The following is a 72,089-nucleotide window of genomic DNA, read 5'->3' as shown; positions in this document are numbered from 1 at the left end:
GCAGAATTCTTTCAGAACAAAATGCATGTGACTTAAAGAAATACCTTTTAAGTTACAATGGTGAAAAGCATACTGGAATTGGGCAGCTTGAATTCCTTTGTGCATAATCTTAAAATCATGAGAGTACAGTTAAACTAATTGAGGGGAAGTTGGCATGTTTTCTGTATTTTCTTATGCTTATTTCATATTTCTGGAAGTAATGTTGATTCTAATGTTTTATCTAGCATTCTAGTAATAATTATAATAACTCCTTATCAGATGAAAAGAAGGTATTTAAATCATATATAAAAAATAGTAATTTTACAAAAGTTGTGGCTCTAGATGATGTTGAAGAGAATAGCATGCAAACTATATTATCCTGTAATACTTTACATCTTTAAAATGTGAAAGGTGGCTCTTCAGAAAGTAAGGACATATAGATGATAATCACATTGCTTCACTATTCAGTTGGATGAAGTAAGTAGAACATGAAGTATAGTTTTCAGAGCTCAAGTAATGAAAAGTGCAATTCTTACTTGACTGATAACTTATTTTCCTGGTAACATTCAGTTTGTTATCCCTTTTTTTTTTTTTTTTTTTTTTTTTTTAAAGAATATGCCAGAATGTGATGTAAGATAATGCTTCATTCTCAAATAAAGATGCCTGTGTTGCTGTTGGCTGAAGTCAGCCATATAGGATCTGAATGGGAATGCGCCCTTGTATTAGTATCATCTCACCGACATTTACATTGGGATATCTATAATTTACATAGATAAAATCAATTTCAGGCCCTGTACAGTTTTTCTCTACAGTACTAATTTTTTGTGTGTCTCAGAATGTTGTATAAACCTAATCAAATGCTTTGCAGAGGGCTTTTATGTCAAGACAGTTCCTTTGATCAAAAAACCTGTATTCAGGAAAAAAAAATGTTGTTTGGCAAGACTGAGTTCTCCTAAAGCTGTTTTGACTCTTGTTATTCTAACATCTCTAATTCTAAACCGATCTTGTTCTTTATCAACTATTTTATGATTCTACCAAAAAACAATGTCAAAGTAACTAGCATATATTTTACATGGCTATTCTTTTACTCCTTAAAAATTCTGTATATTAGTAGGAGGAAAAAGGTCAAAGTAGGTTGTAATTAAGTATAAAGAAATAGGGGCTATTCGGTGATGAGTGAGTTTATGAGAAATATAAGAATCTGAAAGTATATTACAGTATACTTATATATACAGTGAGGGAATACTAATATTGATATTTCTGCACTGATGAGAACCTTCACTTTTAATTTAGCAGCTATTTCTTTTAGGAATGCCATATTCCATGGAAACAAAACTCTTAAGCAATCATAGATTGCACACTTGTCTGTAGGATGCTAGATTTCATCATCAAAATAGTTTGCACACCTTACATTCTAAAAACAAAAACAAACAAACAAACAAACAAAAAAACAACAACACAAGTTTCATGGGAAAAATTTAGAACACTTGATTATGTAGCTGTTAACAGTAAATCTATCCTGAAATGTGTAGTTAAGTAATAACAGATATCAGTATCAAGGAAAAACATGCAAAACTGACAACAAAGTAAAATAAAATAGAACACTGAAAGAAGTTTGCCCTTACAAATGCTTTCTGGAGTTTAAAAGTCACCTTTCATGTGAAGTGTTTCTTTTTTGCAAGTTGTATGGCTCTGTTAAGTGTCTGGATTTTTAATAAATTCCATATTAAAATATACAGGTCACTTTGTTCATCAATTTAGAGCTTATTTCATTCTTTGAAGAATGTTCTGCGGAATTTCTGCTCTCTTATATGATTTATGCTTTGAAAGGAATTGCCCAACCACATCTCCTGAGATGTTTACCTCTACTCTTCTTGTATGTTTCATGATACGTTTTAGTGTCTGTCTGTGATTTGTTCTGCTCTCAAAGGATGCAACTGTTAATTATCCTCTGCTGTTTTGAATTCCAGTGTGACTTTGTATTGAATATTAGTTAATGCATACGTGTTTCTTCACAGAAATTCAAGGAAAACAAGAGTTTATTCTTTTGCACTTGTTTAATTTTTAATTGCCTTTTTCAAGTAACAAACAAGCTTCAAGCTAAGACTTGCAGATGTTGAAAACTAGGTCATCTTGTTTATGCACCAAGTATGCTTGCTGTACTGCAGAGTGGTAGTCTATAAAAACAAATTAGAAGGGTTTTCCTAGGAGTAGGCAAGTGGATAAGAATGTTAGGGTATCCTTACTGCATCCAGCTATGGAATAACGGAATAATCATTATTTTTTCTTAGTTGAGCACCTATTATAATTTTTTTTCACTTGTTTGGATTCAGTTTAACTGTTGGACTCTGGATGAGTAATTTTTAAGGGGATTCTTCACTGAAAATATAACCAATGGAGTCATAGTAATACTGACTTTCCACCCAGATTTCAATCTAGTGCTCTACTGTGCTAATGTACTAATGTGCTCTACTTTGAAGGGCAACTCAGGACTAGTGACTGTGGAGAGAACAGGATCACACTTGGTTACAGAGTCATCCCATCTTTTTAACCGTGAGATTCATTTAAAATGCAGTGACATAAAGCTGTTTCCTCCCTCACCTCTTGTTAGTCATACCATATCCCCAGTCAGCCGTTCAATTCATTGAAGCTGAGCATAAACAAGCTGATAGTTCTTGTCGTCATTGCAGAGTTTGATTGTCTAACTATTACTCAGAAGTATGAATGTAAGTGGTGTAATACTGGCATCACAAAGTTTAGTGTAATGGCGGCAGTTTATACTATAGAAAAACTTCAATATATGTAAGTAGATGATCTAGTACAATTAGTGATTTATTTAGTGATTCCTTCATTTTCTGCTGAAGTGTCTGGTGTTTACAGAAAACATTAACACTTTAAGTTCAGTGGGGTGATAGAACAGAAACTGAAGAAATTGGCTTTGTTATTTAAAACATTGCTTCACTTCACAAGTCCTATTTTATTTTTTATTAAAATTATGAAATTGCAGAGATGACTAGGCCAGGTTGAAAAGTTTTTCACCTGGCGACTGAGTTTTTAACAAAACCTTCTCTTTACGGCAAATGGCTACCTCCTTTGAAACTGAATACCTAAAAACTCATGTGTCCCATTTTCATCTGAAATTTGCAGTGTTTCAATGTAATATACTGCAGCAGGTAAGAAAATTAGCATTTTTGATGTCACTGCTTTCACTTTTCTTTGTAGACAGTGCTCTGTTATTCTACTACATATTCTACTGTGCCCTCTGTATGTTGACCCTTATTCTCTCTTCTTTCCCCCACTTCACTGAGAGGGAGGAAATAACATTTTCTAGCTATTTTATTCATTGCTTTTTTACAGATCAAGACACTTTACAAAGAAAAGCTTAAGGCTTGAGGCAAAGAGCACATTCAATAGGAGTCACATGATCCAACTGTCCAGGGATTAAAACAGAATTTAACCCTTGGTGTAGCGATTCATCAAAATTTTAATCTGTGATGTCTTTTATTCATGTATGCTCAAATCTTAGTTGCATCACTTGAGTAACTACAATCGTATTTACAAAAGCCATAAAGTAACTGGACAGGATTTGTAAGGTAGTGTAATGATCTCTTTATCTTGTCTCATTCTGATTTTTTTTTTTAAACAATACACAGAATTTTTTGGTAATACAGCGTATGTATTACCTACCAGATGCTAGATGGGATTTGTGGGTACAAGTGATATCTTTTTTAGAACAATTGGTACAGTTGGCAGAGTGGCATTCAGTCACAGAATTCCCTTTTTAGATCTGAAACAGAAACATCAAACTTCAAAATTAAGTACTGTGGCTAATAAATTGTCTCAGATTATACGAGAAAGGAGTTAGCTGGTTCCTATGGAGTGAAGGTGGGGAAAGGTATGAGTAGGGAAGAGAGGTGCCAAGGTGATCATCTACTTGGGGAGAGTGACAGGTAAATCATAGCCTGTGGGGAACAAGAATGTTTCAGTCAGAGTCAGTTGAGAAACCAGAAGTACTTAACTTGACCTTAATGTTCTGTCTCTGGAATTTGAATTTGGAAGGGAAGCAAAACAGAACAACACAACTTAGTGAGCAATATACTTAAGCTTATTCAATTTGTAATTGAGTAAATGTGATATCCACGAGAAACACTGAAGAAACAATACCATTTTAGTGTAATTTTAAAGATATTTTCTTCAGAGGAGGTTTGTAGTTCATATATCTGAAGCATCTTTTCCTGCATTGTGAGCTATTTTTTTTTGCAGATAGCCTATTCAACAATCTTGTTTGTTTTATATTTTATTTTATTTTTATTTTATTTTATTTTATATTTTATTTTATTCTCGCAAAGATGTTCTTGATGGCATTTGTTCTCTTATAATACAGCTGACTTAACTTAGTGAATATGTGTCTTGTGTATGTGTGTCACACACAGACCCCCTGAAGTAGCTTGTAGTATTTAATAAATTTTTATTAAAAAAAAAAAAGTATTTAATGATTAATGGTATACTGTGTTATGCACTGTAGTGTATTTCTAATTGCTGATACCATTTGTACAATATCTGCCTTTGGGGAGCTAGAACTAGCTAACTGCGTGAACCATCTTGCCATCTTGGTTTTTGATACTGCATTTCAGCTTTTTCTAATGCTGAAACATTGGGTTGTTTGTAGGTTTTGTTTCTTTTATTTTGTTATCATTTCATACCTGTTTGTCTTAAAAAATAAAAAATAAAAAAAGAGCAATTAAAATAATTATTTTTTTCTAACTAATTTGCTGATTCCATGTGCCAGATGCTGCCATACACATTGTATCTCGAGTATCTCTACAATATCTAAGGAAAGTGTTTGGGAGAGTGATCTCCTATTTTTGTAGCATGTTACTATCTATTGATCAGAATGCATTTATGAGCTATACAGTGTGACTTGAGCACTATCTCAGTAATATCTGAGGAAGTAAAAAAAAAATAAATCACAGAGTAGTGATGGTAGTGCATAGATCTTTTGGGGGTTATTCCGTTTCTTTGGAGTTGTACAAAACTAAACTCCGTCTACCATGAGGTCTCTTGAGAAATCTGTTATCTTGTCTGGATGAGTTACTTCCAGGTGTAACCTGGCTCGTCCTAAGCACTGGGGAAACATCCCCATGCTTTCTAATGGACAGGCATGAGGCATGCTCACATGTAGGTGGCAAGGAGAACAGAATCCCTACATTGAGGCTGTAGATTTAGATTTAATGGTTGTGTTTTGACCATTAGAAGATATCCATGTAAATCCAGTATCTAGACCTCACCTAGTGCGATGTTGTCACCTTTGTCAGTGTCATGCTACTGCATCCATCTATATGAAGTTCTCTGCACTGCATTTTATATATGTATATAAAATATATGTGCATCATAAGGAAAGTTACAGATAACTGTAGAAAATAATTTCACTTGATGTTCAGTATCACTAACAGTGTGAAGAATTTTTAAAATATATTTGTATTCAGATATCACACCAAAATCAGTGCAGGATACCATGACTGGTGCTGAGATAAAATAAAAACTTAAAATCAAAATCAGATCCCATATCTATAATTTGGATTTGCAAATAATACTTTTTAGAACTATTTGAAAGTAAACTGAACCAAAGTTTTGGAGCAATTCCCCTGAAGAGTTAGTAGCTCAAAATCCTTCTTTGTGGCAGATTTCCATTTCTGCTAATATTTAAATAGAATCAAGCAAAGCCCCATGATAGAACTGATACAACTCTCATGAAATGTAGTAGAAATAATCTAGATGCATAGATCTAATCTATACAAAATAATTTATAAAATTAAACTTTTTTTTCCTTTTTTCTGTCATATCTAAATTAGCATATTTCCTATAGTACTTTATTTCTAGAAGTGGAAAAAGACATTCTTTGACTAGAATTTTGACTCAACAGACTATCAGGCTAATCTGCCATGAAAATATTTAATGTCAACATTAAATCAAGCATATTGGTATATTGTCCCATTTTTCTCTGCCACACCCAACCAGCTACACTGGAGGTGACAAGTGACCAAAATGATCTCTGCTGTTCATGTTTTCCCCATGATACAGCTTTTGCATCCAGCTGGAGTCATTCAAATGACTCCAACAAAAAAGCTTTAGGTCTTCTATGGCTTCTTGCCTATTTACTGCCAGGATTGTTAACTTTGAGTAAACAGTCAAAAGCTCTGTAGATTTTTTTTTTCTCTCTGACTGAATATATGTCCCAGATAATCAATTTAGGGAGAGGTGTTTTTTTTTTTTGTTGTTGTTGGTTTTTTTTTGTTTGTTTTTGTGGGTTTTTTTTTTTTGTGTGTGTGTTTTTTTTTTTTTTTTAATAGCATTTGCTTGTTTGGAGCAACATACTGACATCTTTTAATTCTGATGATTCTATATATGCAACCATTTCCTACTGTTCTTCATTAGTATTCCTATAGGTCATTCAGGTTCAGTGTTGCACATTTTTCATTCAGAAATCTTTTATTGTTTATTCTTAATATATGGACAGTTAATATACAAAAATGAGATACTAGTTTATCAGTAATAAATTGTGTAGTAGATATTAAAAAGCAGTGTACTGTTGTATATACCCACAAGATGGCAGATTAACTTTAGCATACGTGACCTTCACCATTTGCTGAATTTTGTTTTTAGACATGAAACCGTAATGTTTTACTGAAGCCAGGAAGCCTCTGTCTGGCTTTTAAATAGGTATTTGTTGGAAAGAGCACCTACAGGCAGAGTACATAAGCACCTCACCCCTGGTCAGTGGTAAGGCCTAGTCAAAACTGAATTAATACTGTATCTGAGAGCACCTGATTACATCAAGACTCTTTGTCTTATGTACTATTTAGAAGATATATCAGTAATATTTTTTACTTTTTAAAAGAGGTATAGCACGGATGGAGGAACATCTTCCGCTCTGATTGGAAAAGCCAGCAAATGTGAAAGGATCTGTGGGATCTCCAGGAGTTATGTAGCTAGCTCCTTCCCACTGAAATGGAGAACCAACCCAATTCTGCAGCACAACCTCTGTAAAATCTGTGTATTGCCTCTGATGATGGTTCTAAACCACGAGACAGGGAGAATTCATCCATCCCGAGTCTCCTAATGCGTATTTCTTGTGACCTGTTGAACACTGAAAATCCCTACCAGCCTGCATCTCTTTCCTGGGGAAACCAGATGGGATGGGGAGAAGAGAGAAGAAATATTCATTGTGTCTTGTCTAGTGTAAGGTCACAATAAGGTAGAGACATGCACCCACATCTGACAGCTACAAAGTGTGCTGCGAAGTCTCACAATGCACACATAAGGAGAGGCATAGACTAAATATACAGGTTAAGAAGGAGGAAGTTCTCTGCTCCCATTCTGTTTAAGCTGTCTCCTGTCTGTACTGAGGTGCATTCAGCCTACTTATTTTCATTATTTATAGTGTTTATTTTTTCCCTTCACTTGAGCAGTACCAAGTAGCCAGTTTCTCTGTGATTTTCGGTCACCTCTTTTGAGTCTCATAAACTGGCAAAATGCTTTAACCTGGACTGCCTTAACTGCAGAGAGATACCATTCAATAATCTGTGCACTTCTACTGGAATAAAAGCAATGTATAGTAACAATTGCAGCCCTTTGTAAAATCTATTTCTATAATGCCTGTATTCTAGATTTCTTGGATATAAAGCAGCCCTTTTATGTTCAAAACGGTTTTTGAAAAATTTGAAACATTCACTCAGCTAAATTTCCAAGCCACTGTTTCACTGTTTCATTTTATAAGTCTTTATTAATAAATCTGGAACTTCCTTCAGATTTTTTACTTTGAACCCTGTTTTCCTCTTCCTTGGTTTCTGTTATGATCAGGTTCTTTGAAAATGTGCTGTATGCGTTCAGCGAGAGGAAAACAAAGCTTTGGATTCTGGCTCGTCGCCTCCATTGCAGGGGCAGACAGGTGGTGATGTCCTGTCACCATGGCTACATGCAGCCCTTAGGGAGGGTTCTTGTAAGATGGTAGCAATTCCTGAATGGGGGGAAGGGCATCGAGATAGACTCCTTCTGGCTGTGGGGTCTTTTGTATGGGTTGTACTCGATTTACATGCCTACCCGGTCACATGAATGCGTGCTCCCTGAAATGCAGAAATCAGGGAGAATACTGCAGACAGCGCAGCAGCGGCTGCTCACATCATTTAAAATCATTGCACGGATTAGAAAAAAGGTCTGAGCTTCTGCATTGTATTGGCCATAGGGATTTCCAGAGTGAGGCAATTCATAAGTACAAACATACCTGTCCTGAGGTGAGAGCAGGTTAACAGGCAGCAGCTAGGACAGTAGCTTGAATGGGAAGGGGATGACACTGTGGCTGTGAGTGTATCTCTTGAGAAAGCACAGGCATGCTGTGCTGGGAACTCTTGGTAAGAATAAATGGGAAAAAGTCCATTAGCTCTTTGACTCCCCTCGGTATGTCCCAGGAATTTAGGCACGTACCTAGCATACACAGACATCCAGCTGTCTCTGTGTGAAAAGGGTCTAATAGCATTTTCAGTGATTAAATGTAGTTTGACCTTGTTGATGTCATATCTGAAAAATGAGATTGCATCATCTTTGGCTTTGGTTTCAAGAAGCTCAAAAAGTGCCACCTAGTGGGTTACTGGTATTTTCTGTCTACACGCTCCTCTTTGGCCTGACCTTGTTTAAACTTCTGAGAAGGACCAAGACCACAGCTGAGGCTGCCATTGCTGCAGGTACTTGTCATTTCAGTGCTGCTCTTCCCAACACTTCCCACTAGCATGGCACCCTTTGCAGCAGTGCAGGTAGTCCTCTGCTGCTGCAGGAAGTGATGCCTGTGAGTAAAAAGGAATTTGGAAGGGGTGTAAAAGAGTTAAATAATAGAAGCTGAAAAATGGCAAAGAACTGTCAGACCTAAAGGGTCAGAGCAAGTAAAATGAAAACTAAAATGAAGGCTGGCCTTGTAGTTCAGAAGGGATGGGTTTTGTTGTCGTTCACGTGACTGAAACTTTACTTTAAGGACCATGCAGATACCACTCTGGGTGTAAAACATGTAAAACTTGGTGAGGCCACGTTGCAGAAAAAGTTACAAATTTGTGATATTACTAATACTATTCAGTGTTGGAGTGCTCAGCCTGGAGTTCGGCCAGGAATGCTGTATGCAGACATCAGGAAGGGCTCCTTAACTCAGATTTCCTAACGAGGGCAGACAGAATACAGTGCAAGAGAAGAGTAAAGATGGGAAGGAACCCTGGCATTTCAATGGAGGATTGATTAGAAAGAGTTGGCTAAATGGAATAAAAGTCTCTTGTTGGTTTTTCTCTGAAGTTTTTCTCTAAGTCCCTGTGGTGAGTGAATGAGAGTTAGCACCTGGACCTCAGCTTCCCAAGGTGGGAGGCCAGGTAGATGTTTTCAGTGCTGGGGAGGAATGTGGCAGCAGTGAGCTGCAGACAGCAGTCGGTCTCCTCTGTACTCCAAATGCAGCAGTTCCTTCAGTATGCAGTTTGCTCCTAATGGTTTGGGAACAGCAAGCAGCAGTGACCTAGAAAATACAGAAATATCATTTTAGTGTAAAATATTTACAATCTCTATCTTCTGCTAGGCGAATTCTGCAGAACACTGAATTGGAAGCAGCCATACTGGCAAACTACATCCTCTTCCAAAATTGTCAGTTGTTATATATGCTAGTATGAACTACAACAAGCAGCATCCTTGTATATTGCATACCATATGTGTAAAAGAAGAATGGCTAGAACAAGAAATACAGGCTTGCAAAATCACTTTGAAAAGTTACTAGCACAGCCACCAAATTGCCCTGCCTGCTCTATTTACAGTTAAATAGTGTAAATCACCCAGCTGAAAAACAATACTTGTTCTAAGCAAGTATTCTACAACTGGTAAAAGAATGGGGAGCTTCATATTTTAGGTACCTGCTGAGTTTTAGGACTTTTTCTTGTATGTCATTCATTAAGAGATACAAAGTGTCAGTGTCAGAGTTCTGCTGAACTCAGCTCATGGTATGCAAATGGACTATAATTATAAACATGCTGAGTCTGGAAACTGAGAATTCTTCTATAGGGCCATCCAGTGGGGGCCTCTTAAGGGTTTTTGCATTCAGTATATATTCCTATATCTGTCTCAAGTGGGATGTTGCTTTATGTCCCCATTTGGAACTCCCAAAGATCTGCAAACCAGGAGCCCAGAGGGCCTGGGCAGGGTATGCAGGTAATTTAAGTACCACTGCTGCTCTTTCTCATTTCCTACTGCACAACTTGGCTGAACCAGATAATTTGTTCTCATTTTGGGGGTGGGAAGTGTGCTAAATGGAGCAGTTACAGGTTCTTATGTCTTAAAACATATAACCGAAAATATACATGTAAACTACACATTTAAAAATGCAGACTTTGGGTTAAAATGCTGCATTATGAAGCAAAGATAATAACAGTAAAATAAAGTCATTGCATGTCCTCATTTCTGCAGAAACTCTACAACACATGAATTAAGGATGTGCCTGGTGCAGATGGGAGATGTTAGTAACATCCTTTCTACACAGCACACATTCATGAAAGTAGCATATGCTATGCCAGTTTTGTCCCCTGTCACTTTCAGAGTTTTAAAAGAATGTGCTGTTCCCTGGTGCCTGGAGTTGCAAATTGCAAAATCCCATCCAAAGAATAAATGTTACCTATGATATGCATCCCACATGTTAGATCTAACTCTGCCAATTAAAGCTACCAACCCTTTTTTCTTCTGTATTTTTTTGTGCTTCCATGTTTCATTTAATATTTCTTAGTTAAAAGAGAATTTATACAGCTTTCTCAGTGCATACTTTCACATGCTTCTCATATCCTTCTCTTATTTGCATGAAGAGGTAGGATGAGGCCTTTAGTGTTCAGCAGAGACAAGAAGCTGTTATTTTTTCTAGGTCAATCAATTTCCTTCCTTAGATCAGAGCTGGGATCTCTGAAGTGTATACCCAAACTGAGCTTCCTGCAGAGTTGTAAAATTAGACCCATCACTGTCATCCCCCTGTAACAGCAACAAGAGAAAAAAATGGAATAAGTGTAATTTTTGTGGCTGTTGAACTCAATCAGTTCTAGTTCTCTGGGAAAGAAACTCATAATGTAATCACTTATGGTCTTTGTAAGGCATAATTAAAAAGTATGTGCATGTTATCTTTGAATATACTTGCTATTATATGGCACGTTGCTAAAATGCTTCTTTTGGTTTGCTGGATTGCATATCACTGCCTTAGACAGAGGGAAAAATTGCATGACCCACTTTGATTTAGGATGGCCGATTTCACTCATTAAGACTCTATTTTGCTTGTGCTTTGCTCTAAGCACATACCTGGGGCCATGCACTCTGATAGCAAATCCAACATTTTTACATTGGTGGGGCAGGGGTGTATGATCCAGGTACGGGCTGTAAGAGTTTTAGAATGAAAAGTAAATAACTCTCTGATACTGAAATTCATCTGAGGCTTATATATATATATATATAAAACTATAAGCCCTATATAAACAAAACAAAACAAAACAACTACAAAGCTATCTAAGGGCTAGTAAATGCAATTTTTTTTTTTTTTTTTTTTTTTTTTTTCCTATAAGAACAAAGAATATCTCTCAAGGTTGATTCCATTTTTCCCCTTTCCACTGACCGTAGGTTTTGAGAAAAACATTACATGGCTTTTGTTATACAGGAAATGTACTTGAAGTGTAGAATGTTTGGGAACGGATGCCTGCTTTACTGCTATAAATTGTTCATGATATGTCTTTTCTTGTATGCATCAAACATAGCACTTGCTGCAGAGATGCATGTGATTTGTCTGCTCTCCCAAGAGATGGTAATTGGCTTCAGTTTACTTAGGCTACTGCAGTACAATTTATTTTTCTAGCTTAGCTGAGGCTCATGTTGCAGCATATTTTCTTCTAAGAGGGTCAAGTTTTTAATTTGTAAAGTGATGGAGAATGTGCACGGCATTACAAAGACAGAGCATGTCCCTGCTCTGTGGTGTTTAGTGGAAACAGATCAAAGCACTTCACTATCCCCCTTTACCTTATCCTTTCTTGTTACTAAATTGTATGTGAACTAATAATGATCTTTTAGAAAACATCCAATAAAACTAGCTTAGTAATCTGAACAAATGACTAATGACCTGTGGTTACTATTTGCTTTGTCTATTTATAATGAATTATTTCTGTGGTTTTCAGCCTTGGTCACATGGTGTAACTTCTCTTTTCTGACCGGACGAGCAAACATTCCTCAGAGGCAATGAATAGAAAATATTGAAAATGTATTTTAAGAATGAATTTCTCTTGTTAATTAGGTGATTTTTCTTCCTGCTCAGATTTCTTTGCAATTTTTCAAATTTATCTGTTTAGATGAAGAACTAAAGAAATGAACATAAACATTGCAACAAATGGCACTTCAAGAGAGCTGGAAATTTCAGTGCAAAAATATTCACACAATTGTAACAATTCACGTAGCAATAACAATTGTATAACAAGTCATATACTGGAGGTAGGCCCTCTGAGCAAGGGCTTTCTTGATTCTATTAATTCCCATCATAATTTTACCTTCTAAATAATTGGTTTATATATATATTTAAATAATTACAAGTACCGTATGCAATTCATATTGAGTTCTAAGAAGTGCAGAGTACTCACAACTTCATTAATGGATGAATGAATTTCACAATAAATGCATTTGGCTTCTGGTTATCACGATTTGCCATAATGGCAGTCCCTCCTTTCTATTTTGGGGTTAATCTACTTCTTCTTGGAGGAAATGCTCTTGTTATTTGTTTGTTTTTGCCGCTGCACCCTGAGCATTCCTTGATAATACTTGAGCGCTGAATTTGCTTCAGTTAATTCTGCAAGCTCATTACTCTTTTATGACAGCAGTACTAACATGTGCACTGCATTAGCTTGTGTGAGGCACAAGGACTTCTGGGAACATTTTCTTGGGAACAGCATTAAGCTGTGCTGTCCTGTGAATTAATTTGAAATGTACTGAATAAAGCTATGTCTCTTTTCTGAGCATTCACGTGGAAATTTTTTAATCTAAAAACTCATTAAAGAAAAGCAGCAAGTAATGAACATACACTGTGAGAGTGACCTGACTCTACCGTCATCATTACTAATACTCTCATTTTGGCAGTAGGTGACAGATAAAAGGTTTAATACATAGTAGAAGGCATTTTGTCTGTGATTGTACACCTTGAAAATTCAGCTGTTTATGGACATGAATCAGTACAGTCATACAACAAAGATTTTAGTTGCCAATAAGGGATCCTCTGCTGACTGGAAACTGTGGAGAGGACCTCAAGCACAATGTGGTGGGCATAAAAAAACATCCTTGACTGGGATAACTGTCTCTACAGTCTGGCCCAGTAGTATAAAACAAGTTACTTGAAGTGATTTTTCTTTTCAAATGTTCTGGAAACATAGGTGTGTGTAGTGTGAGATTTAAATGATACAACCTGTATATTGATTTCTGTGGAAAAAGAAATTACTTTCAGGAAGAAAAAGTTCACAGAAGCAGCACCAGGCAGTTAGGAGGACATATGTGTCCTCAGAACAAAGCCAGATGAGTTCTAGCCCAGGTTAAACCAAGACCCTCAGCCATTCCCACTGGTCCAGGTTGAAAGCATTGACAATGTTTTCCTGCATAAAGTGGTAATAAAGCTGAGTATAGGCTCCTGAAAATGAATGAACTGTCATTCCTCAGACCACTTGCCATTCTGTACATTTTATAGGTTGTTCTGAACAGATAATATGAATAGGTGTGAGTAAAATGCAATAATAAGTAGATTAGTAGTCAGGGACAGGCGGGCCAAAGAAGTAGAAGAGCTCTGAATACTTATTGAGTTTATTACTTAAGAGCTATTGCGTAGTATCCAGGTATTATGATTACTTTTTAACATAGCTGAGTTTCAATACTGTCCCTTTCTTGTGTGGCCATCTAGACATTGTATTTATTGCTTTTCAGAATTACTGAAATAAAAGGAATCACTGCTCAAGTAAAACAATTTTTTATCAATTTGAGGTGAACTCTTGGCTGAATGTTATGCAGGACCCAACAGAGGAACTATGTTAGAAAGTATGTATGCATGTTTACTGCTCAAAAAGCGTAGGCAGCTTTGGTAGCAGCACCATGGCACACTAAAACAATACCTCAGATACAGAGCAGTGCCCTATTGTTTGGAAGAGTTCATGAGGTCTGACAGAAAGGCTCTTGGAGCAGAATGTGTAGATGTCCTGTGTTAAAATACCCAGACACTGTCAGTGACAAAGTATTAGGAATAAATGGTAAAAGGGGTGTTGTTAAAGTTATCTGATTTTTTACATGAAAAAAAAATATGGAAAAAGTTAATGTTTTGAAAATAAGTTATTTAGCTCTAATGACAGGGGAAGAATTTTTTATTAGTAACAAAGCCAGCTTTCATCTTTCAACCAACAGAAGGATAGAGACAAAGAAAAATAAATACAATGAAAATACAATAAAAAATGAAATCTTTATTTTTTTGGCTCATTTGTAATATTGTTTATGTTGTTTATGGTAATATCAATTTCCTGCATGCATTTCACCAACACATTACAAGTCAAAAGCATTAGTAAAAGAAAGATCCTACATTTAATGTTAGCTTGTGTATGAAACACAGTGTCCTGATGTCCTTGATTATACAAATGTGCCATTTTGTTCTTGGGAAATACTGTGGGTCCTATTTGTACAAGTCTAGTGCAGCATGATTCAAAAAGAATAATTGTCTATGTAAACAGACACTGCAAAATAGCAAGGATTTCATGAACAATGAGACTATCTTGGAACTTCTGATGCAAACAGTGCTAGAAATTCACACATTTCCCTAATTCTTTCCTTGCTATGTCCAGTTACCAGATATAACTATTTGGAAACAATAAGCTTGGTTCCAGATTTACACAATTTACTTCACATTGAAATATATGCAAATATATTAAAACAATATAGTCTACAAATACTTCTTTTCTTATAGTGTGATGATTTCAGTTTGAAATTAATGTGGTTAGAAAGTAAGCCAAGTGAATGAGGAAAGAAATATAAGAAACAGCGATCTAAACTTGAAGACACTCTTCTTATATACAAAACTGTTGCCAAATGGTATATCTTTACAATATTTATATATACTAACCACATTTTCAACAGGTTAAACAGTTTGCAATTGGGCCTTTACAGTCTGATTCTCCACCATATAGTAGCCACTTCAAATTGAAAATGCAAAACTAAAGAGGCTCATTAATAGCTGCAAACTATTGCTTAATGATTTGAAAGAATGAGGTCTGGTTGGACAACTTGATTCACTTTACCACTGATACATGGCTTCCTGTAGTGGAGACAGTGGACAGCGGAAGGAGCAAGATACAGCAGCAAAAGCATTGACATGCATCAGTGGTACTCTCCAAACTATCTATAATGACACAGAATATAAAATGTCCTGTTGAGCTCTTGCAAATTACCCACACTGCTGTACATATCTGATGCAATTCAATGTGGCAAAACCATTTAATTCTATGGTCAAATGTGCATGGCAGTATGCCATTAATATTTACATAGCAAAGTGTATTTTATTAATTCATTGGATGTTGGCCTTAATGAGAGAACACAGTAACTAAAGAATAATCCAGGAAAAAGACGTGAACTGTTGAAAGAAAATAAAAGAACTTCCAGGTATATTTTGCTGAAGCTTTTTTTTCTAGTGCAGAAACTAAACAGTATATTTTTTAAGCTGTGAGTATTTTAACACAAGAACTTGTTCATGCTTTATGATTTGCATAAAACTAAGTCATTGCAAATTCCTGTAATTTAGAGGAGACTTTCCAGGCACATTAATGTGGATACACATAATCTGGATGCAGACATATGAGTAGTAAGAATGCCTCAAATTAAAAAAGCAACCCTGAAACATGGAAGTTATTAAAATCTTTAGCTTTGTGCAATGTCATATTTTTATTTGGGCATGATTGATGAGTGCAACATGCCTATGCAAATCACTTCTGTCTGTACATTATAGAGAATCTGAGAATAGAACACCTGGTCCTCATATCTCTTTCCCCAACATAAAACCCATTTACAAAAATAGTCACATATAATAGTAAACAACCTGTGAATTAAAAAAATGATACACTAATACCAGTTCTGTAAAAATATGACAAATGTAGCAGTTGAGTTACAAACAGTGAATAGAAGTACTGTTCTACATGTTTTGCAGTACATGAAACACAAAAATGTATAGCTTTGCACGCATTTCAAGCTCCCCGTTCTCCGTGGAGCAACTTTGTCTCTCATTCTTAGCAGTGTCAGCTGTAGTGAAAACAGTAACCTCTTGTCAAGTTTGTTACCCTGATTTGCAGAGTCACAGTTTGATGATGAAGGTTTACTGTTTTGTTATAGGCACTGACCTTAAGTATATATATATATATTTAATGTAGATATACACACACGCGCGCACACGCACACACACGCATATATGTAAAAACTGTCAGTTTGGCATAAACCTCCAGCAGGAGTCCAGTTGACACTTCATTCTCAGACTGTAAACAAGTTGTCCCACAAGCAGAATTTTTACATTTTTATTTTTTTATTTTCCCTGACGTCTTTACCTTTGTAGTCCTTTTCTGCTTTGTCTTTTTCATATTTTTCTTTCTCTGGCTTTGTTACACTGTCATAGGACGGTGGGGAAGTTGTAGAGGAGCTCTCATCTGTTTTTTCTGGAGTGGAGTTCCCATTTAGTTTATCAATAATTATCTCTTTTATAACTGGTCCATCTCCTTCTTTGTTTTTATTTCTGTTATATATACTAGACACCTTTTTAACATTTTGCCTTAAAAGGTGACGTCTGTAAGCACGCTGAATAATGAGAGCAGATACCTCCTCCTGCTTCCGCTTTAATGTTGTTGTGATTGGTTCATAGGAGACTTTAGAAGGATTGGCTGCCATAAAACGATCTTCCATCTGGATTCTGAGGGCATCCATCTCCCCACTTTCCCCCAGGACACGCTTTGTGAAAGCAAACAAGATGTCAAGGCAGTGAATTCTGTCACCGCTTACCATGGGCAGATCCATTGCAATAAGCTGGACTTTGTTTGGTTTTGCTATGAGAAGAGGAGGATCTAATGAAGCTGCAAAATCTGATAGTTTACTGTATTCTATGAATTGTGTTGCATCTGGATCAAACTTCTCCCAGACTTCATAGAACATCTCAAAGTCATCCTCACTCAGAGGCTCAGCACTTTCCTCAGTAGCAACACTGAAGTTCTCCAGAATCACAGCAATGTACATGTTCACCACTACCAGAAAGGATATGATGATGTAGCTGACAAAGAAGAAAATCCCAACGGAAGGGTTGCCGCAGTCTCCTTTAACAGAGCTCCCCGGATGATCTTTGTGAGGGTCACAGTCCGGCTCCCCACTGTTCAGAATTGGGGCTAACAAACCATCCCAGCCAGCAGATGTGGTGATTTGAAATAGGCAGATCATGCTGTTGCCAAATGTTTCAAAGTTGAACATGTCATCAATCCCAACTTCCCTCTTAACATAGGCAAAGTTGGACATGCCAAATATCGCATAGATAAACATGACCAGGAACAGCAGCAGGCCAATGTTGAACAAAGCAGGAAGAGACATCATCAAAGCAAAGAGCAGAGTGCGGATTCCCTTAGCACCTTTAATGAGACGCAGGATTCGACCTATTCTGGCAAGTCGGATGACTCGGAACAAAGTGGGGGACACAAAATATTTCTCAATCATCTCAGCTAAGAACATACCTAGAGGAAAAAAAAAAAAAAAGCTACTTTAAAGCATGTTTGTCCTATCCAGGAGACAAAGGCAATTAAGTAAAAGGAAGGAATCTACTTGTGGCAAGGGGGTTGTTAGTGTCTGTCTAAGTTTCAGTTTTGCCTAAAAAGCCTGGAAAGTGAATTTTCTGTCTTAGGTATAATCAGTTCTGAAGATGAACCTACTCCTTTCTTTCATGGCTTAATTTATGCTCTTTTTTTTTTTTTTTTAACCTGGGGGTATGCACTGTATTCAGTCAAAGCTCTCTCAGGTACATCATATCATAAAGTCTTTATGACTAGTTTTGTCATGACTAATTTGCACATTGGAGAGTCAGTTTTTAGCTGACAGAAATCTGAATGTTCACTGAGACCTTAGTTAGAAAAAGCAAGTAAAAATCCCTCCACCTTCACAGACTCTTCAGTTCTACTAATGAAAGCAAATCTGTGGTTAGTGTATACCACCAGAAATTTCTGTGTACATTTGCATGTGTTAATTTAATGTGCTAAATAGATCCTTTATGACCCTTGATTTTGAAGATGGCAAGTGAACCTAATGGGAGCAATAAAAATCTTATATGAAAAATTTAATGTATTTCATCCTATAAACTATGAAGATCCGAATCAAGTTGTATGAAAAACAGAAAAATTCACATTCTTGAAAAAGGTGTTCCCTTTTCCTTCCACTAGTTTTTTCTTGAAAGGGGGTTGCTCTTACCTACTATGGAGAGAATTACAACCACAAAATCAAAAATATTCCAGCCTATAGTGAAGTAGTAATGGCGAAGTGAAATCAATTTCAGCACAAATTCTCCAGTGAAAAGGACAATGAACACGAGGTTAATCCGGGATAAAATTGTTTCCATTTCTTTGCTCTGGTCATCTGTTTCCACCATCATTGTGACCATGTTAAGGCAGATAAGTATCATGATGCTGATGTCAAATACTTGTTTGGTTACAAAATCAAAGACCATGCCTTGGAATTTGTTCTGCAAAAACAAAAACAGAATACTTCTTATACTCTGAAAATATTTGCTTTTAAAAGTGCCAAATGGGAGAGCAAGTCCATGCAAGGTTTTAGGGGTGCAGAGCAAGATCTGTTCATTTCCACTTAGCCTGTTCTGCTTTTTGTCTCAACCTGTTAGAGCAAATCAGGAAGTGTACCACTGTTGACTGAAGGAATGGGAAGAGAAACACTGAAACAATAATAGCAATAGCATTATAGCAAAAGTGATATTATTGGTATAAAAAGTTGTGTAACTTGATACCAGGCCAGAATACCAACCAAACAGAAACTCATTTTCTCATTCTTAGGTGGCTTTGGAGTATTGACCCCTCAAGGTGTCTGCTTCTTCCTTAAACTCATTGTTCTAGGTAAGATTGTTGGACAGCTGAAGTTGCATGTCTCAAACACTCCATGACAGCAATATCCCTGTTTTCCTTTACTACTTAGCTAATTGTTCATGGTATATGCCTCTCCTTAGAGAGTTCACTACCTGGTGAGCAAGGTGCAACAAATATTCCTTTCCAAACACTGTAGAATTTCAGGAAATAACAGTGATTTCTCATCTTAGAGACAAACTTATTCTATTTTATCCTGGACTCTCCAGGTCAGTCTTTTATTCTGTGAGATTATCTGTATCTTTCTCTTCACGTTAGATGACCACTGCCCCCTTCTGTCTTCAGCAGATGCCAGTACATCCCCATTTCCTACAAAGCCTCTTGGAGAAGAAAAACAGAAAAGGGTTTATCCATGGGAAACACAACCTGCTTAATTATCCAATTAAGGAAACTTTTCTAGGACTCAGGCATTGTACTGTGAAATTTATCACAATAACCTTTCTATAAACTTCATATTTCAGTGTATGTTTTTTAATGAAATATGAAAGATCTATCCATTCAATTAAAAAAAAAAAAAAAAAAAAAGAGAGAGAGAGAGAAATTCTACTTTATAAGAAAACAATAACAAAAAATAATTATTTCCAGGCATATAACCTCATTGTCAAATCACTCTTACCACTGGCCTTGGTATAGGTTTCTGTGGTTTTTTGGATCCCAGTTTTTTCATTGCATTGTAATATTTCTTCTGTTCTTCTGTCATAAATATATCCTGACCTCCAAAGTAAAGATATAATACCAAAACTAATTACTGTCATGTTCACACATTCAGCATTTAACTACAGTATGTTCCTCTGTAATTTAATATTACATTTCTATTTTATTTGTCTACCAAGTTATTTTTTTTTAGTCATTAATGGTTCACATAATGAGCATTACTACCACATACAAGAAACCTTTCCTGCTACCTTGTTAGACTGATAGCCAAGTTTTTCCAGTCATTCATGTTCATTTTTGCTGACATGGCTAAAACGGTTCTTACTGTACCAATGCTGTTAAATAGGTTGCTGATTAGGATTTTAGTGCACAGGTGTCTTACATGTCCTAAACTTTAGATTGACTTTGAGTTACAGATAGACAGGTCTAAAACTGGGGTAAATTTGAGGCTTATGTTGTGTCAAGGGATAGATTGTATGGGTCAAATATGATGGCTTTAATGATAGCAGAAATCTTTGTTGATGTAAACTTCAGAAAAGTAACTGAAATCATGCTATAAAAATTTTTTAATTAACAAACAAACAAAAAACAATTGCTGGAACCTTGACTAGTTCAAATTAACCTTTGTTTGCAGATGCAAATGCTGATGAACAACTGACTGAATTCCAGTATAATGTAACTTGTGCCTATTAATGAATCTGAACTAAGTCATATAGAAACAGTGTCAAAGTCACTGTCTGCTAAAGTGGTTATCGAAGCCCAAAGCCTACTATTCTTGATAGAAAATATTGCTGTGGCCCCAGATGTGTTCATGGCTCTTTTAAGAAACTGAAGAATATTTTCACACACAAAAAGAATTCTTTACTTCACAACTGAACAGACTTGTGAACAAACTTGTGAACTTGTGAACAGACTCATGATTTGTCCCTCTTTGCATGTCAAAATGCTGTAATGAAAAGGTCAAAATCACGTCCACATATTTAACAAGGATTATGTTAAAAAAAAGATTTTTATTCAAAGACCTGAAATAACTTTTGATTTTTCTTGGCCTTATATGAATAAGATATTAATTAATTACAATTAATATTTTATAGCAGTATGGAAACATTTTAAATACTTATCTTCTTTTTTTGTTGGTTGAAGTTGTCTATAATGACACCAATGAAAAGATTCAAGGTAAAGAATGATCCAAATATGATAAAGATGACAAAATAAAGATACATGTACAAGTTGTCCTCATACTTAGGTTGATCTTCTACCTACAAAATATTATAAGGGGATAATATTAATCAAGGGTTCAAAATATTAATGAAGAGGATACTAGATGTAATAAGAAAAAAAGTAAGAGAGAGAGGCAGAGAGAGAGAGAGAGAGAGAGAGAAAGGAAGGAAGGAAGGAAGGAAGGAAGGAAGGAAGGAAGGAAGGAAGGAAGGAAGGAAGGAAGGAAGGAAGGAAGGAAGGAAGGAAGGAAGGAAGGAAGGAAATGAATTTAATTATAAATAAGTATATGTTATTTCAGCTGGAAATTCTACAAACTGCACTCATTTATTAAAAAGACCCAATATATTCTTTTGTATATATGGAGAACTGGAAGCTGATACAATGATTATTCATATGGAGCTTTAAAGTAAATGTACACAAAGATATGTGTTTATGCATGTATATATATACAAAGTTCCTAGAAGAATATGAGACTGAGAGTAGTCACTAGTACTTAAAATTTCAACATTTAAAAATTAAATATTTTATATTATGTTCAGTATATTTTCATGCAACAGAATCAACCATTTTACTGTCACCCAAATCTCCCTGGAACTCTTTCAGTCTTAGACAAGTGTTCTTACATCCAGCTAAGAACAGATGCTTTCTATAAACTTCTAGTGACTAAATGTTTTGTGAAATCTCTTAAAACTGAGGCACATTTTTAAGGAGTATTTTGTTACTGTCTTAATTATTCTAGCTTCTACATTTCAATCAATGTCTGCATCTCAACTGCACGATGCTTGCATAGAAATGCTGAAGTTAATGAAACAGGATATAATATTCTGACAGATGAATATCACTGTGTGATGACTGATTATCACTAATATAACTATAACCAAAGTTGTATAGAACTAGCTTAGGCGTCTGTGTTGCACTTTCTTGTACTAGGTAAACACAGTTTAGAAGTTTTCTAGCCAAAATAATATTCTAAATTCTAGAAAATTTAACAGATGATCTTCAACATTAAAATCTAATTTGACTTAAATAGCTGGATAATATAAGTGCTCAACCTAAATAAACAATGAAATGCATGGCTACAAATTTTAAAACTAGATTAATATATTTAATACATTATAATTACATTATGTAGTCTTACATTATATAATCATGATTATCAAAGGAAGTTGTTAAAAAGCCATTTTCTCTATTTTTCATTAACATCTTAAAAATAAAAGTCCATTTAAATGATTTTAGTTACATTATTTCACTAGAAAGAAGGAAGTGGGATTATTTTTTTCCACCACTATTTCTAAGATGCATGAAGTTACAAAAAAGTTCATTTCTAGCCTTAAAGTACTACATTCTTATTGTTATAATGTAGTTATTTATATTCTAAATTATATTAAATATATCAGAATATAACCAACAGATGATCTTTGAAAGTCTTACACTTACATCTCTTGAATCAACAGCAGCATACATAATGTCCATCCATCCTTTGAAAGTAGCCTAGAAATAAAGTACAGTTGGTTTATCTACCCTATAAAAAATTCAGAATGTGAAAAATGACTAGAGCACCACATTTGGACCTTTGCCTTTAATAAAATTATATCCAAAAATTTATAAACCACATTTAATAACAGGAATAATAAGATATTTTTCAAAATAAAACTGATTTTTTTTATAATTTATTGTTGGGTATTTCAAAAATATTACATTTGGTCTCTGAATGTCTCAGCAAGAGCACAGCATATTTGGAGCTGCAGGTGCTTACTTTGCAGATGAGCAGTGGTAGACTTGGAGATGTTGGAGGTGTTTAAGTACAATCTACTGCAATCACTTGTGGTGACAACCATTTTATCGAGTTTACACAATGAATGGATGGAATTGACAATACAGCTTCCAGACAGATACATGCATCTGAATGTTTTGGCTGTGGCCAAACTGCCATAGAATTTTTAGAAATGTTTTAATCCTACACAACTAAAAGGAATACACTCTGTTCATAATAAAAATATACATTGGTTCTTGAGATGTAAGATTTACAGAAGACTAAATGTGAACTGTGAAACAGCTGTGGTTAACTTTTGTAAAACCTTGGGCTGAGTTCCTGTAGAGACTTTGTCTAGGTAGAATAATGAGTAAAAAAGATTTGACATCTAATTCTAACATCTCTTCTAACATCTCTTCATAAATTGAAGCTGTATGTCACATCATAGACAAGTGATTCAGCAGAGCTCAATCATTTAAGCATTATTATTTGCTTACTTGCTTGCTTGTGTTTTGGGTCAGATACCAGCTATCGGAAGCTCCATTCCAAGCTAAGGAGCTTCTGGCATAAATGAAAGGTACACTCAGTACCTAGAACAAAAATATTTCTCTACCACAGCGCATAGGAAAAGGACTTGAAGGGGAAATAAAATTTATAGATTTTATATAAGTAACAATAATTAATAGAATGAGTATGATATGCAATATAATAGCATCTGTGATGCATCTTAATGTCTGCAAGCATCAAGAGAAAGTGTTATGAAATAATCAGGTCTAATAGTAAGGAACTGTCCACCAGTGACTACCCACATTCGAACACCGTACACAAGACTTACACTAGAGAAGGAATTGTCTCCTTGCTACATGAAATGTTGGGTGCCCCGGTCTCAGATCTTGCATTATTTATGACTTCTTTCCCTAAACCCACTTCCAGGTCTGGAAAATCAATCCCCTCTTAAACAAACACCTGTACTGGAGACCTGCTGTTTTGTTATATTGTTCCTTTTACCATCCAAATACAAACTGGTTCCTTAGAATAGTACAGACATGAAGAAAAATCCACTCTATCTTGACCTGGCTGTTGATGAAAAATGATTTTTCAGTGCCAAAAATTGCCAAGATTAATGGATTTCTGAATGTGAAGGATGTCGCTGTGGATTAGTAATGATATCCAGGAACAGATTATGTGGGAGGCATTGGCAGGAGTTGCTCACATCAGACCAGACAGTCAGTTAGAATGTCTGCCTTTCCAATTGCTGTTTGCCCTCCTGTCTTGCAAGATAACTGAGCTCATAGAGGAGGGGAGAAATCTTCAGTAATTAGAGGGATCTCCAACTCTTTTCCATCATGACAAGAAATGAAATGCATTTCTGATATTTATATTGTGCAGCACTAAAAAGATTCTTGTACTTTTTTTCACTTATATAGACATTTTTATCATCATAATGAGATCATATTCTCTAACCTGGAAAGCTTACTACTATTCAGGCAAAAATTATGGCTAAAAAATGTACTAGAGGCTTTTCAGGCTTCTTTTGTGTAAACTGTACATCACTGCTATATAGAAATTATTCTACTACTTAACAGACTTAAGTAGCTCAGTTGTCCTAGTTTTTTTTTTTAAGAGAGCAAAAAGAAAAAATATAAGTTTACTTACTACTTGAAGCAGAGCAAGATATCCAGCTCCTACATTATCAAAGTTTACTTTCACATTTTTCCATCGGGCACTTTGATTGTTTTTTATGAGTTCCTCACACTGAGTATAATTGTTGACATCACTGACATCAAACATCTCACCAGTTGTGGTATTGACACAGTGATAGAATTTGCCAGCAAACAGATTTACTCCCATGATGCTGAAGATGAGCCAGAATATAAGACAAACCAGCAATACATTCATGATAGATGGAATTGCTCCTACAAGTGCATTTACAACCACCTAGCATAAAAATTAAACAAAATAGTCAGTTTATGAAAAGAAAAAGAAAAATACTTTAAAATGTTAAAACAGCATTAATATGGAATGGACAGTTAACAATGTAAAATTTAAGGGGAAACATTATTTGAGGTTCAATAAAAATCACTAATGAAATTACCAAAGGCAAGAAATGAGAGTTATATGGAAACCAGACAATGCAAAAGTCTGAAAAAAAAGCGAAAACAAAAGAAAACCTGTTAGTAGCAAGATGGGTTCTTAGAATTTGTGTGCTCTAGAGAAAAAGAAAGAAATAAATGTTAAACTCCAACAATACAAATCAAAATCTATAAATAGGAAATAAAACAGAATAAGATAAAAGAATGATGATATGGAAGACTAAATAAAAATATCTGCATGTGAAACTATCATTACAAATGATTTTATTCTCAGAACCTTTACGTATATATTGGAACCGATGTATTTTAGCATCTGCTTACAATGTAACAAAAATAAGCACATTTGATTTGTGGTTTTTTTTTTTTTTTTTTTTTTTTTTTAATAACAGCATCTGCTTCAAATGTTGTTTTTAAACTGCCTGGCTCCCAGTACTTGCTTTTAAACATATCCATTAGTTTTGTTGTTGTTGTTGTTGTTTGTTTGTTTTTTATTTTATATTATTTTTAATTGCTTCATTTAATACAATTGAACTAGTCTATATGAATAAGTGACTGTAAAAAAACAGATGAAATCCACTGACAAAAATTTTATTTAATTACTTATTGTTATTGAACTAAAAGGATACACAGGCAAAAACAAAACAAAGAAAAAAAACATATTTATTTGTGAGACAGCAGTTGATTTTTGTGTAGTGAATATTTTTGCATGGTTTTGAAAATAGTAGAATTTTTCAAATCTATAACTTGACTGAGAATGTTCTAAAATCAATAGAGCTCATTTATGAGATAGGGACTCACATGCTGTTTGCAATGCAAATTATGCAAAACTTAATGGCGATGGTGATGTGTCACAGGACACAGTACCCTGGAATATCAGCAGCCTCTACTCAGACAGAAACTACACAATTTTTTTGGAGACTTAAGACCTATGACTAAACTGTAACATCTGGATATATTTGTGGATATATTTACAACATCTGGATATTTTGAGGTGAAAGATAAAAAAGGAGATTTCTAAGTGACATAACATAACTTGTTAATTATTTGAGCATCTATTTTTCCAGGAAATAGCATAGTCAGCAGACAGCTGGTAATAGTTTGTTTTGTTTTGTTTTGTTTTGTTTTGTTTTGTTTTGTTTGTTTGTTTTGGTTTTGGTCAGACTGGCAGAATATGAAAATAATAATTTCCTCAACAGGAAACGTTCAGCTGTGTAGGAGGAGAGGTAAAATGGCATCAGATGTATTTGTATGAAGTAAAGGCCACTGGCTGCGAAAATGATTTCTCATCTCTTCTGTTCTACATTTCCAGGCCCATCATTATTTCAGGTATTTGTTCAGAGAACCTTTCTTTAATGATACAACTTGTGTTGTGGGATCTTTTTCCCAGACAGATAGATAGGGAACCACAGGGAGGCTTTAGTTTTATCTTTAGTGTCTTTAGTGTCTTTTTCCCACAGTTGTTATCTTCTTTTTTTTTTTTTCTTTTCTTTTTCTGCCTAATCCTGTTCCATCCCAAACTGCTGATAAACTAACAGAGAATGGAACTTACAGAAATTCTTTAAATAAAGTTCTCATCTAAACGAAAGAAAAAAAAAAAAAACACAACACAACATCTCTGTTCTTTTCCTTTTCTATATAGATCCACGAACAAGTAAAAATATTAACAGCCACAGGGCTGGTATACCAACTATTTATTTGAGCAGGCAAATTTGATAAGCTTAAGGTCTAATACCCAAAAGTAAACTGCATGGATGTTGTATGTTTAAGGACATGTTGAAAGGCATTTTCCCACACATTTTTGCATGAGTTCCCACTCTGGAGTTCTTTTGTAGCTCTTTGTAGTCTCATAATTCTACACTGATTTTTGTATACATAGATTAAATCAGGCTACTTTCTTTTATCTCACCCTCATTCCTTCAAATCGTGACAAGGCTCTTAAAGGTCTTAAAGCTCTTAATGTCCGAAGCGATTTAATGGCACCAAGTTCAGAATAGCCCAAAGCATTGGCTATTAAACTAACCAATGAAACCTGTAAAAATAATAATAATAAAAATCAATAAGAAAAGACACTGCAGTTTATTTAAAAAGCATACAGATTGAATCTACAGAAAGATCAACAGTGATAAATGGAGGAATGTTCTAACATAGTGACATTAGAGGCCTGATCCCATGATTTTCATACTTGCTGGAAAGTCATATGAAGGCACACTTGAAAAAGGAATATATGCCATTAAATATCTATTATGGCTGAATGGGGCTTAATAGTCAGATGGAAGCACGCTCTTGGTGGAGGATAAAGTTTTCACAAATGCCTGGAGACAAAAGAGTCATATTTTCATTAACTTTCATTAAGATTCAACTTTCCAAGCAATTTACAGTTCTGAATATGGTAAGATAGTTTATTCACTACTAACATAATTAATATCTATAATCACTAATAACATGCTAAACAATATAGTGGTTAATTAGCTTTTGTTATAAATAATACTTCTAAATCAAAAGTAGATTACAGAACCAATAGCCAGGGTACCTATGAAATATATATTGACAGAGGTGTTACATCGTCACTTGCCTGCCAACTCTCTCCAAAAATTTTTCCTCTTCTAAGTATAGAAAGATATTATAAAATGTGTGGTAGATATTAACAGGTGCTAGCATTACAACAGTAATGAAGGAGAAATTAATCTGTGTTTCTCAAATAGAACTGATTTTTAACTGGTGTTAATGTGAAAAAAAAAATCATTCACTTACTTTTGGCAGTTTTGGAGACACAAATGGGTAAATATCCTACCTTACTCATATTTTATTTCAGTTTTGCCACCAAATGCACAGAAAACACATACATATACATGAACATAGGCATATTTCAGTCCTTAAAAACATCCTCCTAATATTCATTTCTGTACCTCAGCGTAGATGTTGTTCAAATCAATGGCTGTGCAGAAATTGGTGGTATGGCAGTAAGATTTTGCCCACTATTTGAAAAAGTAGTTTCCTACATTACTTGTCTAATAAAAAATAATTAGATGAATCACAAATACAGGAGTTACAAGATCATGTCTCAGCGGACAGTGGGAGAACAGATGGAAAACAACTATTTTGTTACTATATTACTATGTAAATTTATCTCATGCAAAATAGTATTTTAGTTAATTCATAACTCTGTACCTTTCAACTGGATAACTTGTCATGAAATATTAATACATATGAATTCTATGTTACTGGCTGAGGTCACTAATTTAAGTGATTTAATTCCAGACTCTCTGTGGTGTATGGCCCTCCTCACTTCTAACACTGCTTATCTGCTTATCCTTTCATGTAGTTTATATTATGTTTAATTACACTTAATTAGGAATAAAAATAAACCACCAGATTTGGAAAAAAAAAAAAAAGAAAAAAGTTACTATAGTTTTGATTTTCCAGACAGGTATTTTTGACATTCTCTGAGGCAGGACATTGGACCAAATATAGCTTTTTGTATATTTTTATGTTATGATTCTCTGCTAATATCACTTTTTCTGTATATACTTCGTGAATAATTCTTAGTTTATGGTATGTTACTGAAAAATATTCAAAGTTTATTTTGTTTATGTGTATAGTTGCAAGCTGATTTTGTTCCTTTACTTCCTGAATAAGAGTATTAGGTTTCATGCATTTCATGAAAATCCCTTTGAATTCTGGAATTAGTAATTCCAGAAATCAATTAATTACTGAATTATTCAATATTGTCATAGTTTACCATGTTAGAATACACATAAAGACATACTAGACTATCTAATTAAGACAAAGTGAAATCTCTCTTTGCATCTGTTTTCCCAACACATGAGCCTGTTCCCCTTCTTATTTCTTCTTATTATGAGGTCATCAGGGTAGCAGTTTCCTCTTACTCTGTTTTTACAGTGTTTAGTATATTAGTTTAATGTGACTCTGATTCTTTTTTAAAATGTTGTGGCTTAATTAGTCATTCTTAAAAAATATTAAAAAGGTTGAGAGCACAGTTTAATTCAATGAGTTGAACTGTTTTAACAAATAGGGCAGAAATACTTTTACCCATATTTCTGAGCTGAAGAACTATAGAAAATAGAAAAGTATGATTGAAAATAGAAAAATATGATTGACTTTGAATGTCATATACAACAAGCCCAGTTGGGGTGTGCATGTGTGTTTTTTTTTGTTGTTGTTGTTTTTGTTTTTGTTTTTTTTTTTACTTCTGATTGTTCCAAAATTGAATGCATTGGAATTTCAGCATGCATGAGAAATTTCAGTGTTGAGATACTGGAAGGTCAGAGATTTCATCCACTTCCAGATACATTACTGTCCCACAGTAGTTGTCAAATACATGATTTGTTTTAAATATTACTTATTTCCATTTCATTTAGATATGATTTATGAATGATATATACTTTAAAAATAAAGTGTTATAACAAACTATGGGATTACGTAATAAAGTTTGAAAATATATAGCATAAAACAATATCCACCTAAGATCACAAAAGATTATATATTTTAGCAGAAAATGACCTAAATTTAATAACTAGCAAACTCACCAGGTATTCCCAAATGCCCCATCTCCTGCCCAGGTATACTATCTCCTAGCTTGGTATGTGGTAAAGAGAACATACGGTCATTACACGGTCATGTACATACTGTACATCAAAAACTGGACATAATAAAGAAATGATAGATGGCTTCTGGACAAAGGGGTGAGAATAAAACTCAAGGCAGAGTATGATGACTGCTCTACAGTGTCTGGCTGAACTGGTTTAAGGTATTACCGCCTCTGCCAGCTGATGTCCCCAGATAAAGAGATGTCCCTGCTTCTCATCTGCCTGTATGCAAAGTTGAGTATCTTAGCTTAAACCACTGATGAATGTGTTTGAACTAATTTACCAGATTCTAATTTTGGGTGGATAAGGCACAGTTATTTTCCCTTCTACTCCTTGCTGCAGACATTGTTGCACCCAGCAGAAGAGTGGGGTGGAAAGATGGCATAAGGTCTTAAAATGAGGTAGACAGATGTACCCACAGTTACCTGCCATTGCTGTTAACTGACAGAGCTGAAAATTGCCTTTTCTTCATGTAAATCTTCATGTAAAATCTAATTTGGTCACAATGACTGAAAGTAGCTATGGCTATTTCTCACATTGAGAGAGTCAGGTATGCAAGATATTAAAGGTCAAAACCCCGAAGGACTATCAGTGTTTACTCTTGAATAATTTTAGAAGATGGAATTAAACAATTTGATTAACTTTAGTGACTTGTAATGAAGAAGGGCTTGCTAGTGTTCTTTCTTGGAAAATCTGCTGAATCACACCTGTTTAATCTTTCCAAAAAAACAGTATGGAGAGATTCTCTTCTAAGGCAGATAAAATGAATTCATATATTTCTTTTGAATGTTGTCTGATCATGCTACAAGAATTGCTGAATTAGACTTAGGCACAGTAAGACATTTTTTACCACTTTCTGGAACACTGAGTATAATTATTCAAAAGTAGAAGGTTCTGATCTCATTTGGTCATGCTTTTGTTTATAAAATTAAAAATTATGAGAAAAAAGTTGGCAATATAAGATGCTTTATTCTATGATGATGATGATGTTTATAATTCTGAGAGCCTGTTCAGATAACAGCAGCTAAACTCTTATTAAGAAACCACGGAGTATGGCTTAGAATAATCAGTTTAGGTTTACTTTACAAAAAGAATAATTAGAACACGAGTTGTGGTTTATCTAAAATGAATTCCATTCTTAACATAATCCTGGAAAGGAGCATCTGTATTCTACGTTAAGACCCTCTTTAGAAAACCCTTTATACTGCTTAATACTAGTGTATATTTTTAGGACAGAGCTAGAGATTAACAGTATAACAAAACTAACATGAGCAGGTTTATAAACATAAAAAAGAGTTCTTCCATTTTGAGTTATGGGTCAATATAGCTTGTTAGCTTTTTTTTTTTTTTTTTTTTAATCCTCTGAAAATCACAAATCCGACACATTTCAATTATGTATCCACAAATAATAACTGTGGAATGAGATTTTATACAAACTTCTCAAGAAATATGGTAGCTTGGGCAGAAAGCACATTTGGGCATAGACCACGTACATGTCCAGAAATGGACAGTTGCCCTAAGATTACATCTCTCAGTTCCACACTGAGGATATGTATAGCCGGTGAACTGGGTCAGATAAAGTGTGAAGGCAAGAGACCAAAATATTCTGGGAGTAAAACCAACTTTGATCCATTCTGACAACATAAGCAAGGCTTTTGCACAGAAGTACATCAGAACTGGGAAGGCAGCCAAAAAACCTTGTATTGTCTTCTGTCATAAGCCCTGCCAAATCACAGTTGATTTAACTATTGCAGATTGTTAGCCAATTAAAAGTAATTTAATTTGACCAAATAGGAACTGTCTTTTATTTTACTAAAAATGATAACCAGATAGTTTGAGTGGATATAGTTCTGAGAACTCAGGTAAAATCTGGTCTAAATGCATCACTGCAGTTGCAATGCTTGTAGAAGGAACTTACACAAAGTAGTGTTTCATTTGCTAAGGAGTATGACAAGACTGACATTAAAAATAGCATGGAAGTTCCAAAAATAGTTTTTGGTTCTTTGTTTTTCCATAAAATCTCAAGTTTGATACACCAAGAGTATGAAATTATTAACCATGAAGAATTAACAAGCTGATGGCCAGCCACCCTTTTCCTTCTGGTTCATAAATGTACTTTAAACAACACATGCAGACAACTGCAGGCTATTACTCATGCACTGTAACTATACAATGGGAATTACTTTTGCATGTTTGTAAGAAGATTACTTAGTAGTAATGAGGTTTACAACATAAACTTTACAATACAGAGTTTTAAAGTATTAAGGACTATGTACTTACATCAACAATCAGGAAGTCCAGCCAGCACCAGGCATTAGTAAAATATATTTGAAAACCATATGCTACCCATTTTAAAAGCATTTCCAAAATGAAAATATATGTGAAAACTTTGTCAGCATATTCCAGCATGGTCTTGATAGTTTTACGCTGTTCAATATATATATCTTCAAAAGCCTGTGAAAAAAAAATATATATTACTAATACTTCACAGAATATAAATGAAAAAATAAGTATGTCAGAGCTAATCTTTCCCCTTGTTCTTCTGCATCCTCATATTTTACCTATTTCTCATCTTTAGCCATGTTACAAAGTGAAGCAACTTTGTGTATTCAGCCTCCAGTAAGGCATATTGATTAAATATATTCTATTTTACTACTAAGTAGGAAATAAACTCAAAGCAGGTGGTGGGTTTTTTTGTTGTTTGTTTCTTTGCTTCTGTTTTTGTTTTGTTTTGTTTGTTTTTCACTGTGGCATTACAAAACTTTCACATACAAAAAAACACCTCTGTTATACAAAATCTGATCCAGAGATGTATATTCCATTTTGAAAACAGTTCAAGAGTTTGCATTTCTATCTTCCATCAGTAAAATTTTTGTTTAAAATTCAAATTAAAGAGTAATTTGTTTGCTAGAATTTATACTATGTATTTTGATAGTGTAGCAAACGTTCATCTTAAGTAAAGTTGGAAAGGTAGGCAATGTAAATCTTTTTGGAAAATAGTTGTTTGGTTTGATTTGCTGTCACACTCTTCCCTATCTTCTGCCTCCAAAACAGCAACAGAGTTTTGCTTCAATCTTTTTCAATTATACTGAAATGCTTCATTTTTTTCTATGGTCTTTTGTAAGCATAATCCAAAAAGTGGTTGAGCCCCAAAGGAATTAAGGATTAGAAAGCATACATCTAGCTTTATATTCACAGTTAACAAGGGTCCTTTGTACTCAAATTTCTTGACAAACATGTTGAAAACTGGCAAACTGTTGAAGTTGTTGGCTTAAATAAAATTGCAGCAGGTTTACAGGGGTAAACCAAAAGTATCACTTAAATGCATATAAAACTTATATAATTTGGGTCAATTTTAAGTAAATAAATAATGAAATCGTGAAACACGGATAGTTTTATACAACTCCAACCAAAACAGGCCTTTCTGATGCAAATTTAAATTTTGCTGTTGCTCCTCAGGAAATATCTAAGTATTTCAGCATCTGAAGCATTTCTACTTACCAGTGCTCCGCTGCTGAGGAGAATCATGAAGACAATGAAAGTCTCAAACCAATTGTGCTCAACTATGCTGTAGCAGGTTTTTCTAAGATTCCACCAGATTTTTCCTTTGCCATCCTCTATACTTACTTGGCAACATGGAAACTTCTGCACACAACCTGAATGAGATTAAGAAATATTAGAATCTAAATGCAAATTATTTCAAAGTCAATAATTACTATGGTATCAACATTATTAATAGTGACAATGAGTTTTATAATAATTTATACATGTAATACTGAAATTCTCCTTTATAGGATGTTGATTATCTGAGGTTAAATAATAAGGAATTTGCAATGAAACAAGACATACTAGACATAATTATGTATAAACTCTATCCAAAATATATTGATGTTTTTGACTGGTGGTGTCTGTTCTGTTTGTTGATGGTCTCACGGAAATAAGTTGTTCCAAAATTTAAGGGCTCTTTCAAGTAATAGAAATGCATTTTAAAAATGAAAATTTAATGAACAGAAAAGTTAATGAAGTTCCTTAATTACAAGATGTAAGCAGTGGCCAGGCAGACTAAGGTAATCAAAGCCTAGGAAAACCTTGTTTTGTCATCTGATTTCCAGCACTCTAGGCTTAGAGTATTTCCTTTTGATCATAGAAATTATGAAGATACAACAGATTTGAATGTATCAAGAACTTAAATATGCCTGATAATTATGCAGTTTTGCTAATACATCTCTTAAGTCAACAGTTATTCTACAACCTTCTGTAAAACAGGCTTCTGGTTCAAGAGCTTCTTCAGGTTCAATTTCTGCTTGCTCACCCTCTCCGGGAGGGGCAATATCAACTGTGCTGCCTTCAGATGAACTGGATGCATTTAGTTTCTGCAAGTAAAGTTCCACAAAACAATTTTTTCTCATTAGATACATATTCTGTAAAAATTATACTGAATCAAATCCTGCCAGTCAATTAGTTTTGAAAAACATTAAGTTTATGTTGATAAATATGTGTAGTAAGGAGGTGAACATTGAATAGTTCTGTTTCCCAGCTTATCTTCTCATAGGGAACAATCAGAAGTGATTTAGCTACTAACCTGATTGATGCATAAGACTTTTAAATTGAAAGCTCAGTGGTAATACAACTGGATAATACAACTGGAGACCTTGCATATACCACACTCTCAAGTTATTTTATTTCCTTTACTAGATTACACTGCAAATGTGCCTCAGTTTTCTCAGGCAAATGAACAAATGGAAAGTTCCACATACATGGCATGTCCACTGCAGATGATGTTTTCACAAACATACACCATATCTAGATGAAAGAGCTGTAAATGTAATGGCATTTAATAGTAAATTTCTGCACTACTTTTTTTTTTTTTTTTTTTTTTCCAGAAAGCACAGATTACCAGCTCTGAAATCTCTTATTTGCATTCCAATCTCCTGTGAATACTGAGACACCTCGTGAGGTTCCTTCCATCCTGAATTTTTCTGTCTATGTACTACTTTGTATATAGTCAAATGCTATAATCCTCACTCCAAAACAATCCTAGATGTGAAAACTCCAAGAGTTGGAGAGTGATATAAACCAGCTCAAATGAAGTAACTGTTTATACCAAGTACAGTGAAATTTGGATCAAGTCAAACTATTTATCAGTCATGCAAGACTGCCTATAATTTTCTTCTAAGAAAGTATATTTTGAAAGGACAAACCTACTAAAGATGCACACAGCATCCAGCACAAAAACTGGACATAGAGTTTGTACCTTGTTTTCAGTTGCAATATTGTTTGAATCTTAAATTTTTTCATCCCAAATACATTTTCTTTTATTGTGAAACAAGGCTTGTAATCAGAAAGCAACATGAAAAAACAAATACTGAAATACTGAAATACTTTTGTTTTATACCATGGAGCAGTAATTTAGAGGGGGATCCAGGGGGGGATGCATCTCTAACTTAAACACTAAAGTAGAATATATACTGATGTAGCAGAAAGGCTAATCACTGACTCATTTGTGGTTTCAGCTAAGCAGATCTGAACTGTAAGCAGATCTTTGACCTCTACTGGATTTTTGTATACAGAGTTTTTGAGGATACCAAGTACTTTTCGTGTTTAGCTTTCAAGGTAGTGATATTTTATAATGTAAAAAATAAAAGTAAAATAATATTTGTTCAGATCTTTTGAATGATTTTGCTGCAAATAATAGACGATATCTTTTTTAAAAGACATTACTATGTATACTCTCCTTCAGAGACACTGCTGCAAATTAAAACTAGTTATTTAATTCTTTAGTTAAAACCAAGTCCTTTCAGGAGAATACATTGGGAGCTCAGGGATTTTTCTGCCAAAAAATGAAGCAAATGGCACATATCTCTTTATATAGTTTGGTAAGCAATTCCTCTCTCATGTTGAGCTTACATGAGATGAATGACAATTAAAAGAAATTTATGCTGGGTGATTGGTAACTTCAGTTTTAATTTTCAAGAAGCTGCACTTTATGTCCACATGCAAATGTAGTCAATATGAGATCAATCAGAGCTGGATTGTGACTATAGCTGGATTGTGACCAAAAATAAAGGACTTGCTGAATAATAGAAATATTTCTGAGAAGCACACTGACATTAGTTGGAAAACCATTCTTTCCCGTTCTAAATAACATGATCTGTACATGGAAAATCATGCTGACAAATGTGAAAAGATTTGGGTAAATACACTGAGATTTTAATATTTCTAGTGGTTAATTTTTGCTTAGTAAACATGAAAGTGTCTTGTTTCCCTTTTCATACTTCATTTTCTGCTACAATTTCCAAAATTTATGCATCTGAAATATTTACAGCTGTATCATTTCTAGCTGAATAATTTTACTGCTGCTCATGCAGATCAGTAACTCTGAAGCAAAATGTTTTGTACCTTGTATACTGAGAATATTTAAAACTTTGCTTTCTGTATTACTTCTACAGACCAAAATATACATTAATGTACACTGTATTAAGCATTAGTAATATACCACCTTATTATCTACATACAAGACTATCTTTGAAACAGGAAATGAGATTTTTAGATTAATTCTCTTTTTATATATCATGGTAATACTAAAAAAGAAAAGTCTAAAAATTGTTGCTGAAATTATAGGCAGTTTCTTTGTTAAATAAAAAACATATATTGTGAGAACAATAATCTGCCACATCTAAGTTAGGAAATTTAAAATTAATTTATGGCCTGATATATCATCATTAAATTAATGACTGACTTAGTAGTAGCAAAAGTTCATAAAAGTAGAAAAGTTCATAGTAAACACCAATTATTAATCTTCCTGTTAAAAGGCAGCCAGTTCTTTAATGGCTTCTTCTGAAACTCTGTTTCAGATAGTCCTGTCAGCTAAAAAAAACAGTTGCTAAAAAACAAGTGATAGAATTGCAATTTATAACCAGTAAAAACAAAAACTACTATATTTTCTTCATTATTTTTCAAATAAAGCATTATCTTCATTATGTTTCAAATAATCTCAAACAATTGAATAATAAAAAACATTACTAAAACTCCTCTTCTTTGCTCCAAGAGCCTAAATTAGGAAAGAAGCATTGCATTTTAAATAAGGTGACTTTAATGTTCTTTTTTTTTTCCTAGCAATAAAATTAATAAAACTTAGGAAACTCAAAAGACATGGAGGATTACAAAATCTTCTTTTCACCCCAAATATGGGATTATCAGTTTGTAGAATATGCCATGCCCTGTAAATACTTATTTGCATCTTCAATGATACGACATTTTCCTTTACAAGGATACACTTGAAAGCAATTGCTTATGATGCAGCATTCTCAAGGCCTGAATCAGCAAAACAACATGCTTGACTAATGCAGAAGCCTGAGCAATACTGTGGAATCACACACAGAAATAAAGTCAAAAAAATGACCACTTTAATGGTATTATATTTTTCAGAAAATAGTATTATAAATATTAATGTATAGAATATAACATTAAAAAATGCTTCATCACCAACCCAAATACTTGTCTAACATACGTATAATCAGCCTCCATTCCATCCTTTCAGAGCAGTGCATCTCTTTTCAACAGCTTAGATCATTAAAACAAGCTTTGACCAACAGCATGTTAATGTGCCCATTTACGAGAAAATGCATTCGCTTAAGACCCAGTCTTGCTCTCATGTGATTTTATTATAGCTTTCAATAAGAGCAAGAGCAGGCAACAAAAACTTTAAGCTTTACAAACTGCTTCATGATTCAAGTGACAATAAAATAAATAAAGGGATTCAGCCATTACAAATTGCCATTAGTAATTCAGCCATGTGGTTTTATCTTTTGAATCTTTAAAGCTGCACTGTAATTGAGTGACAAAATATAAATTAAGGGGGTTGGTGATTTCCAAGTGATTCTAAACTGAGTTTAGATCTCAAATCTTATGATATTTAACTTTTACATTATATTAAGAAAATGGCTTAAAACCCCTTTTTTCCTAGAGCTCTATTTGACGTTTGAAGCATATCTTGGGTTTAAAAAATAATAAGTTAAATCTGAGACTTTTTAGAATACACAGCAATATGAATTTCTTTTGGCATCACTGGACTATACAGTGGTACAAATGGAGCTATTTGGCTATCCTTTTGAAGCCAGTGAGACTCTGCCTGAGTCTCAGTAGAGAAGGTGTAGGGCTGAAATCTCAATCCCAACAAAATTGTAATACTGTTTTACCAGTATAGTTTGTCTTTTGTAGTTTCATGTAACTTTAGCTCCTGTGTAATACTACTGTCCCTATTCCTGAAAGCTCTGCCAATTATGCTGCAATGGGGATTATTTACACCTATAATAAAAATTAAAAAGATAGGGTAAATATACATGCAATTTTATAAAAACCATGCTGACTACTTCATTGTTACTCTAATTTACACTGAGTGAAGTCTGCCAACTCTGTCACAGACTTGGCTATTAAGAAACACAAATACAACTTTTTATGAAGAATTTTAAAGTTTAAGAAAAGAGTATTTGTTAAATGATCTGTTCAGAGAGAATTTTTAGAGAGGTTATTAAGTATAATTTCAGCAGTTATGAAACTGTTTGCTTTGCTTATAGTTTATAAAACTCAAGATATGCACTGCCCAAATCAATACAGAATGTAGTTTGTAGCATCTTAAGGATTTGCATTACAGTGCATTGCAGATTTAAGAATATAACAATGCAATTTTTACACAGATAGGTATATTGCAATAGTATAAATTTTATTTATTAAAGAGCTGAAGTGTGGCAGTAATCATTACATAAATCACCTAACACATTTCATTAAATATATACATTTATAAGGGCTGAATCAAAAAGGGTTGTTTTTATTTTTTTAAAAACTATGCATGCTCCCTTTTTCCTTTGGCCTCTTTAGAGTATAACATTCCAGTACTTTTATGATCCATACTTCATAACCTGTAGAACATGCAGTTATTGCTAAAGACTTTATTAGACTATCCAGAAAAATCATTAGCGGAGTTAAAAAATGTATGTTGGGGTTGCCAATCCCGCCTGACCATGCTGTGGTGTGAGTCCCATGACTCAGCAGAGAGCAGCTGTGCATGTTTCTACCATCTTGCAATGGATAGGGAAGGAACATAGCTGAATAGCATGCAGGCCAGTCAAAATCCATTAAAAAGTGATTATATATATATATACATATATATGTATAACTTTTTTAGGTAACCTGTGTGAAAGTGGTGACACGTTGCTCTACCTGGTTAAAAAGCACCAGAGCTGCATTCTTGATTGCTCCAGCTTGGTTTTACCCCTGTGAGAAGTAAGAATGGTAGGTAGTGAAGTTCAAAGCACAGGATTTCTAGTTTTCTTCTTTTTGGAATCTCTAATTCAAGCACAGCTTTAATACAATTAAAACATAATTATTAAATATTTTATGATCAGTTGGCAAAAAGGGATATGCATACCACCTGAAATGTTCAACAAACCTTTCTACAGAGCTTGTTAGTTTATTTTAGAGAAATAAGAAATGCAGGAACTAGAGCTAATCATCTGCACTCTGAAACTATGATTCATAAATGGAAATAAAATGATTAATTTCATAAAGACATGGTTAGCAGATTTGGAAATTATTCTATATTTAAAGAGTGCTTAATGCATCTTAATGAAAATTTAAAAAAAAATTATTTTTTTGGTTTAGTGTTCAAGTCCTCATTTAACTGACTATGTCATTATGTCTTTTATTTGCAAAAAATGTACATACAGTAAACAAAATACTTTGAAAATGTATGTCTTCCCATTCCTGCTTCATGTTTTAATAATAGTGGTGTAACTTACAGATGGCAATAGAAGTAAAAAGCTAGTCCATAACATAAAGAACCTGTCACTTTGGAAGATATAGTCCCTGAACTAGTCAGTTGTATAAAGCGGGAATTTAGATAGTTATATACTTTAAAGGAAATGTGGAAAAAAATCTTACAATCAATTGATCAAATCACTACTAGGTGTGTTTTTGCTAAGAAATTCATTGAATCTCCATGGCAATGTTTAACTTTTGGGAAGAAAATAACTCTGTTTCTGTCTTTATACTTCACCTTTTTACATAAGCGGCAATGAAGCCAATCAGAAAATTGAATTTATCCCTTGCTTAGAAGGCTCAGTGGATTAGCTGGTGAAGGATATTTTTTATTTTATTAAAACCACCTGTTGTGATTTCAAAAGTTAATTGAGGAGCCTTACTTCTCTATTCTGAGTTTGTACTTACTGTACATATAACATAGATACAAAGGCTTTTGGAATTCTGCCGTGGTAGAGGCCTGCAGGTATTTGCATTTCTTAAAGAAAGATGTTGTGAAAACAGCTTTCCATAGCTGAAGAACATCTTTGAAATTACTTTTGTGTGTTGAAATACAGAAATTCATTCATCAAGTTGTGATTCAAATGTAATGTATGGTTATTAAGTGGTACAAAAACACAATAGTTATTTATTAAGTGGTACAAAAACACAATAGTTAGGAGTCTAATGTTTGATCTGATTATCATACTCCATGTCATTGATTAACACTGATTTTGTAATAATAATGTCATCCACAAGCTAACTAAAAAAAAAAAGTATCAAATAATCCCCTTTGGTAGGTTTTAATTTTCTTACTATCTTTTAAGTTAATTTTCTTGAATATCTTATTTTTAGAGCAGTAATGTGTTATTTTTGATGGTTATCTTATTGGCTGTTGCACCTCTGTTTTCTGGTAGGAGATACTGACAAAATCCTCCTTCAAAGTACCAGTTAAATGCTCTCTTATTTCAAGTGAACTTTCAGGCAACTGTTATTCTAAAGCAATTAGGAAGTTTTAATGTCTTTAAGATAAATTCTCTTCCTCATCCAAAGCTCAAGTTATGCATATGTAGTTTCCCATTATCCACTTACATTTCATGGGTCATTTTTGCATGGAATCTTAGCATACTTGCTCTGATTTTAGGGTGTTTTAGGATCTATATACAGTAAGAAAATGCTTAATGGAAGTCTCTTAGCAGAACAAACATGTAGATACAAAATAAATAACCAAGTGTAGTATATATAAAAAAGAAAGACATTTTTCATTACCTTAAATGATGTAAGTATAATATTCACTTACGACTACATGTTTCTCACTAACATGTCATGTGGTGAGACCATAAAAGAACTTGTGCTTTCACCATGTTAGACAGCTGCTTGAGTAACTTCAAGTATACAATGTAAATTCGTCACAAAATATTCAAGGAAAAAGCCTTTCTGAAGCTGCAGACATATGAGCTAGAAGATCTGTAGGTTAAGATGTGTCTTGGGAGAAATCAAATGTAATTTGGAAGCCAAAGTAGATTTGAAGAAACTCTTCAGTACAGCATTAGGTTCAGTATTAAAAAATAAATTAATTAATAAATAAAAATCTTAAAGACACAATCTGCTTCTTGCTTTCTGCACTCTATTGCTTATCCTGATCCTTCATCCTGACACTTGTCATACAGTCCTCAGTTCTATAACACATCATGTCTCACACACATGTTGAAGACACAATAACTAAGGTGCAAATGAGACTGTACTGAGACCTAAGCAGAACTTTTTCTTCAAATGCTGAATAAAATGCTACTGTAATATGGGAATCAGAAATTGTAGAAGTGTGTGGGTGTGGTCTCTGGCCAGGCTATCCTTATGAAGAAGACCCTGTAGTCAAGTTATCTTGAAATCTTACACTCATTTTTTCAACTTAACAAATGTTATTGTTACATTTCATCCAAACACAGACTTCCCTAAATTTCTAGTGATATCTATTAGAAGGATTTTGTATATATGTTTGGAACTTAAAACCAGGTTGCAAAATATATACTGGCAGATTTGGAAAGTTGCTTGTTTATTAACTGGCAAATTAATTAGAAGGTATTTTTATGAACAGAAAAAAAAAATCATCCACTAAAGAAACTGTGGTTAGAGTTATTTTGTTCCATAATATATCTGAAAATATAAATTAAAAAAAAATAGTATTTGTTTCTCACTCACCTGCAATCATAATTTCTATAGCAATTACCTGCTCTTGGCATATTTCTCAGGGGCACATTCCTCCCCCTGCTTCTATCATGACCTTAGCTGGACATACTTAAAATAATCATTCAGCTCTTAACATCAGTGTTAGTCAAAAAGACACCAGCAGAAAAAAAAAATGGTTCATTTTACAGTTCTTGTGCAGATCAAACTTCCTGTAACTCTGATGTTAAAAAATAAATAAATAAATTGGAAAAAAAAAAAGTTATTAAAAGGGATATCTCCTGAGGACATTTTAAGTGCTAAGTGGCACAAAAAGTTAAGGTGGGGAAAGGTCTGCCTCATCTCTTACCCCTTCTTTTGCAGACCTGGCCTAGTAGCAAGAATGTTGTCTCAGTGATATCCCTCAAGAAGTAAAATAAAGCAAATGGTGGTGTACTTTTCTAGAGAGGTAACTTAAACACTGCACCAATATATTCTTCACCTTCCTCAGAAGGAAATCAGAAGGCAGCAGGAGGTACAATAGTGCTATTGACTTGATAGGAGGAGATTAAGAATCCTGATAAATACCTGTCACACATCGGAACACCTGTTCATATATTACCAAAGCAGGTGCATTTTTATACTGAGAATAAAATAAAAGCACTTCATTTTTTTTCTAAAAATCATCCAGAAAGAGGGGAATAAAGAACCCAGAACAAAAATGGAAATGACTACAGAATTCGTAATTTTCAGGGCACTGTTTGTTAGCTACCATTGACAATATGCACACTTGCATTGTATGAATATATGTCAAACACTAAACAGTTGTCCATGAGCAGAATTTGAGGGAAACACTACTCCCCAGGTTTGCAATGGTAGTGATTATGATACTATATGGAAATCTTAAGGCTCTACAGAAATCCTATACTTATCCTATCCCCTTTGAAAACTTCTCTGCAATTTCTTAATACATATAACCTCCATCATTTACTGATTGATTTTCCACAATCAATTGTAATTTTCACTTTCAAATTGTTTATACATTTGTTTAATTTGCTTTCTGTTCCTGAAGGCATACCGATACATTTAAAGTTCATTAAAAAAAAAAAAAAAAAAAAAAAAAAACATAAAAAAGGCAAAATTCCTTTTGACTTAATATAGTACTGAAACTTAAGAATGGTCTTAGGAAAAACAAAACAAAGGCAAACAAACAAACAAAACAAAGGCAAACAAACAAACAAACAAACAACAAAACACACACAAAAAACAGGATGATGCTTGAGCCAAGTAATGATGAGAATAAACAGAGCAATTGACTTGTGAAAGCCACCTTAAAATTGGTATGTAATTCAGAACTCTTCAGCACAAGGGCCCTTATGCCATTTTCTTAGAGTTTGCTTACTTATATGGTTCACTTTGAAAGCAGAGGAGTTTCTGCCTTTGCGTTGCATTTTATTTTTTCCTTAGCTATTCTGATAAAATGCATGGTGATAAAATGCACTGTAAGCTGAACCATTCAATCTATCTTAAAGAAGAAACAAAGAAAAAATACCTATGGTATTATGTTATTTAATTTATATCACTCCAGTGACATGATTTATAGTACAGACCTACAAACACTGTAGCAGAGAAAGTGGCAAAGGATGCCAGGGAGTCAGGAACCAGATGAGGATGGCATCTTCTTAACCTCTCAGTTCTGTGCTGAGGCTAACGTGTCATGCAACCACACATTCAGCATCTGCACAGTTTGTAAGCCTTCTTACAAACCTTCTTAATGCATATTACAGAATTCTTAAAAAATTACATATTCAGGAAATTTTTAAGCATATATCTTCATAAGGTAGAGTTATTAGGAAGGCAGACAACACCCATCTCAAAACTAACCACAAGGAAAGCAGAAAATTTAGATTGAAGGTACATTTTAAAGAAATAACATCAGAATATATTAAAAGACTTAGAAGACATTGCTAAAGGTTCATTGGAAAAGACAACTAACTTTCACTAGATAAGCTTACATGAAAAACAGACCCAGAGTCACTCTGAAAGCTTGTTTTTTGATTCTAGTTGATCTCTTAAATTATATCATTTATACTAGCCAGTTCTCTTATATTCTTAAATTGTCATGGATCAATGTTATCCATCAGTATTGAAAATGTTTGTCATTTAACTGAGCAACTCAATAGAATATATTGCTTTTAATCTCATATTTCTTATGCAGAGTAACCGTCTTTACAGTTGCAAATATACACATTCTTTATCTTATGTTCTTTAGCAAAAAGCATATTATAACTGACTGGGTCATGGCTATCTATTAATGTCACGTGATACAGTTTGGCAGTGCTGTGGAATACAGCATTATTTGAAAATATAACAGCTATGCAGCTATTGGTACAGTCATTGATGCAATGTTTCTTTTCAGAAGAGCTTGCTTTATGGTAAACATACACTTTTGTATTAATGAGCTACCAGACAAAATCACAGCATCTATTTATCCAAGGTTTCTGATTCCTTAAACCTCACAGTTCTGACATTTCTGATGGCACTGAGAAATGTAAAATAATTTTTCAATTATTTTTTTCCTGCTACTGCATTTATTATTACTCCCATATAAAAACATTTCCATGAATACTTTTATTATCTATGTTCACTTCTGGTGTACAAGCCACCTGGCTTCTGTATTTTATCAACTTCTGTCTCTTTGCCCAATAACAATCACCTAAGACATTCAAGTAAATGGTTTCCACATGCATATATACTACAAGATTAGTCTGCTCTGCAGGATAACTTTAGATACTGTTTTATCGTGATATTGATCTGTGTCTGGATTACTCCAATTCAACCAGACATTGTCTCTGAATCCAAAATCTGTATGTATATTACTCACAAAACTTTTTAGATAATTCAAAATACATCATTGATTTACCATGCATCAAGGTTCATTTTTAGAACCACCCTAACTACAGAAACAATATTTCTTCTTTCTCCATTTGTATTTGATTAGATATGTAAAGCTATATACTTTTATTGTTCATTAGTCTTCTACAGTACTCTTCTCCCACAAATTCTGATCATGTTAGAGGTAACACAGATAGGATATTTATGAAATGTGTGCTAGTTCTAAAACTTCATAAACTGTGATAGAAATAACCACACTTAAAATTATTAGTCTTCCAAATACTAAAAACCGAAGTATTAAAAATATAAAGTCTAGGACCCCTAGTGCACTTTCACATAGCAGATTTATTTCCTTGAATTATATTTACTTGAAATAATAAAGTATAAAATACATTCAGAAGGATAAGACAACATTTTAAACAACTCTATGTATGAAATTGACAGACATGTAAATGACTGAAATGTAACAGTTAAGAGACAAAATCTCCTACCTGTTTGCTTTCTTCCATATCAGATTCACTGCTAAATTCTTCTGTATTTAAATTTTCAAAGTCCGATTCTCCAACAGCAATTGGTACTGTCACAGTGAGGCCTGGGTTGTTTATGAATGACATGTAATCATTTTCATCAATTGCATATTTTTCCACACTGCTGCCTGTGCCTACACCACTGGTGGTTCCATTTCCATCCTTAAGATAATTCAGATCTTTGCTTATTTCAACAGCAGTGTGATTGGAAAGGCAGCTGTCCTTCTTGTTGTTTATCTCTTCAAGTGCTTTGATTTCTTCCAAAGCCTTCTGTTTTCTAACAAAGGCTTTTTGGATGAACTCCTGTATCTTTTTTTTAATATAATCTATTCCCTTCTGAATTCTTGCCACAGCAATCTGGAGGTTGTTCATTTCATTATCATCATCAGTAGCAGCAAGATTGTCTGAACTAAATGAGCTCAGCAGCAAGGCCAGAAACAGGTTCAATACCTAAAAGATGAGAGAATACAGCTATATAGTAAATAAATACATATAAGAAGTTAGTATTTTTATAGGATACTGTCAAAAATCACACATTGTTCTGAAGACCAACATCCACTAATTTTAGACAACCAAATAGTACCTCGCATTACAAAACCTCTCCTTACTAGTTTTGGACAATATTCATTCAAGATACACTAGCTAATACCTAAACAATTTTGACCTTTTGATTTTATTTTTTGGAGTAGCATTGCATGGACTGTAAAATAATAATAACAAAAAGTTACAAAAATTCTAGCTATAGATATCCCATCAGAGGTTTGAAAAACTTCTGTCTAAATGTAGTGGAATCACCTGGAACTCAAGTAGAATTGTATAAGCATCAAGCATCATCCTATAAAGTTAGATTCTATAAGATTCTATGATACAGATATTTTGGAAACTTAACATTAGTTAATGCTATACTAACCTACTTATACTTTCTAACTATTATTTGGAAGATTATACCATAAGACTGTGAATTTCTGTTAATTCTGGGCTTGTCTCTTAAATTCTATAAACCTTGCCATAACAGGATAAAAGTAATATTTTAAAGTGCCTTAATAAGTGACTTAATGAAAATAGTAAGTATTGCCTGAGAACTTCATCAAATCAAAATTCAAACATCATTATTGTTGTTTTAATGTCATCTCCTATAAACAGTAGCTATTGCTGTACAACTTACAGGCAATTAATCATTTCATACCTGCAGTCTAATATAAAACAATCTGGTATAAAATCACACTATTTGATGGGATGGGTTTGTAAATTTTTTAAAAGACTGCAATGTAGTCTTTCCTATGTTTGGACTAAGTGCCATGGGCCATGAGGCATCAGGCGTTGTCATCACGTGGCAAAATGGCAGCCTATGTCCTAATTAACTTTCTTACACCAAAGAAAAATGGATTTAAACTTTATTCTGTCATACTGGTGTAATTTCAAGATACTACAAAAGAAAAACTGTGACCAGCCATAAAACCCTCAAATCCTATCTGAGATAAACTTCCCCTTAAAGAAATGTGTAAGAGCTTTCATTTTTACTCTATACAATATTTAATTCTGCAGACTTTCACAATTCCAGACCCTTCACCCCCTCCATCCCCCCCCCCCCAAAAAAAAAAACAACAAAAAAACAAAAAACAATCTCACCCTGGAGGTAAATAAGTATTTGGAAGAAAAGAGGAGACAATATGAATCTGAAACAGTACTTACATGCAGAAATTAATGCTGAAAAAACAGTGGAGCAGGTTACTTATCATAAATAACTTCCTCATTTCTCTACACATTTCTGCTGAGCTTCTGTTAATATTGCAAGGTTGTGTAAACAACCAAGACATAAACATTTTTATAACTTTTTAGAATTTATAAAATTATATAAGAAAAAAAAAAACACACAAAATACAACAGCAACAACAACAAAAAACATTAAAATCAATCACTAAAGGAAGAGAATTTTGATGAGCGATGAAATATAATTTCTAGGCATCTCAGGATGAACCGTAGATATTAATAGTAAAATAAATTTTAAAACATAAATGATGCATTCCAATTACCCTGGTTTCTGAGAAGTTTTCACAGTGATATATCAACTGAACCTTTGACATGTTAACTTGTAAGCTTGAATAGTTTTTTTTTCTATAAAATTTATTCTATAATTTTGAATTCAAAACTTTCAACCCCATTTTTAGCATGGAAGCCCAATCAGTCTGTAGATATTTGGGTTTTGATTTTTACCTCTAAGCAGGCCAAAAAGTTAAGTACTTAAGTTAAAGATTCACTTTTATAAGAACTACATTATACTTAATTTTCATTGTCATATAATTAGTGCCAGAATTATCTGTAATGAATTCAAGAAAGTCCATTAGATATTTTTTTTTTTAATCTCCAAACAGGAAGCTGCCCATGAGCTGGTGAAGCATAAACTTTATTATTTAAAGAGTAGTTTAGATGCCATCTGAATTTCAACAGTATATTTAAATTATCTCTAACGCTCCCTTAATAGGGTATTTTGTGGAAATTTTGGTCTATTTCTAAATTCCTGATGCCATAGTAAGAGTACTTCAATGTATGGATATAAGTTAAAAGGTGGAGAAAGAAAACATCTTTTTCACCACAAATCTAGTACATGTCGATGTTTCTTTCTTTTTTTTTTTTTTTTCTTTCATTCCAAACAGAAGCACAACAAATATTCTCCTTTCTCAGCTGTAAGCTATATACATTTTTCCATCAGAATTCAAAAGTGTTTATCACCTACCACTAGGTTTCCAATCACCATGACCAGCATGAAAACAATAAGGCACATGGTTTGGCCTGCAACCTCCATGCAGTCCCACATTGTTTCTATCCATTCTCCACACAACACTCGGAACACAATCAAGAAAGAGTGGAAAAAGTCATGCATGTGCCAGCGTGGAAGCACACAGTCACTGGAGATCTTGCAGACACATTCCTTGTAGCTTTTCCCAAACAGCTGCATTCCAACCACAGCGAAAATGAACACAATGATGGCCAGCACAAGGGTCAAATTCCCCAAAGCCCCCACTGAGTTGCCAATAATCTTAATGAGCATATTTAGAGTTGGCCAAGATTTTGCCAACTTAAAAACTCGAAGCTGAAAAACAAAAACACAGAGGAATCATTAGTGTTAGTTATACTGCAGTTCTGAATGTGCCATTCTTTATGAAAGTACTAATTTGCAGAAAACATCTTTTATGATGTTAGTTAAACATACTTTCTTTGGCTATTGTTCATTGATGTTCTGTAAATTTAGAACCTACGGAGACAGCTTGCAATTTAATTTGACCATTTTTTAGGAAATTCTAATAGTTGTGTAATCCTTGAGAATAATATAATACAGTACATGGTGAATGCATAATTTCTGCCTGACACTATTTTCCCACATTGTAGCATTTTTACATCATTTTCTAAAAAGTTCTATAAGCATGAAGTGCTGTAGAGTGTTTGGTCCTATTAGCATATCTGATTCTCCTTGGAAATGCTTGCATTCCTACTCTGCACTAAGTAGTTTTCCCTGAGGATTCAGTTCAGTAAACTCCATAAATTAACTGAGATTCACTTGTCTGAGATGTCACACAGGAGAGCCAATAGTTTTCCTGCTGTTCCTGACATTTTGTGCCAAACACTTTAGGCCAAACTCCTAAGGTTGTTCACAGGTACAGTAGCTATTCTTCCTGAGAGTTTTCCAGAGATTTTGTTTGTTGGAGAGCTTCTACTTAGAGATGTCTACACTGTGCTATACTGAAATATGGACTACAGTCTTCATTTCTTATGTTATTTTATGTATCAGAAGCCAAATGTGAACATTTGAAAACCAACATTAATAATTTTATTGTTTCTAAAATAATTTTAGAAAGAAATAAGACTAATACCCATGTGTAAGAAATCTCTTGTGGTTGGCAGTTTATTCTACTAACTTGTACACAAATGTGTTCTAGAGAATCACATGTGAACAAAGAGAAGCTAGATCTAAGGTGTTTATCAGAACATATGTTTCTGTAGACTAATTTTTTCTTCACAAGGAACAATATTATTTTAATGGAGAGCAGGGAGCATGGAGTTTGGTACTTCCCTAAACCATAGTGTCCAGCTTTTCATCTTAGCAACACATACAGAAAATGAATGTATTTTGTGTTTATACCACATTTCAGTATTTTTAAATGTCCACTCACAGATGATTTCTGCATCATATAACATACAGAAGTTTGTACTTTCTTTGTTACACCTACTACTCCCTCTTTGCTGGCTTAGTCCTATGTTTCCCTCAGCACTACATTAGGTCTTACAGGCTCACATAGAGGACAATTTTTAATGCAACAATTTGATGTTGGTATTGAGATGTCCATTCAGATCATACTCACTGATTTAAAAATAATATTCAGTGACCAAACTATGGTATGTGAATTTGGGTACCACGGAAACTGGTGCTAGTAAACCAAGTAACCACTGACTGCTCTATGTATTCAGAAATAAGAGATTTTCAGGTAATGTAATAAATATTACTAACACAGACTTTTAAATCATGACTCTTGTGCCTCCAGAAAACATAGCTACAAAATAGTTGCTTTAAAAGAGATATTTCTAGTAGAAGCAATATTTCAACAACATTTCAGTTTAAGTATTCTTATCCAAAAGTCACACTGTTAGGACTTTATTATATCTAATGGTGTTACTAAATGTTTATTCTCAAATAAATGTTCTGAAGTGAGGATATACTTAGTGGCTTTATGGGGAACATACAGTAATGTTCACAATAGGAAGACTAAAATTTCAAGGATTCTTTATGCTGGTACCAATATGTATGTTTTTTGTAGTTATTCAGCTTTGATGAAACTTAATCAGTATAATGAAAAATTTCAAAATTTCAAAAGTGTCTTATGATGGCAAAGGATATCAGTACAAATGGATATTGATAGGATAATTTGATATCAAAGAAAATCAATAGACAAACACTTTAAACTTGTACATTTACAATTTGTAAATTAGGCACATATGAATAAATGTGTGAGCCATTTAATTACCAAATATATATTTACAATACTGGTAATTAATACATACATCAGCAAAACTTTTTGAGTGACACAATTGCATGCAAATATTTAATTATCCAGGTATTTACCAATCTGAATGATCGAAGAACTGATAATCCTTCAACATTTGCAAGGCCAAGTTCCATTAAACTAAGGCTTACAATAATACCATCAAAAATATTCCAGCCTTCTTGGAAATAATAATAAGGGTCCATAGCAATTATCTTTAATACCATTTCTGCTGTGAATATCCCAGTGAATACCTAAAACAAAATTAATTAGTTGAGTTGTTATGAGAAACATATATATCTACGCACATTTTCTGTTTCTGAATTCTTTTACCTGTTACTTACACCTGTTACTATATAAATAATAATATATATATAATAATATATATCATATAATATATATATATATTTACTGCTAATAAGTCATACTAATGCCTTTCTTGGAAAAGCACTTTCACTGTAATATAACTGAAAAGAAAAAAAAAAAAAAAAGAAGAAAAGAAAGAAAAGAAATTCTGAAATCTGAATATTTCATCAATTTCTTACAGAAAAAAAATATTTTCTGTAAGGGAATATCATCCTCCAAAGACAAATCCCAGAGCAGACCTCAAGAAAATTGACAGATAAAAACTACATTTCCAAACATATTCAGTTATTTCATTACAGTAGTTACAAAATAGATTCATGAAAGTTGAAGGCACCAGTAAACTCACTTTTTCTAGGTACACCATAAATACAGTTTCTAAACTGATTATAAAAAAAAATAAATAAAAAAGGAATAAATTTAAGACCAATGCAATGCATTTACACATTTCTTCTTTTAGGAAAGGGTACTTTTACACCAAGAACTGTTTGGCAAACATAAACTTACCAGGTTGCCCACAGAAAGGACACTGCTAAACTGTTCTGTCATTGGGTAATGTTCCATGGCCATAAACAAGGTGTTTAAAACAATGCAAATAGTTATAGCAAGATCAACAAATGGATCCATCACTACTAAATTGACAATGTGTTTTACTTTTAACCATGGACTCCAGCAATCCCAGATCAAGAAAGTATTTGCAAATCTGTACCAGCATGGGGGGCATTTCTGTCTGGATTCTTCAAGCTCTGAAAAAAAAATAGAAATAAATATTTCAATTATAATCTCTGAATCACTGGAAGCTCCTATTTAAAATATGTAAAAAGATTAAATCATTCAAATAAACAGCTCACACCAACTGGAATTCCTGTCACCTGAGTGTAGCCATCTTAAAGTTAAACAAATAATCTATCTAAAGTTCTCTACAATCAATGGACAGTGGCAGTTATCTCTAGAGTGAATTATCTCAGATGCCTATATTAAGAGGGAAATATGTCTGTCATTTTCCAATGAAGAATCAAGAAATGGAGAATCAAGAAATCTAGTTTAAGCTAGTTAACTTGCTTATGACAGTTTTGGATTGTGAAAGTTAACATTACGCCCCCATCAATGGACATGTTGAAGCTTGTATAAGCTTCATAAACTACAACATTTTTGTATTAAGTATACAACATATACTTATTTTGTAATATTTTGATTTGATTTGATTTTGATTTTGATTTTGATTTGAGCTACTAAAAGTATTGTTCTTGCTACTATGCTGAACCACAACTATAACATAATATTCATATGACTCTTTTGGTGCACATACTTAGCACTGTTTACTTATATCAATATTATTAATATAATTAATACCCATCTTCCTATTTTAAAATGTCATATATTGTATGTATGTATGTCTATCAATTCAGAAACAGAACAATATTAGTACTGTTGGAACAGCTCTGTTCTCAACTAGAAACTTTACAGACTTTTTTCTTCTTCTTCCATTTCACTATCCGTATTATAAAAGTTACAAAACAACAGTAACTTCTACTGAGTTAATAGTAATAGTGATGGCCAATGCTTGATGAAAGCCCAGAAGGAAGATATTTCAGTGAGAAGTACTTAGACTACAAAATACATAAGAAATTGCCACAACATACTTTCAGTGAAATTCCAGAATAGTAACATCAACCTAAACCTGAATTTTTCCAATTTTCAGACAACACTTAGAACAGAGGAAGGTCTCTACCATCATTACATTCACAGGTAATTTTCTAGAATAGCAAACATGCTGTTTTAGAGTATTTGCTAATGAGGATTCAGTGTTAAGCCCTACACCTTGAGGACAAGTGACTGACCTTTAATATTGTCCTATATGGATGAAACTATGGGAAGTAAAAAGTTCAATTGCCACAGCTCTCAAAGTCATTGAAATGTGCTCCCACAACATCGAAGGCAGAAAAGTGTATCAGTATGTAGTGAAAGTCTTCTATCTTTATAAACCATAACAAAGATAGTGTTTCCAAAAGAATATGAAGATTAGCTGGAACAATCATGGTTCTGAAAATATAACGGAACACTGAGAAGTGGGATGGGACTGGCATTGGACAGTGGCTTCACATTGGACTCTGAGTTGACATGGAATATCACTGGAATATCACATTGCTTTCAGTCAGCAGCTTCTGAAAATACTAGAAACCAGATGTGGGCAGGAGATGGCTATCAGGACAATATAGTTTACATTGGCTTGTTTTTTTTTTTTTTTTTTTTTTAAACGGCCAGAAGAATGGAAAAGCAAACTCTATGCAGCTAGAGGAAAAGAAAATACCTTTCAAGGAGATATCCTTGCTACCTGGGAGTAGGACCAAGACTTTGCATACTGAGAATCAAGGAGGTCCCAATAGTTCACACTTGCATTAAAATAGGAGGGTATGTTCAGGAAGGTACATGTTTGTGAGAATATCTTGTTTCAGAGAAAAATATGTCTTGCATTTCTGACCACAAGGAGTTTGGGATCTATTTGTTTATCTGTGAGACAAAGTACTTAAGAACTCACTTACAATGTTTACATTTAAATTTGGGCTTAAAGTATCTTTACGAACACTGTAAATTTTCTTAGGAATTTCTTTTCCTTTTAGAATATGAGTAGTAGGATTATCTGCAACTTCCCCTACAGGAATTTATACTGGATTCATCTGCTTATCCTTTCATCTTATAAAAAGTATTTTTATAGCATATATATGAATTATAAGTGAACTCAATTTTCATTAAATAAGCAAATAAATTCCAACAGTGTATGTGTGTAGTTAACAGAAGTTTAATGAACTGTTTATTTGAATGTATCAAATACCTTCCATTGTATTTGTCAGTATACTGGCTATACTCATTGCTCTTTGTCTCGCAGCAGAATCTTCCAGCATTTCCATGGAAATTTGATAAGAACTCAATCTTCTTTTTCTTATTTCTGTTTCTGTAGTGGTGCCCTGTAAATGAAATACTGAGGAATTAAGCCATCCTCTTCAACAGCCGATTAAAAATATTTACTGCGTAAATGTGTAGTGACAATTAAAATCAGCTCTGTGTAGCATGTTAGGCCTTTCTTACACACTGAAGATTTCTGTCCTTGTAGGAATTTCTTACTGAGGAACTTGGTGGAAATTTTATCCAATGTTACAAATAATCAACAGCAGGACACATTACCAAACCAATGTGAAAGCAAAGATGGTTCTCGTTTAAGTGACTGAGTGAACAAGACTTTTGTTAGGTATCTGTTTGCTAGTGATTATTATTATTCTTTCATGAAAAAGTGATCAGAGTTGAACCTGTTTGTTTGTTTTTTGGTGGTTCCAATTTAAAAGTGACAAACATGCCACTACTCTAGCATGTAGGTGTTCTTACAGTTGCTTTGGTTTGCTGGGGAGTGTGGACCACAGGAATAACGTTTAAAAGTTGCTAAATCTTGGTTATTGCTTTCCCATGAATTCTATCACGCAAACCACTTGTTTTTTATTCAGTATTCTGTCCCCATCCAGAAAAATAACAAAGCTTGCAGAACTCAAGGGATTTCAAGGTTATTCAAGGTGAAGATGAAAAGCCATTTTTGAATATTTATTAGTATTTCTTTAGTGAAGACTCTTGACTTAAATGACTATATCTTTTTGAAGTGAATGTATTTCTGATATAGAACTACATATTCATAATCTTTAAGCTAATTTGATTAAATTTATGGTATGAAACTCTATATCAAGATAGGAGAGAAACCAAAACAAAAAGAAATGTATGACAGTCATAATGAAATCTCCGTACTTATTTATAAAAGAAATATTTTTTCAGATTAAATACAGTGCTATTACAGCCACCAAAATAGCATACTGAATCCATATTGAAGTATTTTGTATGAAAAAGCTTGCTTTTTTTTTGAAACTTTAAAAGAACAACTTAGCTTATAGAAGTAAATTTGGTCTGAAAAGTAACATAGCTGCAAAGATACACAGTAATTGTACATTTCTCATGAAAATTACAGAATCACAGAATCACAGAATTGTCTAGATTGGAAGAGACCTCAAGATCATCAAGTCCAACCTCTGACCTAACACTAACAAGTCCTCCACTAAACCATATCCCTAAGCTCTACATCTAAACGTCTTTTAAAGAACTCCAGGGATGGTGACTCCACCACTTCCCTGGGCAGCTCGTTCCCATGTCTAACAACCCTTTCGGTAAAGAAGTTCTTCCTAACATCCAACCTAAAACTCCCCTGGCGCAACTTTAGCCCATTCCCCCTCATCCTGTCACCAGGCACGTGGGAGAACAGACCAACCCCCACCTCGCTACAGCCTCCCTTGAGGTACCTATAGAGAGCGATAAGGTCGCCCCTGAGCCTCCTTTTCTCCAGGCTGAACAATCCCAGCTCCCGCAGCCACTCCTCGTAGGACTTGTTCTCCAGACCCCTCACCAGCTTCGTCGCCCTTCTCTGGACTCACTCAAGCACCTCCATGTCCTTCTTGTAGCGAGGGGCCCAAAGCTGAACACAGTACTTGAGGTGCGGCCTCACCAGAGCCGAGTACAAGGGGACGATCACTTCCCTAGACCTGCTGGCCACACTGCTTCTTATGCAAGCCAGGATGCCGTTGGCCTTCTTGGCCACCTGAGCACACTGCTGGCTCATATTCAGCCGACTATCCACCATCACTCCCAGGTCCTTCTCTGCCTGGCAGCTCTCCAACCACTCATCTCCCAGCCTGTAGCTCTACTTGGGGTTATTGCGCCCCAGGTGCAGGACCCGGCACTTGGCCTTGTTGAACTTCATGCAGTTGACCTCAGCCCATCGGTGCAGCCTATCCAGATCCTCCTGCAGAGCCTTCCTACTCTCGAGCAGATCGACACACGCACCTAACTTGGTGTCATCTGCGAACTTACTGAGGGTGCACTCAATGCCCTCATCCAGATCATCGATGAAGATATTAAAGAGGACCAGCCCCAGCACCGAGCCCTGGGGGACGCCACTAGTGACCGGCCTCCAGCTGGATTTGACTCCATTCACCTTGACTCTTTGGGCCCGGCTATCCAGCCAGTTTCTAACCAACAAAGCATACGCCAGTCCAAGCCAAGAGTAGCCAGTTTCTTGAGGAGAATGCTGTGGGAGACGGTGTCAAAATCCTTGCTGAAGTCAAGGTAGACCACATCCACAGCCTTTCCCTCTTCCACCAAGCACGTCACTTTGTCATAGAATTAGAAATTAGAAATTAGAACAAAAGTTTCTTTGAGATAAATTCAATAATGGAAATTTCTATCTAACTATCATAGGAGTAGTAACTGCATTCTGTTGCATTTTATGGACATTTTCCTATACATATTTCTAAGTTATATTCTTAGTTATATATCAAATGCCTCCCTTTGATGTTGAGGCAAACTATGTATAAATTGTCAAATTTGTTTTATGTTTTTTGCTCTCTATGTGCAGATCTCTTGCTGAAGGCAAGGCAAATATAATACTCTAGTGAGAGTCAGACAGGAGCTTGAGAACTTTTTTCTGCTTATGTCCTGTTATTTAAAAACTATTGCAAGTTATTTCTCACAGCTATAAGAAATGATAAGGCATGCAGAGGAGAACAGTAAGAAAAATTCCGTGCCTGAACCAAACTGTAGTAATTGATGGTTTACTTATAATTACCTCTGGTAGAAGCTGTCCAGTAGGTGAGGTTAGTGTTGAAGGTCCTCCAACCAAGGAAACTACCCCATTGCAATCTACAGTACTGTGCATCTTCCCATTAGCTGGAAGGGCTGGTACCATTCTGGATGACATACTACCCTGACTAATATTACTGTTGCGCCGTTCTCCATGCCGATTTGGAACAAAGAGAGAATCTCTTCTGCTTTCATTGTCTTCAAGTGTACTGTGTTCATCATCAGCAAAGTCATTTTCTGATCCTATATCCTTTGCACGACCTCTGAAACTGAAAATGCTTGTTTTGCTGTTGCGCCTTGGTGAGAACAAGGAACCACGGATGCTTAGCAAAGACTGCAAAAGATTTAAAAAGAAGACAAGACAGCATTAGAACTGAACTTCTAAGATAGGGAAGTTCTTGGCTTTTTGAAGAAGAGTTACAGTGCGGAAGAATCATCTTTTTTTTTTTCTTCAGCTGTATCAGTGTGACCATTTGGGGAAAGTGCTTATTAGGGGACCTGAAGTAGAGGGGAAATTTTAGTTTAATGGAGCAGGACTGAGGAAAAGATGTGTAGGAGACATAAGCAAGGTTGGCAGTTTTGAGAAAAAAAAAAACAGGTTGAATTGGTGTGGAGCCATGAGTGTTCTGGAGAGAATTCTATCAAGTATCTCCAGGTATTTGTCTTTTAATCCATCTTCTACTTAGGACAAAGATGAAAAGTCATTTACTTTTTTTCCTTTCTTCATCCTTAAGACTCCTAGGGATTCCAACTGATCAGAACTTTCCTGCCCTCTTCATAACAGTCTCAATAGTGTTGGAACAACATAAGCAATCCTGTAAAACTAGAAGACAGAGGCAACAGCTTGGGGAAGCTCTGGAGGTACAGTATGAACATGACTAGTAGCAGTCTTTTGCACACACCTAGTGCTATAGCAGGCTGCACACCTATCTACCTCTTGGTCATTAGGCAACTCAAAGCAAATATTCACCAGGGACACAGTTACCCAAAGATATCCTCTTACAAATGAGAAAAATAAATCAGTGGTTGTTGGTAATTCATCTTTTAATTACAGGAGCTGCTTAATGGAATGTTCTTCTCCCTTGCTACATATTTTATTAACAGCATTCATGAATAAATGAAATGCGTGCTAACTGTGGAAAAAAAAAAAAAAAAAAGAAACCTTGCACTAAGCTTTCTTGAACCCTCTGTATGAATCTTCATGTCTTGGTATGTTAAAGCTGGTTTCAGATGATTCTGAATTTGTTCACAAGTTTTGCAAGTGAAAATGCTTATATGCACTAGCAGTGCTTTTTGTCCCAGAATAATTAAATTGAAAGTGAAAGCTACACTAAAGTATATAAAAACCTATATTAATATTGAGAACCAAACACTCTAAATATATGCATACATCACCACATATGCATATATATGCATACTCAGATATTTATGTGCATACACATAATGCATGTGCTGAACATGTTTTCCATTATGAGATGTAGTTTTAAGCTCTTACAGCTACGGCTATCCCAATTTTTAATAATTTGTGATGAAATTTTCTGTGCTGGCTGTCAGCCTCAGGCTGTTACTTGAAGAATATCAGCCAAATGGCTAACCCATTTCTGTAAAGTTGCCTGGGAAAGAGAAGAAAGAAGAAAAAAAAGGAAGGGGACAGGAGAGGAGAGGAGAGGAGAGGAGAGGAGAGGAGAGGAGAGGAGAGGAGAGGAGAGGAGAGGAGAGGAGAGGAGAGGAGAGGAGAGGAGAGGAGAGGAGAGGAGAGGAGAGGAGAGGAGAGGAGAATTGCGTATGCCTAAAGATTTTATTTTTTTTCCTTAAAAAAGCTCTAGTAGTTATAGAGCATGACACTGAATTCTGACAAAGTAGTAAACTAATTATTGCACAATTTGCCATTTCTTTGTACATATTTATATGTACATATAAATTTGCCATTTATTTGACCAACTTACAGTCCTTCAAAAAGTCACATGCTTGCAAGGTTCTGGCTTACTATTATTGCTACCCTTCTTTTTCAGAGAATGTTTCCATGGCTGCTATGTTTTGTGTGTTGTCCAGTCTTTCCGATATATGTTATCATGCTCTGAGCACAGCTAAATGGATCAGCCCCCTCAGGGATTTGGGAGGACTAATGCATGCTTTGAAAGTCCCTGATGGATTTGGACAAAAGATACAAGCCAAAATGGCTGCAATTCTAACAGATGTAGAGACAGAAAAATATATGACTTCATGCTCCTGGCAACTAAGATCTGAAAGCTTGGCTTTTCATGGAGGCTGTATCATCCATTGGCACACAGACTAGTGTGTCAAAGGACAAAACCCCTACAGGGGCTGCCTGGGTAGATTATCTCTCTTTAACATTTTACCATCTTGCTTCATGCTTTGCCATCCTGTTTCACTTGGGAGCTAAGCAAATGGATAACCAGAAAAAACAATACCTTCCTTTACTTGTCGTAGTGTCCATGATCCTTCCACTTAGGTAGTAGTTCAGTTTATTTAAATGCAATCAATGTTTGTCCCAAAACATTTTCACGATTGTAAAAACAATTACTTAGCTAATTTTTAATTCAATTAATTATCCTCATTTAGATTATTTGCATGATGCTAGTCTCTGTATTTTTAAAATTGTAAATTACTTTTTTTTTATTTTTTTATTTTTAAATTTTGGGTGATCACTTATTTGCTTCCTCAATATGTCTCAAGATGAGCCATTTCCTGTCTACTATACCATTTCCTTGCTTTATTTCAAACCTAAGATATATAGAATATTTATTTTCACTTTATTCTGATGGATTTTTGTTCATTCTGCAACATGATTTCACATCTAATTTTAATATTATCGGAAGTCATTTCAAATGCCCTGCTTTCCTAAGCTTGCTTGTTAAGGTTCTGTGAAAGTTTCATATTTCTTCATGATAGTTGATAGGATGAAATTTTTTTGAGTTTCAGTACATAAAAAAAATACATGCAACATTTTATCGTATGTTAATAAAGCTACAGAGTGCTTATCCTGTCTACTGAATCTGTCTCAAATTGTCCTCTTCTCATTGTACATGTTTCTGAACTAAGTGTTTTTTCTTCTGATCCTTTAATTCTGCATTAATAAATATATACATCAATAAATATATTTTAAAAAAAACATAACGTATTCTTTAACCTGTCCCTTCACCTCAGCTATATAAAATAGCATCAGGAAAGTTAACTAAACAATGGAGAAGCCTATTTGTGAGTAGTTAAAGCACAGTACTAGCAGCTAGAAATTCCCTTCTGACCAGACTTTGTCGTTGACTCTTTTCTTCAGTATTGTCAAGACATTCAACATCCTTGTCTAAGAGCTAAGGACTTATAAACATCTAACTCAGGGAGAACCATGCAGTCTAAAATGAGATCCTTAGTTGCAACTCTTTTGTGTTAGCCTGACTCAAAGCAGTTTCCAATTAATGAAATATTTTTTGGAGAAGCTTTGGCCCAAAATTAATATATTTTATTAGATCAGAAATATTCTTTTACAATATTACCTTACAATTTCCTTACATTTTATTTATTTCTTATCCAGAGAAACACTTGGGCATTCTTTGTCTCAAATTAAGCTTTCCTCCCCTCAGTGCACAAGGTATTTCTGCCACCAAATCTCGTATTTTATGTCAGGCTGTACATTAACCCACCTGATAAAAACATTAAGCAGGATAAGCATTGGAGATCGTCTATTGCCTGAGACCGGACATGATCATTTTGAAGAGAGATATTTGGAATGCTTTTTTCTGTAAATACCATAACTGTGTGTAGACTTTGAAGCAACAGAAAAGATTCCTTTGATTTAATGGGGTAGAGCTGTGAAATGTGGACTAAATGGTTTCCAGAAACAGATTTTCTTAAACTACTTTTTTTTTTCTATGATTGTAATGATTCTCCTCCTTGTATAATGAGCTTACTGGGAAAAAGAACAGTACTTTTCTCATTATCTACCATATAAGAAGCTAACTAAGAACAGCGATAGAAACTGATGATAGTATATAATTTCCTATTCTGGGCATTTTGATAATGTGGTCTGCTAAAATATAAATATATATTTATATATATTTTTATATATTTATATATATTTATATGGTTTCGAAAAGGATTCAGAACAGAGAACCTATAATTGATTAATGCAAATATATGAGTTTTAGTCAAAGTCTTTGACTACTCTCTAGTCTACCAAATACATCTTCAGAAATACATTTTCAGAAATGTTTTAATTAAGTTCAGAATTATCCTTGGTATGTTCTTTTTATTCCTTTGCTAATAGAATGGGTCAAACTACATCAAAGTATAACAGTTAACACTATTAACAGTTTTTTTCTTCATTCACCTTTAACATAACTTCCAATAGGTAAAGCTGCTCTTTTGTCAGTCAAAACCAACTTAGAGTAGATGTACATGATTTAGTGAAAAATAAAAATAAAAATAAATAATAACAAAATTTTAAAAAGAGGGCTCTGTACCTGGTGGGGAGATGTGAATCTTTTTTCATATGTCAGTTGACTTCCTTCTGTGGAGAGGCGGAAACTTTTCCTTCTGATACTGTCTTCTGACTCTGACTTGGGGAACTTGTCAATATCTCCTTTGTCCTCTGCTTCCGACATTTCTTTCTGTCTTCTTTTCTTCCTTCTGTTTCTTCTTTCTTTAGCACTCTTTGAGCTCAACTTTGATGCTTCTGAAGAACTTTCCAAGAGTTCTCCTAATCCCCCTACACCACTGAAGTCTCTTGATGCAACTGATGCTGCTGCCACTGCTGCTGTTGCCTGGCAGGTTACAAAACATGGTATTCTCAGTAGGCCAAAACCAAACAATTTTACAGACTTTTATCAATCATTTTTGTTATCACTCAGGCAGTCCTGCTTGCTGTACACCTTTCAGTGAGAAGATACACACAAACAAAATGAACCAAAGGTAAACTATTGAGCCCCTCATCGTTTAGTAGTGTGAGCTACTTGAAACATTAAATTTAGCGGTGCAATTTCATCATTATTCCTTAAAGACTTACTGAACAAGACACTGGTCTAAAATTAAGGCACTTAGGAAAGTATAAGCGTGGGGCTTTTTCATGTATTTTGGAACTGCTTCCAGACCTTTTCTTGCCTGACATTATGTTCTAATTCAGCTGATTCCTTCTGAATCTTTACAGAGAAAACTAATCCCTAACTTCCACCATATGGGTTATTGTATCACGATCCAACTAGCAGCCTGAAAGAAATTTAATCCAGCCTTTCTTCACTGTCTTTGCAGTCTCCTCACTTTCCGTCTACTTTCACTGGCAGCAGACACAAACTTCTCAAAGACTTAGGCATGTCTTTTAGCCCTATCTCCCTCTTCATGTTACTTTCCAAAATTCCCACTCTAACAGCATTCTGTGATATATTTTGAGTATATATACAGATATGCTCAAAAATATGTATACTAAAAAGTACATATATAATATATATACACTTTGTAATATATGCTTTTTAATTATTCAGCAAAACATTTTCACGTACAAAAGGAATCTTGACTCTAATACTGCTTTTCTTATAATTAAATGAGTTGCCATTCATATAAAAAGATGTAATGATGCCTTGGCCTTTATCCAACTTTCCTCATAGTCTGCTTTTTCCATTTCTTTTTAATTCTTGGTCAGTTTCTTCTCTGTCTCCACACTGAATCACACAAACATTTAGATATCTCTTGATATAATTAACAATGGCTTAGTGACTTCCAGGGATGAAAGTGTCATTAAAAATGCAGTCTTTGGTGATATTTAACATTTTTATTAAGTTACATTTTGCAGGATTCTTCTTTTTCCTTGGTGATTTGGAAATGATAGGGCTTAATGACTAAAATAGAGATACGCTAGTTAGATTTCACAGGTCATGCATAAAGGGTTCTTTTTAAGGAAAAAGAGTTTCACTTTCTATTAGCACTTTCTTTATAGAATCATTCTAATTTAGTGAAAGTAGCTCTACCAATATGCTACCAAAACTACAGTTTCATAGAAAGTTCTGATTTACTAGTATTTTATAAACATTGTTCTGTTGAAAATGACTACATGCCAAATGAGAAGTGATGGAAAATCAGTCCAGAAATTAGACAGATGTTTGACTCCCAAAGCTGAGTTTCTGCATATATTTTACAATCAGATATGAAAATTTCACAGACGTATCTATTGAAGTTCATTTTTCTCTTAAAACTGTAAAATATTTGTCTTCTCTTTTCAAAGAAAACAAAGATTATTGGGGAGGAACTATTAAGTACAGCAAGCTTGGAAATTCTCACTCAAACCAGAAGTAACATTACTAGACTTTTTTCACACGGTTAATAAGACCTGTAACATAGAAGCATCATGAACTATGACTACTTAGTCAGGCTTCAAGGACACCATTATCACAAATATTTTACAAATATTTTTTTGGCAATTCATTGAATAGTTTGCACATGTTCTAATTCCTATAAATATATTTCTTAAGAACAAGGCTCTTTAGAAATTACAGTATCCATCATTACCTGTGCTTCTTCTTGTTGCTTCTTCAGCTGTTCCAGCATTTGTTGAAATTCTGCCTCTTTCTGTTCTGCTTCTTCCATGGTTGCTTGATTCTGCTCTTCATAGGCCATGGCAACCACAGCCAGAATTAAGTTGATCAAATAGAATGAGCCAAGAAAAATCACCAGAACAAAAAATATCATATATGTTTTCCCAGCAGCACGTAGTGTCTAGGGAATAAAAGGCATATCTCAATATTAAACCACATCTTTGATACTGCAACACCGTAATGCTTTGCTAATGCTTTACTTGAACATTTCGGCTCATATACAAATAAACCTACTTTTTACGTCATAAAATTTCCTTACCAGCTGATACAGGTTTTCCCAGAAGTCCTGAGTCATTAGCCGAAAGAGTGACAAAAAAGCCCAACTGAAGGTATCAAAACTTGTGTAACCATAGTTGGGGTTTCTACCAGCTTTCACACATATGTATCCCTCTGGACACTGCCTATGTGAAAACCAAATAGGAGATATTAATTCATTAACTTTTATTTTCCTCTGTGTATTTTTATATATATATAAAGTGTTTTGGGACAATATGTGTTATTTTTGCACATGAAATCCATGAATTACAATTAAGTTCATTCAGACAAAAATGTTCTAACAAACAAATATGAGTGTAAACAAAAGATAACCTTTTCATCCATTCGTTACCTGGAATGCCCCAAATGTTTAAATTCTTCTCAGTCACATTTTGCAAATAGAATCTTTACTACAAATGATTAATTTTCTGGCAAAAATACTTGCTGAAATGTTGTTAGGGTTACAGACAGATTAGATAACATTATTAGCTAAATCCAATTGTACTGGGATCACCCACATGAAAGCTGAGATTTTTTTAATAAGCTTCATCACTGCAGCCAGTCTGGTATCAGAGTTCAGTTAAAAATTCTAGCCTAATAATTGGACGCATATGTATGGCAGAGTTTGACAGTGAACTTTGCAAAAAGCTAGACTTGAAAAGACAGATTCAACCTTGTGCTTTCTTAATGTTTTACATATTCTCTGTCTCTGCTTTCATCCTACTTTGTTCAATCAGTTCATTTCCAAAATATACTTTACAATGGTTCAGATTTTACCAACATCAACATAATTTTCCAATCAAGTATGAACAAACACTCTTAATGAATATTTTGATTAGCCAGTGATATTTTGACTTAAGAAATCATTGTTTACCAGAAAAACCCTATAAGATTTGTATCACTGTTAATAGGAAGTTGCAACTGCTATGGATAGATTTCATGTTGTTGCTTTTTCTATAAAACATAACAGAGGATTTTTGAAAGGGTCTTACCCCGCATCAGAGCTATTACCACAGAGTAGAGCATCTCTTTGTCCTTCCAAAATATAAAAATGAGCTGTGTAGAAAGCATTAGAAATATATGTGAAAAAGTCAAATGCATCTTTAAGTACTACTAAATAAATAAATTAAAAAAAAATAACATAATAAAAAAATGGTTATTTGCTAATTACATTGTAGTTTATTTAGGAACACTTCTGGTTATTGTACTTGTTTATTGTATGTGTCTACTATTGGTCAGTAACTGTAAACAGTTCTATATAAGGCATTCTATATAAGCCATTCTTTTTTTTTTTTTTTTAATTACAAATATTTATGTAGATAGCAACAAATATATTAAAAAGTTACATCAGTCATTCTTACTTTCATCCTCAATGTAATCCTTCCAGTTAAATGTGCTCACTGTTGTATTAACAAATGTACCATTTTCATCCATTGTGCTATTAAAGTAGGAAATAACACTTATTTCAAAAGTAGAGTTGTCTGGAGGCCACTGCAGGCATTTATTCCTCAAGTTGCCCATGAACAGCTGCAGCCCTATTAGTGCAAATACACTCAGACAAAACACAGTCAGGATCATAACATCCGAGAGCTTCTTCACAGACTGAATCAGGGCTCCTACAATAGTCTTTAGGCCTGCAAAGAGAAAAGATCCATAGATTTATCAGAGTATCTTTGCCCTCCCTATATAGTTAAGATGTCATGCAGACACTTAAAAGAAACTATTTTTATTTGTCAAAAAGTAAAGCTTCATGAACAGCCTCAGAGCTTGTGAAGATGAATGAAAGAAAAATATTTTTTAATGAATATGCAATGTACATACGTTCAAATACACTGAAAATATAACACAATTATCAAGCAGGAAATTTATCAATCATGCTTTGCTGTTATAGATATGTTTTGATTTCTTAATTTCTCTTTCCATTTAATACTATGCCAATAATTCACTTTCCAGTTTATATTAACTGTAATTCCGGAACAATATGAACTGGACAGAACTGCAAGGAAATTTCAGAAAAAAAAAAAAAAAATTGATAAATTGTCCTGTGCAATACTTATCTCTTTTTTTTTTTTTTTTGTAGCTTTTGTTGTTGTTGTTAGTTGGTTGTCTTTAAGGCAAATTTCATTTTTCATTGGTAAAATAACAGAAAAAAAATTCAAAATCAAGAAAGCCATAGCGCTAAAGCATTTTTAATGTAAAAGAGACAATTTTTCATAATAAAACATGGAAAAACAAAGCAAAATAATCCATAGGCCTTACATTTTTGCTTCATGCAAGAATCTGTTAAACTCAAAGGCTGATTTTGCAAAATAAAAGAAGTTAATGCTAAAAAGGCAAAGAATCATAATCCTGGTTTATGATCCATGCCTTTTTGTTTTGTTTTTTTTTTATTTTGTATTTTTTGCATTATGAGCAACAAATAATAAGACTTATGCTCAAAAGAAGTGAATTCAACTTCAATGGAACAACAGTCAGCCTCAGTGTTTAACCTTGCTCTCACCTGGAATGACTGATATTGTTTTCAAAGCTCGGAGAACTCTGAATGTTCTCAACGCTGAGACATTGCCCAGGTCCACAAACTCTGTCACATATCTGTAATAGGGGAGTTCACACACAAACACATTGACAGCACACAAATAACAATTGGAGTTACAAGGGGCCTAACACCTTACACAGTTACTTCTTACCTGGTATTACAGAAATAGTTTTCAAAGCTCTCAATACTCTGAAAGTTCGAAGAGCTGAAACATTGCCTAGGTTTACAAATTCTGTTACATACCTGTAGAATTAAATCACAGTTATTCAGAATTGAGGCAGAGCTTACACTAATTACGAGGGTCTTCAAAACCTCTGTGGCAACATTAGCAATCATACTCCAAAATTTACCTGTCTCTTCAGTACACCTCTCTTTCATAGGTGTTTATTTTCATCAGTTATGCTTAAATTTCACTGAAGTGAAACTCACTGATTTATATTTGAACAGATAATTAAACTAAATAGCCTGTAATAGGATGGTGACATGAAGTTAAAGGGATGGTTTCCATTCTGATGAGCAGAAAAATGTAGGACATGAAATTAGTGTCCCTCAGTAATAATTATACTAGCAGCTGAAACTCTGTACTCAATCCTGCCGTATTTTACTTTGATTTATGAGTACTAAAATGTGTGACACAGCATCTAAACTTCACAGGTTGCAGAAATTAAATACTTCTAAATAAATATATTTACGATAAGAATAGTATTTGCCACTAATTTCATGCCCTAAAAGCTTAAAAATTCTTGAACCACTTACGCCATTAGAATGACACTGAAGTCAAGCCAGTTCCATGGGTCTCGCAGAAAAGTAAAACCTTCTAAGCAGAAACCCCTTGCAAGAATTTTTATAAGTGATTCAAAGGTATATATTCCAGTGAAAGTATACCTGAAATGCATCAAAGCAGAAAAAACGGATCTTTGCATACTTACGTTTGTAGACAGTGGCATTTTTAATGAAAGATGATTTGCATGAAACGAACAGTTAGAAGTGAAAGGAGCAACTCATTAAGCTGATTTGTCATAATTAATTAATGAATTTAATCATTCAGTAGATAAAATTCAAAACCAAGATACATATATACTAATCCTTTTCTAAAAGCTTGATTTAATCTCAGTGTTTGTGCTTGCAAATAGTGTCAGACTTTAGTATTTATACATACATTTCAGATTTGATATTTATATGTACATTCTCCAGCGTTCATGAGGTTGCCTCTTTGGTTGCATTAATAGATCAGGTGGATGCCTAAGCATTACAAAAATGCAGATATTTTTTTTTAACGTTAAAATCAGAGTGTTTTATGAAAATCAGTTCTGGATAATAACTATATTCATGCATATGGTACATGTTTATTTCATAAATAAACATTAAATATAAGAAAATATGCCCAGAGTGTTATTATTGAACATGTGGAGCATGATTACCGATATAACTGGTGTGGGAACAACCACTCATTTATAAATATAGAATACTCAGTTATAACCAGAGCAATGCAGAGACTTCCTGAGGCCAACGTGGGTCTGTGTGGACCAACCAAAGGAAATCTACCTATGATCCTACTGCTCTTTCAGCCTCTCAGCAACTGTCACAGTCATAGCCACTGCTGAGCAGGCTGGGGAACAGGTGAATGCTATTACAGTTTCTATATATAACATTCAGAGCATGCATTGAAATAAATAGAAATCAGTAACGGCTAGTGGAGAACTCAAAGGAATGAAAGAAGCCACAAGCAGTTAAAACATTTTTTTTTGTTTACCTTTTTTTTTTTTTTTAATTTGATCAATAGCATCATTTCAAAGAAAACATATGTTTCAAAGGAAAACATATATCCGTAGTTTTTTAGAGAATAGAAATTAATGTATAATCATGAACTTGATACTTTGTGGTTTCCTTGTTTCTTTCAGCTCTCCCTTACTCCTTCATAGGTAAGACCCTTTCCTCAGTCATTGGAGCTTCTTGTGTTTTGGGTGTTTTTTTGTTCATGGGAGAGACTGCCCACTGTGGCTAGCACTTGTGAGTTCACATTGGTGAGCCACAAAGAATGTGGTAAGATCATGGATGCTCAAGGAATATATGGCTGGCCTCACCAGTGACGTGCAACAACTTCAAATACACATTTGAAGTACTGGAGCTCTTTTCCGAGCCTGCAGTTCAGAACATCCAAGGGCAAGAGTTCATGTCAGTACTTCACAGTATAAATTCAGATATTCTTCATATATAATTTTAAAGAACAAAGCATTATTTCTAAGACATTGAAATTATTCAGGAAGGAAACAAAGATATTAATTATCTCATGGAACCTACTTCTTTATGACTCTGGAAAAGTACAGTTGGATAAGCAACTTTCCATAAATCTTGTTTGGAGCCACATGAAAATGAAGAAGTAAAAATGAAGAAGTAAAAATGTTAACTTACTCTACATTCTTTGTCCAGTCTGGAGGGTTACTCATGGTCATAAATACACAGTTGGTCAAAATAGTGCACATGATAAGCATGCTGAATAATGTAGATTATAGTCAAGGGATGTAAGTCAGAAAAACATGACAATTTTACAATGCTGAAAGCACTAAAATATTAAGCATATAAAAATATGTACAAATAACATGAAATTCCAAGTGAGACCTGAAAATAAAGCTTTGCACATAATTCTATCTATTTTAAACAATATGCCATCTGGCATGGTATGGTGTACTCACAGTAAAAAACAATGCATGACTTTTATAATTATGGCATGTTTGGGATTTAAATGAAACTTGAACACATCCTTACATGTATAAAAATATGAAATGAGTACCCAAATGTAATCTTTCATTAAAGCTGAGGAATCATTCTAAAAGATCTATGTGCAGGAGCACCTAAGTTGTTATTTGGAAAGGAGTGAAATATATTGGAAAATATTCTCCTTCATTTTGACCTGGATCTTTAGTAGGACATGAACCCCAAAGCTAAAAACACAACACTGAAAAAGTATGCCTGAAAAAAAAACAACAACACAGTTCTTTATTCATGCTCTTTTATCCTTGCTGAGTGAGTCAAGCTTAGGAATACTGGTCTTGGAAGAAATACTGCATTTCGTACAAATACTACTGGTCTTAGTAAATTTGTGACCTCAGATACATTGAAGTGCAATGGTTTGTTCATAGCTGTAGGGCTTTGTATGGGACTAGGCCTCCATTTATATATAAAGCCTGATAGTTGAGTTCTGACAGCTTTAGGTGGTTCAGTAGCAAATTCTCCTCTTAGGAAGTACGATCTTACTGCAATTCACAAGGTGATTTTTTAGGTGTGATCAGCATAAATTTAGTTAGCACAGTACACCCACATGGACATAATCTGTATATCTATATGAAAAGTCATATTCTAGTCATTATTTCAGTCTTAAATGACAACTCTTAAATCAACATCAAGGAAAAAAAAAGGATATGAATGTACCAAAATCTTGATAGCAATTTTTCTTATGGGATTAAAAGGAGTTAAAATGTACAAGGCAGATGTGGCACTGAATCGGAAAATTGCCTTTCCCTTATTCAATACTATGAATGTCTGCAAAACAAAAATTATAAAATTAAAATACAATGTTGACTATACAAGTGTCTTTACCTCCTTATAAAGTATTCCATTCTTCATCTGGTAGTTTCAGGTTTCATTCTACTGTCTATTGCGTGAGGAGAACAACTGATTACAGTGGATTAAGCCTTCCATGGATGATTCTCCAGTTCATTGACTTTCCTAGCATATGAACTGAATTCTGATACTATTAAAAATTGGTTGGAATTACCAGCACAAACGTCATTTTATCAGTAATAGCAAAATATGGCATTTCTTCATTAAAATTCTTTTAAATTTTTGTTTCTGACAAACTAAGTCTTTGATTAAAGTCAGAATTTCAGATTAGTCAAGTACATTCTACCTTGTGATTAAACACAAACAAAACAAAAATTGTGACAGAGACATTCTGAACTCTGCTTTGTATTTGGAACAAGTATGTGAAAGAAACATATATACATATGTATGGTTACAAGGACAAACGCCTTGTCACTAAACAATGTAGCATAATTTAAAATAATTTCTGTCATTTTAGAATTTAAACACTACCAATATGAATTATATGTATCTTCTGAAAACGTGTCTGTGAAAAACTGAAAGGGATGAATAAACTGCCAGCTGACATCATTCTGAGCAAAGATAAGTGTAACCAGAACCTATATTAATAAATCATTTCTTCCAAAAAATGATGTTTTCATTGTGAACAATATGCTCTTATTATCTATGAGCAGCAAATGTAGGTAATTATTATCTTTAAACTTTGACCTGTTAAGCATAGAGTGAGTGTTCACTTTCATTCTGTTCCTGTTGGTGGTCATCGCCTAAGTGTTTTCATTTTTATTCCAAGTATATTTGTATTTGAGATTTACTTGCATCTCTGGTACTCTTTGAAATTTCTCCAGGACATGACTATTCTTTATTCCTTTTGCTCTTTGTCAGTGGTAATGGCTATGTTTTGTGTTACCATAATAGAGCCTTTGTTACGCTCTCAGCAGAGCGTAACACTCAGAGGGTATCACTGGTTTCCATGTTGATTTCTATTCTCTGCAAAAACTTGCCATTGATCAGAAAAACGCTGCCCTCTCCATGGCCTTTGCTGCCTATCTGGTCTCCACCAGAGCAGCGCAAGCAAAAGCAAACATCACTGTGCCACGAAAGAAAACAGGCAAAGGAGCCAGTGCCTGTTCACACAATAACATCATGCATGGCACTAGGGATGGCAGAGTGCCCTCACAGTCATTGGCATTTCTTTCTGCTCTATACCCTTTCACCCAGTTAGGAAAAGTCAACAGATACTGCCTGTCCCAAGGGCCCTGCTGCAGCAGAGCCTGAAGACAGACTACAATTCATGTATGATTTTGTCTGCATCAACATGTTGATGATTAAGAATAGTTTCTGCTAGAAATTGGAGGAGTGATGACTAATTCTATTTAAAATGTCCATTTGTTTTCTGTCAAGCATATCAGGCTGGTATGTAACATAAATACTGGCATCACCTGTGACAAAAGATTCTGAAGTTTACTAATTACTTGCAGCAGACTAAAAAGTCTTCAGTAGTCTGAATTTTTCCAGTTTTGACTACTTTTTCTGATCACTGGAGATCAGAAATAATACTTCAGTACTCATACTTTCTGATACATATTGCTAGACTTGTTTAGAAAGCTTTATTCCTCAACTTACTTATGCAACTTTATTCCAGAGTTGTTTTGCTACTAGATAAAATAAGGGCTTAGTGCACAAAGTTATATTCTAGGTAAGAATTTCTATGAAACTATTTTATAAGACCAAAGATTTAAAACGTCTCTGTGCTACATATATGTATATTTATGTTAGTATATGTTATATAGCTGTAACAGAATCAAGGAATATGGCTACAGTCATGTATTTCACTAACTTGGATGGATGCTACCTGGTTATACACAACCATTTCCAATACAAAATCATGCTTGAAACATTTTGTTTGTCATATCCAGTACTACAGCTACATTGAAATCAGGAAAATTCAGCCATGTTCTTAGGCAAGTTGAAGGAAGTTATATCATCCGTACACTGAGGTAAATAACAAATAACTGCTGAAGTCACAATATAGAAGAGCATAAATCAGTTCTGATAGATGAAAGGATATTTCTATGTATTATTTTGTGATAAAAAATAATCTTTGTACTGCACAAAATTATATTCTATTTTGTGCAAAATAATATTCACTCACTTTTTTATTGATATAGTATGGGTCCAGGTCTTCCAAAGGTTCAGATACCATTCCTGGAGGTATGTCACCATAAATAAATGGCAATGTCTTTCCTGCCTCCAAGTCACTGTTTGGCTTTGGACCATTTTCATCATCATCATCTGTATGTTCTTGCTTGGGCTTTTTAGCTTTTTCTTCTGCAGAACGCTTTTCAATAGCTGCGAGAGAATCTCTAGTAAAATAGCGGAAGCTTTCAGGTCCTGGTGGTACCAGCAGTGCCTGTGCCATGTTTTCATCCTGCAAATTTAATTACTTTTAGCTTCTTGCATAAGAATGACCTACAAAGGAAAATGCAGATAATTTAGGAAAACTGGATTGTACAAACAAACAAAAACAAACAAACAAACAAAAAAACCCAAACAAAACAAAACAAAACAAAAAAACACTTGCACAGAAACCTTTTCCAGGCCTGAAATAGAAGCTGCTTCTTTCAAGGCTGAATAACAGCTAAAAGCAACTGCTCAGTTTATTTAGATATTTTGTAATTTATTTTTCAGCTTTTTCCTGTTGGTCTATAAAATGACACAATTTCTGTCTGCTAACACTGCTTTTTGTATGTCCTTAGACTATCATAATTACAGAAAAATACTGATATGTTTCGTTTTAATTGTGTATTTCTTTTTAACAGTAAGTATAAATGCATAGTCTATGAAGTACTATGAAGAATATAATATAGTATTATGGTTTATAATTTATTACTATTAGTTTAGTTTAATTATTACTATTTTTAGTTTATTACCATTAGCTTTTTAGTATTATATTCTAATATAATACTAATAGTATTATAATATATTAGAATATATATTGTATTATATATTATTCATTATACTATGAAGTATTTACTTCATATAGTGTAGTGTAGTACACTACATGTATATACTATAGTACGTGTATATACAGAGTGCTATACTATGTGAAGTATATACTCGTATATC

At 34.1% G+C, this 72,089-nt stretch overlaps 1 protein-coding gene across 18 annotated transcripts; it reads right to left on the bottom strand.

The window, feature by feature from the left end:
• Positions 1-16,488: 16,488 nt before the first annotated feature.
• Positions 16,489-71,390, bottom strand: LOC309879842 (sodium channel protein type 2 subunit alpha; the record flags this gene model as incomplete). Of its 18 annotated transcripts, none has more annotated exons than XM_082764078.1 (26): positions 16,489-17,786; positions 18,514-18,784; positions 19,813-19,937; positions 20,968-21,109; positions 22,509-22,562; positions 24,481-24,762; positions 26,824-26,946; positions 31,805-31,978; positions 33,026-33,180; positions 33,777-33,897; positions 44,869-45,354; positions 47,639-47,995; positions 50,021-50,194; positions 50,811-51,049; positions 53,137-53,269; positions 55,930-56,307; positions 60,452-60,751; positions 62,487-62,693; positions 62,832-62,973; positions 63,820-63,883; positions 64,189-64,461; positions 65,515-65,606; positions 66,120-66,248; positions 67,776-67,865; positions 68,785-68,903; positions 71,116-71,382. In XM_082764078.1, the coding sequence occupies 26 exons, from the start codon at positions 71,380-71,382 to the stop codon at positions 16,585-16,587; spliced, it is 6,099 nt and encodes a 2,032-aa protein (XP_082620204.1). In that variant the 3' UTR covers positions 16,489-16,584. The 18 variants fall into 18 exon arrangements, with proteins under 18 accessions (XP_082620204.1, XP_082620215.1, XP_082620217.1 ...); XM_082764089.1 differs by having other exon boundaries at positions 55,960-56,307; XM_082764091.1 differs by having other exon boundaries at positions 60,452-60,748.
• Positions 71,391-72,089: the final 699 nt, after the last annotated feature.

Source organism: Aythya marila, assembly GCF_965140915.1.
Source record: "Aythya marila genome assembly, chromosome: 6".
NCBI lineage: Eukaryota > Metazoa > Chordata > Aves > Anseriformes > Anatidae > Aythya > Aythya marila.
This window is presented reverse-complemented; position numbering and strand designations above follow the sequence as displayed.